This window comes from Strongylocentrotus purpuratus, unplaced genomic scaffold (assembly GCF_000002235.5).
Source record: "Strongylocentrotus purpuratus isolate Spur 01 unplaced genomic scaffold, Spur_5.0 spur5_scaffold_5, whole genome shotgun sequence".
Taxonomy (NCBI): Eukaryota; Metazoa; Echinodermata; class Echinoidea; order Camarodonta; family Strongylocentrotidae; genus Strongylocentrotus; species Strongylocentrotus purpuratus.
In genome coordinates this window covers 17,706,907-17,776,936 of record NW_022145611.1, presented here as the reverse complement: position 1 = coordinate 17,776,936, position 70,030 = coordinate 17,706,907, and the positions used below count along the sequence as shown (strand labels likewise).

Sequence of the window (70,030 nt, the reverse complement as noted above, 5' to 3'; positions counted from 1 at the left end):
TTTACATCCAGGAGAAAGTTTGCTTAACTTTTTCTTGAAACACTTGAACGGTTATGGAAACTGTTTGTGTTTCTAATCTTCAAATATTAATATTATTCTGCATCAAATATAAAACATTGATTTCTACTGTGATATGTAAAGGCACGAACTTACGTTAATACATACACATATTTTTTTTGTAACCAAGAAGGTGCACCATGGTAATACATTTAACAAACACATCAACATGTTACCTAGACAACTCATCACCATAGCCATTGTAAAACCATATATTAATGATACATGTAAAATATAGATTGAAGCAATTCTCGTCGATTGGCTGTATCCTGAGTGTGATTTATATAATGGATTTTGAGTAACATTTGCATCTACCTGTAGTTGAAGAAAAGATACAGTGTATAACATCAATTAAGTTGGAGTTCAATTAGAAGGAAGTAACGAGGAATATTGAAGCAAGGGAGACTGGGAGATGAGGAAAGCAGGAAGTTAGAAATTGAGAGATTACTCGCGTGATAGCCTTGCATTAATGAATCCTTTATATAATGTTGTCTTGAGAGAAAGTAGACGATTTTTTTTTTAAATTGGAGATTAGTGCAAGTATTAGATATATTGGAAATAGAATTAATGAGAAAGTTATTTTTTATCGAGATCAATACATGGGGGGGGGGGCACCATCAAAATAGGGCACTTTCTGGAATATAAGGAGCACCTACAAAGGGAAACATCAAAATGTAAATCTACCATATTAAGACATTGATAGACGTACGCGTAACGCATGTCACACACAGAAAAATGAGAAGAAAAGAAAGAATAATTTTTTTTAAAGAAGATAGAGGAAAAGGAGAGAGACAGAGAGAGGGAGAGAAAGAAAGAAAGAAAGAAAAAAGGAAGAACATGAAACTTAACTTTACACTTAGGCCTACATATTATTACATTTCCGACTGAGTTGGCTCGACATGTGCTTAAGTAGTCTGCGGACGAAAGTACAACAATACGAAAACAGAAGTTATATGAAATTGTCTTTAAGAGAGAAAGAGAGGTTAAATTCTAAAATGAAATGAAAGGGGTTATGTGACTTTCAAGGAGGAAATTACAATTTCTATCGCTCATGACGACTATTTGGAATTTCCTAATTTTTTTTAAAGTTCAAGAACTTCCTGGGGCTCCGCCCCATGCAAGACTCTCGGCAACAGCAAATTATTTACACAATTTCTTGCTGTCTGCTGCCTCGAGATCACTGGAGCGAAGAAAGGTAACATATAGCAAGAATCCCTATTCAGTGAAGGATTTATCCCTTTTATTATTAAAGACTCCCGACAAAGGCTCTCCCCCTGCAAAATTGGAGAGAGTTTTATGTAGTTTAAGCTTCTAACAACCACGCCCGTGGACCTTTTATTAGTTACACAAAGGTAAAAGTGTATAGCAAGAATCCCTATTTAGTGAAGGATTCATCCTTTTTATGCAGATGCTTCTTCTACCATTCTTGACCAGAAGTGCGTTTCAAACTCAATGATATGGGCATCATCCCATTGAATGTTGTGTCCAGTGTTACGGGTTTGTTTTGCTACTTGCTGCCTAATCTGAGGGCTCTGTTGTGCTCTTTAAAAAGATGACACAATAGGGGCGGCGCAATTTAAATATCAAGGAATGTATTAGAGTTTATTTCTAAAATGAAATGAAAGGGCTATTTGACTCTCAATAAAAACTCTAATCCATCCCTTGAAATTTAAATTGCACTGCCCCCATTCAGTGTGCCATTTTCAAAGAGCACAAAAAGGCTTCAGATTGAAGATTCCATCTCATAAAATCGTCTATAAGAGAGAAAGAGAGTTTATTTCGAGAGAAAAAATGAAATGAAAGGGCTATTTGACAAGAGCCCTTTCATTTCATTTTAGAAATAACCTCTCTTCCTCTCTTATGCTATGGTCACATTACCCAAAAGTAGCCTGCTCGGCGGCCGAGCGGCGAGTTTTTAACCAATTCTGCCCGGCGGCTGCCCGGCCACCGAGCGGCGACCGGCCGGCCACCGAGCGGGGACCGGCCAGTCACCGCTCGTTGTTAGGGCATCGCTCGGTCGCCGCTGAAGTTTTAGCGCGGAGTTAAAATTTGGGCGGCGCCTGCCCACTTTTCACCCGCCGCCCAAAATACGCTCGGTGCCTGGGCGGTCGCCGCCCGGGCACCGAACTAATCGCTGGGCGATGCCTAATTCCAGCAGCGACCGAGCAGGCTACTGATCGGTCGGTCGCTGCTCTAATTTGTGACCATAGCTTTATAGACAATTTTCTCTCTTGAAAGTCAATAACCCTTTCATTTCATTTTAGAAATAACCTCTTTTTTCTCCTAAAGACAATTTCTCTCTTGAAAAGGCTCTGCCAGACCCCTCAAGCTCTGCCATGTTGTATGGATCCATTAGAAAGCAAAATAAGCCCACTCAATAATTGATATAAATTATATTAAAACGTCATAGCCAGGGCTCAAATTAATTTTTTGTCCACGGGGGCTCTTCCCCCCCCCCCCCCCCAAAAAAGAGCCCCCGTGAGCCTTCTCACGGGGGCTCTTTTAGTACTGACGGGGGCTCTTTTTTATACAAATATCCATTGAATTGGTACCTATGATACTCCTCAATTATTTGCTATTTCATCATTATCATTCCAATCAGCATTTTCCCTCTTACAAATTTACAAGCTACATAGCTGTTACTGGCCTGTGTATATAATATATACGCATACAACACTGATCTTTATGTCTTTAACGTGACATATCTTCTTCTCCCCTTGCAAACGAGAAAGAAAACAAGGTCATTAAAAGGGATTAAGCGACAAATAATGATTGTGATTCAAATTGATGCGAATATTTGTTTGAATAAGCACTGCTATTCACCCGAATCTTCTTTGTAAAAACAACTTTTACAAATCTCAGTCATGCTTACTGAGTTGAGACGTTCCATTCAATGTAAAATACTCATTAAAGAATACACTTCTCCTAATCTGAAAGTGATCTTACAACACAGTGGCAGATTTGCATGGCTGAGATTTGTAAAAGTCGTTTTTACAAAGAAGATTCTGGTGAAAAGCATTGCTTATTCAAAAAAAATCCTTGCATCAATTTGAATCACAATGATTATTTGTCGCATGATCCTTTTATTAAATAACCTTGTTTTCTTTTTTGTTTGCAGGGGGAAAAGAAGCTATGTCACGTTAAGAAATCATAAAGATCAGTTGTATTATGCGTATATACATTATGATACCAGAACAAATGTTGATTATCAGAATGTCATTTTGGAATACCTCTAAACAAATACCACATTGTCTTTAGCCCGTATCAGTATTAGTATCATGCAATATAAAGCTATTATTCTTTATTTAATTCAGTATAATGCTTTTCCTCAAAAATAGTTTTGCCATTTTGTTAGGGTTGAGACGCTAAGAAATGGTTTCAAATGTACATTACACGAACCCTGAACCATTGCAAAATGATGGTGGTTCTCTCTCTCTCTCTTTACTTTAATCATGCATTATCAACTACATATAAAGCAGCAACCAAAAACTTAGGGTTATCTGAGATAGGTGAAAGTAAGAGTTAAAAAGAAAGTCATGCTAAAACGGCGCTTCACTCCCCCCCCCCCATGAAAAAAATAAAATAGATTAGTAGTCCTCCTCTCCAGCACCCCCCCCCCCCGCTTTAATATCACATTTTCACTTGGCAGCCCAAGGGGGCCGGGGTGGGAGGAGGGGGTTAAACCCCTAACCCCCCCCCCCCCCCCGTAGATCTGCCCATGTTACCATATCATTCCACGACATCTTGGTCTTCCTCTTCTTCTCAATAGGGACTTTTAGATTTGCGTGGACGTGGACGTGTTACGTCCTTTTAAGGCACTGGCAGTCACATGTCACGTCCTTTTAAGCACTGGCACTGCCTTAAAAGGAGGTCACACGTTTCAGTCCACGTTCCCATCGTGCAAATCTAAAGGTCCCTAATATTGATTTACTGGTCGAGGTTCATTATTTGCTAGTCATTTGAAATCACCAGATTTCAGCGGGTTAACGCTTTCACAACGAAAAACTTCTCCATGACCATGTTTCTGCCCTTGCGCGATCGCCTCCAGCTCCAGCAGACATAGCGCGGCAGCGTGCACACGTACCGCTACTAAGGGCGCAGTAGGCCTATAACCACTGCTGACGGCGGCACTGCACTGTGAGCTGAATCGGTAATAATAGGCCTACTCATAAAACAAGAAATCTTGCACGCTAATCTAAGTTCCATTTCATTTGAAAATTGAAACTCAATATCGTGTTAAAGTTATACCAGAAAAGAAAATCTTTATATTATAATTCCACGGGGGCGATTTTTAATTTTGCAATCGCCCCCGTGAGCAACCTGACGGGGGCGATTATGTAGCTCACGGGGGCGAATCGCCCACCGCCCCCGTGTATTTTGAGCGCTGGTCATAGCGATTCATCCAAATAAGAAATCCAAGTAAGAGGCATTTTGAAAGCTTTAAGAAAATTCTTTCAAATTCCAGGATATTGGGTGTTCTTTTTCAGGAAACTCTATTTAAACGAGTGGAAGCACTGGCGGTTCTGTTTTTTTAAACTGTAACAATTCTCCTTGGATCAGATATAGACCAAAAACAAGCCTCATTATCTTCAGTATACAAGTGTCATTTCGGACCTTACAGCTTTCATAGAAATCGCTTCTGGACCGTCAAAGAAAAAGTTTGAGAACCCCTAGTCTACGCATTATACACATCAGGACCAACTTGACAAAAATTTGAGGGGGGTTCGACCCCCCTCCCCCCTCCCCCCTCCCCCTCCCCCCTCCACCCCTGCGTATACGCGCCTGCATGTGCATCCCTTCCTCCTTATTCCCTTATCCATCGTTACAGTCACTACCATTTGAGTAGGGCCGGCCCCCTCCTTAATAACGACTCCAAAGCCATCAAGAATGACCCCATAATTTATAGATTACCATTCTGCCGTTCTTTGGAGGGGCCGGGCGCGGCCTTTTCAGAAGTGTTTCTACACTAACCTTTTCATGCACTCCGGCTTAACATAAACAAGCATGCTAAGATTGTTTTGAAAAGAAGCATAATTTCGACTCAGTTTCGCATAACCTAAAAATAAGAATACGGCCAGTCACCCCTTCCCCCCCCCCCCCTCTCCTCAATGCATCCGCCTTCACGCACCCCCCTTCCCTTTGTCTTTCCCTTATTCGTCGTTACTGCCATTGTCACTAATTTTTAGTGCCATTTCGTTGTCTTTCTTTCTCCCCGGCTCCTCTCTTCTTTTTCTTTCCTCTTTTTTGAACTCTCTCTTTCTTTTCTTTACTTTTTTGTTCTCTTTTCTTTTATCTTCTCCTTTCCCCCCTTTTTTTCCTTCTTTTTTTCTTTCTCTTTTTTCCTTCTCAATTTTTTTTGCTTCGCCAATAGGGGGGCCGCGGCCGTTTCGGCCCACCCCTGGATCCGCCACTGCCTTTGTATCTTAAAGGTACTATGTCCCATTTGCAGGCCACAAAAATGAAAACGTTAAATTCCAACGGCATTTGGAAGATTATACTAATTTAGAACTTCCCTAAAAAAACAGGGGGCTTGAGAAAGTCTTTAAGTGGGAAAATAATGATCATTAGTTGTCGAATCTAAATTAGTGATTGCAATCCATTTAGTAATAGTCTGATTTCCAGACCCTTGTACAGAATGGCGTTACGTTTTGTGCTACGCAAAGATTCAATCAGTTTAATTTTGGCCATTACAAGAAGTGGGTTATTGGTGTAGACACATGCTCATGTACCCTTTTTAGCTCATGTTTTGTATGTTATTACAAAAGAAAAAAGAAATCAGTCTGTCACTCGATGCTTTCTGACAGTGAAATTTAGAAGGTAAACTGGTTTCCTTGCATAATTTGAATATTAGGACACTGCTAACGTTTACATTTTACAGATATTACGTGACATATTCATAATTCCTGCAAAGTTCTACATAATTTGATGTTGGCTGCAAATGGGACATAATACCTAATAAGGCAATTATAATATTTTTTCCATCATTATTAGTTGCACTTTTGAACCATATCGTCATAAAATGTATTCAGTAACGAGAGACCCACTTACTTGCGACCCCAACTAGGAGTTTTATTCTTCTTCATGACAAAGTACCTGCATCATGGTAGGCATGTGAATGGGGGTATCGAAGTTAATAAAAAAAGAGAATTGAATGCATCAAGAAGCTACAGGCTATATTGCCGAAGGATTATCAGAGTCCACAAAGGTAGGTCTGGTTATTTAACTCGTTCTTTCCCTTTTTTCATCTCTCTGTTTGTCTGTCTATTTGTTTGGAAATTTAACACCCCCCCCCCTCTATCTCTCTCTCTCTCTCTCTCTCTCTCTCTCTCTCTCTATCTCTCTTTTTCTCTCTTGCCCATGCATTTCTCTCCATGGTATTCGGTAATCCAGTCTGAACGTCAAGTCTAGGGATGGGCCACTGGTCTTACTAGGTGGATGAGCGAGCGGGAGGACATGGAAAGGGAATCGTCCATCCCTGTCCTTGTTGTTCTTCCTTTTTCTTTCTTTCTTTCTTTCTTTTTTACTTTCTTTCTTTCTTTCTTTCTCTCTCTTTCTCTCTCTCTCTCTATCCTTCATCTCCCTCTCCTTGTGTTCTATGACGGGCAGGGGGGGGGGGGGGGGGGGGGGCTTGACCAAGTATCCCCGATGGCTAGGTCGTGGAGCAACTGATAGCTCGAAGAACATTGTCTATCCCATTTGTGCTATCATTAAAATTATGAATCCATTATTGTATTTTATTTCCGTATTTTTTGTTGCTTTTTGCACTCTATCATTCATTGCACAAACTTGCCTTGAACCCGAATAGATACACGGACCTGGTTATACTTGTGCATATTCGTGCATTGCTTTACTTTCTTTGAAATAAAGAAATTATCACAACAACCATCAAATAAATAAAATGATACTTTTTTTGCCAATTTGTTGTTGTTGTTAATGTCTGAAGAAATAATCGTAAATGCTAAGCCACCGAAAATGGCGTTACTTGTCTTTTAAAATTAGTCAAGGTTACACAAATAAAATAAAAAATTCAGCGAATTATTACACAGCCGAAAACAGCCATTCCGGGCATCTTCATAAAGGTTCGTAGTACCCAGCATAACAAAAAACAAAAAACAAACAACAAACAAAGAACAACATCACCATCGAACAATTGGTCAATCACTTAATTCGTCAGTAAATAATCAATCAGTCACTCAGCCAGTCAGTCATTTAGTGAATCTACAAATTGAACGTCGGTGGATAGTTTGTTCCCTTTATCGTTGCTGTTTTTTTCGACCCAGGTACATGAGGTACTGCTTGAGCTTGGCCAAACCAACATAATTTGATTCTAGATGGCACGGTATACGGTTTTACAGTGCTACCCCGTGCATTCGTATATAATATATAGTGCCCAGCATAACAAAGACAAACAAACAAAAATAAAATATTAGTCAATCACTCCATTAGCAGTAAATAATCAATCAGCCGATAAAACTAATAAGCCCATAAGCCAAACAGTAAAAAATCATTTAGTGTAACTACAAATTGAATTTCGGTGGATATTTTCCCCATATACATTGTAGTTGTTGTTTCTTTTGACACAGGTGCATGGGTTCTGCTTGAGCTTGACGCAAAGGATTATGATTTAATTTAGATGGCACGATATACGGCTGCACAATGCTACCCCGGACATCTTCTTGAAAATTTGTAGTGCCCCGCATAACAAAAACAAACAAACAACAAACAAATAAAAAATATTTAAAAAAATAGAAAAATTACTCAATTACTCAATTAGCAGTAAATAATCAATCAGCCGATAAAGTAATAAGCCTATAAGCCAATCAGTAATATTGGTCATTTAGTGTAACTACAAATTGAACTTCGGTAGATATTTTTCCCCATATAGTTGCTATTTCTTTTTCCCCAGGTTCATGGGTTCTGCTTGAGCTTGACTCAAAGGAATATGATTTAATTTTAGCTGGCACGACATAAGGCTTTACAACAACTATTTTGTTCTATTTATATGTCTCAGTCTTTATCCTTACAGTGACTCGGGTCCAGTAACAAAATTTCGGAGATGGATAATTCGTACAAAAATGGAGGATTAGTTCTTACCTCGAATGCTCCAAAGAACCGTTCTTGCCCGATCAATGATGAATGTGGAAAAAGCTTTACAATTATATATCTGTGATTGCTCAAGCGACGCGTGACATTTATTCTTTTACAAGGATGATTCAGGTGCCCTTGAACACGTCGAGGAAATATTTCAACGCAAACGGGTTTTTTCATTTATCATGGAACGCAGTGAAAACTATTTAATACATTAGATGTTGTTCAGAGAGTTTGCTAGGATTTGGTACAGTTTAATATTCTAAACACTATCTAATGGTCGCGATAATATGAAACTAAAACCGGTTAGGTTAACACTTTTTTTAAATTTACAGTAAGATCATATAATATCCAACAATTTGTACAAGACAGGAGATTATCTTTTAGGAAAAAAACACCCAAACGGTTCTTATCAAGGTTACAACTCAATATACAGATGGCCCAGTATAAACCGACATGTCGGTCTCAAGAACATTCTGACAACTTTTGTTATAGGTTTATTGTTGGTTTCTTGGGTTGTCGGTCTACTGGATGTCCCTCATATCTATACATCACGTATCAACATGAAAATAATAGACATAGCATATTAGACAACTCGCGTTATAAAATAATGTCTATGAGTTTGACTAATACATAAATGTTATGCAATGATTATTAAATCATTTTCATTTTTTACTTCTGAATTACACTTCCTCATCTTAAATCGTTCTTCTTGCCTTTATTGATATGAGTGTCCTGGCAGCAATTATTCTTGCCTGCGTGTGTGTGTCACCATCTAGGGTATGAATGTTTTATATTGGAGGTGACATAGTCGTGTGCAGGGGCGGCGATTTCTTTTCATGACCGGGGGGGGGGGGGGAGGCCGATATGCGAGGGAAAATCTGTATTCCGTTCGTATTACGGTGATATCAACGGAATACAGATTTTCTACAATATTTATTTAAAAATTTTGAAGGATATTATGCGAGGGAGCATAGCGGCCGAGCAAGAAGATTTTTTGCTTTTTTTTGGTATTAGTCTAAACGCTGCACTCTTGAGCCCTCCAGAGCTTAAAAGTGTGTTGCAGTCTTTAGTCAGTATTTGCTAAACATTTTTTTGTGTGCACGTTTTCAAATTATCTGGTGGGGGGGGGGGGGACGATCCCCCTAAAAACAACTGAGGGGGAGGGGACACGCCCGTCCCCCGGATCGCCGCCCTGGTCGTGTGGTAGAAATGCAAAGACCGTGGGTTCGATCTTTTATGCGCTGGACCACTTTTCACTTTACTGATGCATGGTTCACCCGGGTCCATATAATCATGCATTAAAACGAAAGAAAAAACAGGAGGGGTCTCCTGCAGCCTCTATCCTTGAACACCAATCAGTGGCGGATCCAGGGAGTACAGGGACCCAATACCCCATGACCCCCCCCCCCTCACCCTCCACATAACAAGAGAGGGAGGAGGAAAGGGAGGGGTAGAAATATATAAAGGAAAGAAGAATTATTGGCTGATAACCAATTTTCTTTTGCTTATGACATAATTTGTTTTATTGTGCCCCCCCCCCGCCCTACTACTGCCAAGGAATGAAATAGAAATTGAAAATATAGAAACAAAGTGTAACGTGTGGCTCCACACTATAGCTCTAGTTGTTTTGCGCGAAGATAGTATTTAATGACGTCACTGTCATAGTCTCCTAATGAAAGAGGAATACCATTCCGTAATGTATTAAAATACCTAATCTGCGTGACGTAAGAGTAGTTCTAATTTTACATATTTTCTTCCCATATTATGTTGTCTTGTTATAATAACCCTTTCATTCTCATGTTGCATCCTTCGTGTTACGCTGTATCCTCCACCGTTTCCTCTCCAAAATGTCACCAAGTCCCTTTGAGATCAGATTAGGCCTATTGTACAATATTTACATGTTAACAGTAACATTGAAATAGCTAAATGAATACATATATTCCCTCTCTTCTCCATTACATGTCTATTTTGGGGTTATACTTAGTGCTTCATTTCAGCCGAAGTGAAACAATTACCTAGACTTGTTTATTTGAAGTAATTGCAACATGCCCAAGTAGACTATAATCATAACAACTTTTTATTGTTTTAGGTTACGCGATTTTAGCTTCGGTGTACAGAATTATGCTGATAATTTTGCCCCCCTTTCATTTTCTACTATGGAATATCCCTTACAGTAATTTCAAGAGAACAAGATAACAATCTGATTTGTGACGTGTTGCTTGATAATATATAAAAACTTGACGTCTATTTTCCATATTGTTTACAAAGTTTTGTTTAAAACGTTTTTAATTATTGATGGTTTTAATCTATTGATACGAGAAGTAGATAATTGTTATTATTTATTTATATTCAATAAAGTTTTTTTTTTTATTTGATCTCATTTTAAGAAAGAACAAGAAGGAGGAAGAGGAGAAAAAGAAGATGAAGATTCATTCAAATAAACATTTATTTACAAAACATTTGCGTCTTCTAATATTATTAGGATATAAGACAAGAAATAGAAGAAGGAAAAGAAGAAAAAGAAGAAGGAGGAGATAAAAAGAGAAGAAGGAGAAGATGTAGACGAAAAAGAAGACTGTAATCAAAGTGATAAGTGACAAAATTCCAGATCTTCTTTTATATTATGGGCAAGCCCAAACAATGGTATACGATCGTTTTTATAGATTGTTAATTTGCTTCTACATTATATTTAGTTTTGGCGGCAGGTAGCAAAGCATACGAGCCAATGGTCATCCATGTTTTTCAGAAATAAAATCACTTTTCTTGGCCCTAATAGACCGGTGGAGGGTTGTTATCATACACTGTTGGTCATAATGGTGGAATATTTATTTTTACCCCAGTTTAGGGAAGGATTTTTAAAAATTATTTGTTTCTAATAGATCTAAATAATGGCATACATTCTCAGATTTTATTGAATATTAAATTGCGAGTGTTTGTTTTGCGTGACTGCTATATCATATGTGTGCTACTATGCTAATCAGCTAGGGAACCTACGTCCTTAAATCATAATTGACAGTAATGAGGATTAATGCCTCACAAAAGGGCACTAATATAGCTGATCAGCACGATTTTTATCCTGGGGCCTCACAGTAACGAGGCTATTGCTTAGCCCCTGAATCATGACTGTACGCAGTGTTTGCTAGGGTACGCGGCCCCTTCCACAATCCCCCAAAACGAAGAAAATGCAATAAATTGTCAAAAATTCATTGCATTTTCCCCCGGCCCCCTACAGGAAAAATTCCTCTGTGTGGCCATGCCTTGAACCATAATGCATGGCCCTACAGAGGAATTTTTCCTGTAGGGGGCCGGGGGAAAATGCAATGAATTTTTGACAATTTATTGCATTTTCTTCGTTTTGGGGGATTTGTGGAAGGGGCCGCGTACCCTAGCAAACACTGCGTACAGTCATGATTCAGGGGCTAAGCAGTGGCCTCGTTACTGTGAGGCCCCAGGATAAAAATCGTATCGATCAGCTATATATTAGTGCCCTTTTGTGAGGCATTAATCCTCATTACTGTCAATTATGACTTAAGGACGTAGGTCCCTTAGCTGATTAGCATAGTAGCACACATATGATTAAGCAGTCACGCAAAACAAACACTCGCAAATTAATATTCAATAAAATCTGAGAATGTATGCCATTATTTAGATCTATTAGAAATAAATAATTTTTAAAAATCCTTCCCTAAACTGGGGTAAAAATAAATATTCCACCATTATGACCAACAGTGTATATTTAAATAATCGTAGCGTCATTAGTGACTGTTGTATTCAAGTCAATGAAATATAGTTCTTTGCGAGCGAGCAAACCGAGCGAGTAACAACATTGGCCATGTTTCCTTTTAAACTTACAGTAGTTGTGATGTATGTACTATATTAATAATTCATTTGTATATTTGAGGATATAAATTCAATTCAATCTAATAACATATTAGATAGGTTCCACTTTTCATCTTGCGCTTTACACATTCTTTCTGATTTCACCTTCCATTTATTTTTTAAGTTTGATTTCATAATCTATTTTTAACATAACAGTTTAAAGAATAAAATAAAGATAAAGAATAAATAATGCTTCTGCATTAGCGTCAGCTAGACAAAGGCAATTAAATAATGCTCATCTCTGCTGGGATAATATCCACCACATTATAATGTCCGCACAAAAAAAAAAGATTGTCACACCGGTAGAAATGTTTCCTGTGCTGGTGACTCATAACTAATATTGGAATAACTCTTGTAGCGAAGCATTGTCTTTTAGAACTTCACCTCTAGTTCACCTTAAATAAGGTGCACAATAGATGTATGTTGACCATCTCATGACCTCACTCAACCAAACTACGCTTTACATCTTTAAAAAAAAAAAATTAAAGAAACTATATTACTGAATGTGTTTGTTTTAATCATAATGTCATTCATGTATCATTAAACAATATTGATTTCCCTTACTTTAACTTACACCAAATACCTCTTTAAGTTTCTTTATTAGCACAACTAAGTGGTCAGGGAAGTATGCTTAGGATGCTCCTTTGTACTGAGCACTTCCAAAGCACGATATGTCCATATTCTCGTAAAAATGACTCCTTGTGAATTTCTTTTTTCACTTTCATCGGCTGGCCGAGTTGTTGCGATTCTTTTTGGGACTCTAAAAAAAAAAGTGTACGCTTACCCCCCCCCCCCGCTTATTCAGCGGCTGGCTGAGTCGTTGCGAAATTTTGGGCCCGATTTTAAACCCCCCCCCCCCTTGAAAAAATCCTGCGTACGCCACTGGTTGGTATAGTTTCATAAGCCATCTTCTTCATGTTGAGCATTGAATTCCGACAACAGTATACACATAATCAAAACAAATTTTAATATTAGATTAGTATATTCATTAGCCGCTCACCCCAAAACCGCCTGACCACAATGGAACGTCAGAGAAAGTGCATATATTTATACAATACTTTTGAAAGGCTACTCAAGTGACCCGAAAAAATGACGCGATCCGGACACCCCAATGCTGGAAAGAAACGCACTTTTTAGAAGAAATTACTTTCTCATGCAAAAATGCTTTGTCGTTCTATGCACGCAAGTCAGATTGAGCGGATACCACGCTTCCATATGGAGATTCGAGAATTTTTTAAAATAATTTTGTTGTTGTTATCATTGTTATCATAGATTAAACAGTTTATCCTATGTTGGCATTTCAGCTCCCGGTTTTGAAACCACAAACGGAAAAGCGATATACAATAGCCGATGAGATCATCGATTTATTTCGACGTGTTCATGGCAAGACAAAAACATGCTTTTTGTTTTATTTACCACCATTACGAAAGTTTTCTTTAAAGTTCTGTGAACCTGTATCAAAAGCACGAATATTCTCTTCACCATGCTCACCTAATGCTTCTCATATCATGCCAATTTTAGCATGCCTATTACCCCCACCCCCTCCCCTTCCCCATCTTTGGGCCTATGAAATAGAAATGAAAAGCAATTTTTAAGCATTTTATGTAACTCGATGATTATGAACCCCCCCCCCCCCCCGTTATGAAAGTACAAAAGAAATACGTATATTACAGAGCGCATTTTGATGTAGTCTACATGACTTGTCCAGAATAGTATTCATCTGGTATGTAATGAAGCCTATCTGTTATATATATAATATATATATAGAACAAAATGTGTTATATTTATTTTGAAATTCTCTCAATTACTCAAGTAATGATTTCAAATCAGTAATAACTTGCGGCTCTTTTGTTATTCTCTATCTGTGTTTGTTTGAAGAGCATTGTGTCCTTTTATGAAGTAAAACAAAAAGTGAGCTTGTCATGGGGACACTGAGGTTACTAGGATTTATTTAAGACGAGGGTTTATGATTTGCAAAGGTTGAGGAAGTAGAGACATTTGTATGGTCTATCCATTCGAAAGAATGCTGCCTCATGGATGTTGAATGACTTGGAAAGATTGTGCATACATTTTGTATGCAAAGTAAAGCAAACAAACAGGGGCTTCTGTCTATTTTGTTTCATGCACACGATACAAACGAAGACGTCTTGATTGCTTATGATACAAATTTGTTTATTTACAAAACGTGGGACCTTAATTACATTATGTATAATAATAATACATAAGATTTATAAGGCGCCAAATCCACTTGACAGTCATGCTCAAGGCGCAGCTTGTGCAAAAGATGAAATAGTGTATACATAATTATATACAAAGTGCAATTGGAAAGGTACAGACATGAAAGGTAACGGTAATCAAGTATAAGCTAAATTAAACAGATATTTCTTAAGATTATTCATTCATTACTATTCAATAAGTTCTCCAATAATTGCTTGTATTTTTGTTTGTGTATTTGGCCTTTAAACAAACTTTATTAAATCAAATCCATGTTATATGTCTCCATTGTTTTCTCCCATTTCCGCGGTGTCTCCAAAGAGGAAATTGAGAAAGCCTGCCTGGACAAACCAAAATCTGCAGATTGATGAAGAAACCATTTGTGCGCGTGCAGTGGCGTAGCTTACAAGGGGGGTAGATCCGGTATACACCCCCTATGTTTTAAAGCCCCAACTCAATGCAGAGGGTTCATAACATTATAGACAGCCGATATAATATACCATCGCTTTGTTTGAGGGGGGGGGGGTGAAAATTACACAGGGCTCATAACACGAAGGTCACTGATGTATCCTCCCCCCCCCCCATTTGAAGCCCCCACTCACTGAAAATTGCACAGTGTTGATATACATCCCATCCCTCCCCCGTTTGATTCTCCCACTCTGTGAAAATTGCACTAGGGTTCTAAAAATGCAGGTTGCTGGTGTTTTATTTTGACCCCCCCCCCCCTCTCCCATTTTTGGAGAGTTATATGTTGTGGATGCACAGCTGACCTTTATATAATCATTACAGTCTGAAACATCTGGGTTGTTTGTGTTTTGTTTATGCTCGATATAGGCTTGATAAAGGCGCCCATATTAATATCTAAAGAAAACGAAATGAGTGGTGTTGTTTTTTGTGTTTTTTTTTAACAAAAGGAAGCACAAGATTGTGTGGAAAATGCAAAGATTTCAAAATATACCTGGGAAATTAGGAAGACATTGAGGAAAAGAACAAATGTTGGTTTGAATCACAGCAAACTGGTTATGCCTCACGCAAAATACACCGTGCTGGTACAACAAGAGTGTACAAACTACAACATAGCCGGATAACTCTCCCAAGTGCCAACTCCCTTGGGGCACTGCTCAAAATATGTTATGGATAGGACATACATAACATATTCATAATTCCTGCAAAGTTATACAGATACTTGATATTGGCTGCAAAAGGGACAGAGTATCTTAAAGTTTTCAGCATAACCATTGCAATTAAATGCATTTCTCTCCTTATGAGGAAGAAAGATTATGTTCAATACTTTATAGATTATTAACATATCAATATAAATAAGATATACCGTAGACTTCTTTAAACTGCCTTAGACCAAATTTGATTGCACTTTTTGTTTCTTTCTATTTTTACAGGGCATGAACAAATCCTGTATTTAGGTGCATGTGACCATGGACCTTGTAGGTCCATAAGGCCTAAAAAAAAAAATTGATGACTTGGCGTAACCCGCCCGACCCTATTTTTATCGCCGACCCTACGCTTTTTTTTTTTTTTTTTTTTTTTTAATTTTTTTTTATTTTTTTTTATTTTTTTATTTTTTTATTTTTTTTTTGGATAAAGGATTCTGAAATACTGGAGACATTTTTTAACTGTTTGTTATTACAGAGCCATTCACAATTGTAAATATTTTCACAAGTTGTAATTGGCTACTCTTTTCAACCCTCATTCTTCAAGATTTTGGATACATGTTAACATGTTAACATGTTAACCTCTAGACAAGTTATATAAATGCTAGTCAATACATTGTGAAAATACTAATATTTGTGAACAGCCCCTTCTAAACCTACATATTCACCTGTTTATCCTGTTGAAGACAGTGTCTGAGATATCTCAGGCTAGGGTCTGTTGGAAACCTATTAATGCGTTCGTATGTTTGCATTTTATGTACATGAGGGTGTATGTACATGTATGTATGCAGGGGGGGGGCAGGTGTATGTATGCATCCCCCTGGTCCCAAGGTGATCAAGATTTCAACAATTTCTTGCTCACTTTGCTCACACAGTGTGTGTGTCCATATATGTGTGTGTCCATTTATGTGTGTGTGTGTGCGTGGAGTTATTTGAACATATTGTGGTCTACCCCTCTCATCAGATCATCCCCAAGGTCTGAGGACCTATCTACGCCACTGTATGTATGTATGTGTATGAATGGGTAATTTCATGTATGCAAATATAAGCAACAAAAAAAAAAAAAAAAAAAAAAAAAAAAAAAAAAAATCGCCCTACCTACCCTAATTTTCAGTGACCCGTTACGCCAAGTCATCAATTTTTTTTTTAGGCCTAATATAGCGATGGACGTTCTAGGTAAGATGGCGCTAGACCTCAGATATCATAACAATATCATCAGATCTCAAATTTTATCGGATATCATAGATTGCCTCGTCTTGCTCTCTATCACCTGCACAAATTTAAAACCTTTTAAAAGTATTTAAATGTATGGGAAAATCCTACTTCATTTTCACCTGTATGTCAGGTTTTGAGTCGTTAAAAGTGAATTTTGGTCCAATTTGAATAATAAATCAAATAATAAAGTAATCCTATATAATTATGACACAATAGATTTTGTGTAGGCACACTGTTTTGGACGACTTGTTGCATTTTTGAAAGTCGGACGAAATCGAAATCGAAACCAATGCATCTCCCCCTTTCGGCATAGGCCTAAATGATGAAGTCTCCTTGCCATTTTTGCCAAAAAGTGGCGATTTTCGAATTTATCCCGAATATGCCCTTATTCCCCTCTTGGGAACAAGCGGGGATTTATATAATTCAATTTGGGACTTTAATGATGAGGAAACAAAGAAGAGTGACATTTTTATGAACTTATCCCTTGCCATTTTGCAATGAAATTGGCGATTTTCGAATTTATCCCAAATTTGCCCTTATGCCACTTTTGGGGAAACAAATGGGGATCAACATAATTCTGAGGGCATAAAATGTTTTAATATTTCGGCATAAATGATGAACTAACCTAGTGCAATTTTTACCAAAACTGAAATTGAAGAGGCGAATTTGCCCTAACGCTCCTTTTGGGAAACAAGCGGGGATGAATATATTTCTGAGGGCAATTTTGGACGCTCATGACAAGGAAATAAAAAAGATTGAAAATTTTCATTTTTGGCAAAAATGATGAACTATAAACTCCTTGCAATTTTTCTAAAATTTGGCTCAAAATCCCTTTTGGAAACGAACCAGAGTCATAATTGATATGAGGGCATGTTTGGACGTTCATTATGAGAAAACGGAGAGAATGGAGACAGGAGAGGAGTCTTTCTTTGGTTTATTATTACCCCCTGAGGGGTGGGCCGATCCCGGAGGTACTGCAATACCGGGCCAACCCGTGACCAGGATGGAGCAAGCCCCTATTCCATGGTCTAGATTCAAAAATCAGTTTAATATACAAGCGACTCGGTGAGTCGCGTTTCAGATATTAAGCTGAAAAGAACAGATACTACACATGATCTTAGCCAAAAGGCCGAGAAGCGATAACGACAAATGGCATTTCAACGAATATTGTGAATAAAATATGTATATGTATTATTGGTTGATAATATGCAAACGGGCTCAACACGATCCGATAATCTGCGTTTAAAGAGAGAACGACAAAAGATATGAAAATATGGTCATAAATTATTGGGCATCAAATGTATTGATTAAATGAACGAAATGCAATAAAAGTGATACAATATCATAATCAATTAATAAACCCAAAAAGGAGATTAAAAATAAACAATTTTGATCGTCCACAAACGTCCGAAGGACGCACTCATAAATTAAAAGTGCACGATGTACGAGTGTGCGTACGGATAAATAGTCTTTGTTTACAAGCGCTTTGTGTTATTCTGACTTTCAAATGTAGGACTTTTGTTTCCTTAATACGCTTGCTTTCTCCTTTCAGTCTATGCAAAATAACACATTTTATTAACGGTGAATAAAATGCTGAACAGATGTATAGAAATAATTATGGACTATATTTAATAATGCACAATAGAGATAGGGAGCAATGCGTATGCAGTTTAGACTACGAAATTACACATCCGTCCGTGCCGCTGCGATTCGAATTCTATTTATTCATGCCATTCGTATGGTAATAAGGAAGTGATGCATATGTATGAACTCTTAGCTTCACCCGTCCTTTCACGCAGTCTATGTCATAAATACATGTACATACCCTGTGAAACTTGCAACATTTCGCGGATTAAATTTTATCAAATATAATTGTTTCAATAAAATGTACTGTGCAGCGTTGGTTGAGGGTACAATATACTGTTAATGTGTACACTCTGAATCTGTAAAGAATGTGCCGCAGTTTAATGGCAGTAAAACATGCCAGTGCAATTAAAGACTATTTATCACTCATCACTTTCCCGATTCGCAGAGGCTGAATGATTGACAAGAGTATCATGGCATGAAATTTACGAGCTGAAAGAACATCCAAACCGCACATTACCCAATTAAATAATAGAGTGATAAGTCTTTCAACATCTTATCATGATTTATGACCTCCGCGGTGAAGGTGATGATGGGGCTCAAGTTACGCAATGGCCTCGTGGAGTCCATCGTGTTGTGTTTTGATTTGGTCGGTGCTGGTTCACGTGGGGTCAAGGATTGTGAGTTGAGTATAGGTGAAATGGAGATCGGTGTGTCCTGATGATCGACATCTTATGACATTAATCATCACCCATATTTTTGCCTCTCAGGGGCGTTTATGCAAATTATTAATTTTTATCGAAAATAATTAATTTTTTGTCCAAGATGGCAAGGGGGTTCATCGACTTTGCAAAAAAATGAATTTGAAAAGAGATTGATACAAAGGGAGGAAAACAAAGATTATTGACCCATACCATTATGAAATCCTTCAACAACAAAAAAGAGAGAGCATGCAGCCATTTATCAGAGTTCGCACTGGAATTCCCCCTTTTTTAGATATCGCTCATCATTAGTGTCGACTTTAACTTGCTTGTCGGAACTTGCTAATAATATTTTTTAGGGGAGGGGGTGTCAAGTCGTCCTCTTTCTAGACATTTTCAATATTAAATTGGGTGAATTTCGTATCATTCTTACTTTTTACTTTATTCCAACTCCCTTCAAAAATTACCCAAATTCAACTAATGACGCCCTCCCCCTTCCCACCAACCATCCCGTGCTTCACAATCTACCATTTATCTAATTAATGAAAAATAGTATTTTGTGGCATCGTCGTCAAAGCAACTCTAATGAAGCGAAACAAAATCATAAATGTCCTCGAGAAAGAAGTAGAACAGGTGGAACGCTCCAATATATTGTACTCTAGGTAAAGACAAAATCTAATCAAAAAATAAAAGCTATATACGATTGTTCTCAAAGAAAAATTGAAATTGAAATTGTATTCTTAATATATAATCTTTAGACGTACTATATTTTGATCGCTTGATTTGAGGTATATTATCATGTTATCTTAGATTGTCAACCTTGATGTCCCCATGTAGACAATCGATTCGTCCAATTAATTAATTCTGCCATCAACCCCGATCTACCATGCAGGGAGTCGGAGCACACATACGCTCCGGTATTATCGTGCAGGTGTTTTGTTTGTTGCCTAGCAAAGGTTGTATTGTATACACCGTACACGTTGTGTATAGCGAGCTTGCTACACACGATCACATTCCAGCGATTTTCGTCGTTTGCTGCGATTTCGTGAAATTTTATGACAACTGAAATAGAAAAGAGAGTTTTTACCACGAAATAAAATCAAGAAATGGCGTATTACAGTAGAGACCGTGTTGAAGATGGTCTCCCAAGACTGTCTGGTGGAGGAGGAGGAAGAGCAGCAGATTTGCGACTTTTAGACGATGAAATTCAACGTCTTGTTCACAATCGGTCAGCTCCACCTTCTGGATCGCCTAACACCCCGTCCTATGCGAGCCCTATGCAGTCTAGAAAACTGGTACAAGATGTGAGTATTTATTGCTGTACGGATCTGTAAAATTGCATGTGATCTGTGATGGGGGTCAAAAATAAGAGTCAAATGTATGGAATCATCTATGTTGAGACAGTACTGCTCTTCAATTATGAGGTGAATTCACTTAGCTACAGTCTATCTATTTATTAACATAATTTTTTTGCCAATTCCAAATCATAAATAGGGTCTATAGTTGAAAATATTTGAAATTGATGTTTTATTTTATAAATGCCATGAACTGTCAAATGTCAGGCAGACAACATTTTTGTGTACTTCAAATCATTGCAATTTTGATATTAACTTTAGCATATGACGTCATTAGACCGATATAACTCCAGTGTCCGATATGAACTGTTGATCCGCTGAGACTGTACATGTTTATATCTGGCTAGACCGAAAGCTTCAGTCTCTATAATCGTCGGTTGTTCCACTGAGACTACGTCTGGCTCCACTAGACCTCCGGTTATAGAGACTGAACGACTGCCTATGCCAGCCTGTGTTGAACTTATTCCGCTAGATTTTAGCCGCTAGGCCCCTCCCACAAACTTGCCACGGCCGTATTGTTATGCCCCCAAAATCCCCCAAAATGTCATTTTACCTCGTTCATTTCCAATTTTAAATTAGGCCTAGGCTATAATACATCGGTTCCACTTACTAACTTGATTGATATAATCCGTTTAATGGTCCCTTTTAAGGAAATTATCGGTCAAAATCGACATCCATGTTGAAAATCTTGCAAGCCGTGTTAAACTCTCGCTGCCGTCAATCTCATCCCTTCTAGTCTACGCCGAAGGCAAAATGATTATGAAGGAAAAACTGTGATAACGCCATTACGAACGTGTAGATGGCGCACAGTTTTTCCTTCATAATAATTTTGCCTTCGGCGTAGACTAGAAGGGATGAGATTGACGGCAGCGAGAGTTTAACACGGCTTGCAAGATTTTCAACATGGATGTCGATTTTGACCGATAATTTCCTTAAAAGGGACCATTAAACGGATTATATCAATCAAGTTAGTAAGTGGAACCGATGTATTATAGCCTAGGCCTAATTTAAAATTGGAAATGAACGAGGTAAAATGACATTTTGGGGGATTTGGGGGGCATAACAATACGGCCGTGGCAAGTTTGTGGGAGGGGCCTAGCGGCTAAAATCTAGCGGAATAAGTTCAACACAGGCTGGCATAGGCGATCGTTCTGTCTCTATAACCGGAGGTCTAGTGGAGCCAGACGTAGTCTCAGTGGAACAACCGACGATTATAGAGACTGAAGCTTTCGGTCTAATATCTGGCTAGCTCTGCTGACCATGCTGACCGCCTCAATTAATACAAATCTCAGTTTTATTAAAGAACCCCACATATTAGATGGTTATTTCTATTGAATGATATCATATCCTTCATTTATTTGTAAATGGACTAAAACAAATATTTGATAATGGGACAACATAAGCTTCATATTATTGAGGATCTCGCTTTAACATACCGGTATACAATGTATAATTATACAACACTCTTAACTACACCCTGATGATCGATGAATGGTGTCTTGAATTTGTATAACTTTCTTTGTTGTTTTATTATTTGTCGTTTTATTATTTACCACTTCATCAATTCAATGTCTCTCCAAGATTTGTGTATATTTTACAAAATAGATGACAAATTACATACCATAAAATACATTACTGCATTTAGGGTATATGAGGATGACATTTACTCATTGTTGGTTATCTTACCAACTATGTCTAGAATTACAATGAGATGATATATAAAATGCTGTGTTATAATGATTGCTGCTGGGCCTTCTTGTTAATACGATATGTGGATCAAACACTTTGACAAATGAATTGTTTTGACCTCTATGGAATTGCATAGAATCCTCGGCATGGGGTCATACATTTATTGAATTATGATTTCTTTTTTCTTTTTTCTTCTTCAATATAGCTACATGAACAAGTCAAGCTGTACAAAACAGAAGCAGAAAAGAAAGACAAACTCATTCAAGACTTATCAAGGTAAGGTTTTGAACTTATGACTGGGATAATCTATATTTTGAAAATATTAAAGTGTTTTGTATACATGTATATGCATATTCAATTTATTCTGAAACAGAGAGAACTTACCCTATACAGTTATACAAAGAAAGACAAATAAGAAAACATGCTCTGATAATAAATAGAATAGAGCTGTCTTGATAAGTTAAAAAAAAATCAATTATTTAATTTTCAGTATTCTTATATTTATTAATGTTATTTTTTTCTTATTCAGAGGTGACATCTTGGCACACAGGAAACATGTTGCATTTGAAGACAAGGTAAGAAATATGCACACGTACTTATGAAAGGAGGTTATAACAAAAAGTATATTTAAATGATGCAATATAGAAGAATACATATCCTTTGATCATTCAGGTGTCAAAACAATTTAATGGTATTTTGAATCCACGAAGTATTTCAATTGCAAAAATGAAATGATTACTACTTTCATGTAGATGGCTGTTCAGTAATACTTTGGTCTTAGCTTGTCTCTAATTCCTTATTTTAAATGAAAGAAGTGTCATTTAACATACCGTAGCTATTTATAAACCAAAATGAAAGACTTCTTTTGACGAAAGGACTTTAGATGTTTGTAATTGTTACATGTGAATGTTGGCTATCCATAATCTATTTTACAGCAATTATTGATGGATATCTAGGTGAAATAAAAGTATAAAAAGTGCAACTCATTATAAAGGGTATCTTTATCTGTAGCTCAGTAGAGTAAAGAGTAGCAAGAAGCATAATATTAAATTCTTAAAATTCTGTACATGTATATTTTTTTCATTCCCACAGTCCAGCCGTATGTACTCAGATTCCATACTATCTTCTAAGCTCTCACAACTCAAGTTTCAAGCAGAAGCAGCGCCCAAGAGAGACTTGGCTATTCTGCATCTCAAAAATGAACAACTCGAAACTGAGGTAAGAATGACAAGGAATATATTAATAAATTGTCTCTAACCTCTATGTAGTGTGCTTATACAATGGTGATGCCATAGGCAACCGTTATCAATCTAAAAAATCTTAATTTTTTGTGAAGAAAATGTCATTCCCATTTAAAACCGTTAAAGCAAATGTCTTAACATATAGATTTAATTTCAGAAATTATTTTAAATTAATCTTGATGCATGTGTTTTTGAGCAAGTACATGCATGTACGTATGTATGGTGTAGTATCTTATCTGACTACAGTGATATTCTCAAATTGCTTAAGTTCAAACACGCTGATTGAAGAGTCCTGAAACAGTAGCTTTAACTTCTAGTCTGTTTATTCCTTTCTTCAACTTCTTCCGTACTAATCATGACCAGAGATCAACAACCGGACACCGAAGTACGGCCAACAGAGCCTTAGCGACCAGCGGTTCGCTAAACAAACAAATAAACACAAATACAGTGTTAATATTCATTGTCAACAATAAAATGAATCAAACATGACTGACTATCTAGTTAATAACTTCAATATATGCCTACAAAGAATTAGTCTCAACTATACTAATATGAATGTATATACATACAAGGAAATCAATGACATGTAATTTTGTTCATAATTGAATGGAATAATTGTTATTCCATGAACAACTGTACCTTATCAAATCAGTGTTTAAATGGCTGTATTAATTATCAGGATAAGTATCTGAATATATCTAATAGTCTTGCGGTAATGATGGATCATATATGTGATTCGTGACTAATTCATAACAACAACACTAAATATGTAAATGATAAACTGATACAACCTTACAACGTTATAATAACCTACTAAGGATCCCATGCTTAGGCGCAGAGATCATCCAACAACCAAACACAATATAGCTGATGTGTTATATACTGATTGGCAACAAATATATGTGTGAATGACCATGTATCTCACTCTTAGATAGTGAATACAAAGTTAATATTGTTATATCAATCAACCAAACCAATAAAGGGTTCCTTTGAACATAAGCACATAATAATAACATGGAAGATAGAGAGTATATCTCTTGGTATATAGCACATCGATTGAATCTGACTTAACGCCTATCACTGTCAATGTGTGTGTATAAGTATACATGTACAGTATATGCAGTACAATGCTTGATGGAGAGCAAAGTGCCAAATTCCATCACTCTACTTTGAGCTTGAAATACAGAAATATGAATAAGTTATTCAACCAAGTATTATGGTATAAATGACAGCACAGATATAAAGTTTATTAATAATGTAATTTTAGCTTACCAACTGTTTGCAATCCTGGGGACTTTCACAATTTACTGGGAGGAATACTATTCCTTGACTGCTTTCTTCTAAATATACTGCAACTTCTGAATCTACTTTCTCTTGTTTTATTCTTTGGGCGATGCCTCGCCCTTATGACACATACCTTCTACTGGCCGTCATCGAAACTAGGAGCACAAAGGTCAAGTTTGAGGTCAAGTTTGTTTACTCTTAACCCTGCCTCTGTAGAAGGTCATTACCAAACTAGTCTTGCCGCTACATATGGTATGAAGATTCATCATACAGGTTATTGTAAAAAATAGTGTACTACTTCTGCTGTTCATTCAGACACTGCTGAGTGTTGACACCAACTCGCAATCGTCTTGTTGAAGGCATTATTGCTAGTCTCATTTGATTTCTTTAATTCTTCAATTTTAAATAGCTCGCTGAGGCTCAGGCCAAGATTGCTGCTCGTGAACTCCAGCTGAAAGAAGTCAGCTCCCAGTTGGAGCACCAGCAATCCGATGCAGCCCAGCACCTCGCTATCATCCAATCCCTGAGGGATCGCGTGGGTGACCTCAGCAACCAGAGTGGGGTCCTGGAGGGGGCGCACGCCAGGGGCGGGTACACCATCGATGCACTCCAGAAGGAGTCCAGTGCCCAGGCGGAGAGGATACTGGAGCTGGAGGCCAGGATCCGGGACCTGACCACGGAGCGGGAGGACTCGGAACAGAAGTCAAGGATGGTGCAGAGGAAGTTTGATGAGGTGTTCTTGCAGCTGAGGGGAGCCATCAAGCTGGAGAGTGATTCTCCTGAGAAGATGCTAGACAAGGTTAGTCAACAGTAAAGACTACCTCAGTACCAACAATTTTAGTTAAGGACGCTAATCTAGCCGCAAAAATTGACTGTTGAATCAATGATTTTATAGCATAAAGCTTTTGAAAGCCTGACTTTAATATAATAGAGACATTTATATTGTGCAACATATTCACTCAGAGAGTGCCCAAGAAGTTTACAAAATTCAAATATTTACAAGTTTTGGTTTCGCAGTATCTTGCTATTGCAGACTTAAACATATGATACTTTATTGTGAGTGGTTCCTTCAACAATACAGTCCTTTTATACAATGTTTTTTTCAACTCAAGATCCTTTTAAAATACTAGTATACAAATCAAGATGTAAATCATTTCTATTCCATCTCCCATGTTCATTTGGCCTGATTTTTTTGTTTCTTGTCTACCCAATAATTCTATGATAAATGTGCAATATATAACAAAAGCTTTTAAAATTTTGAAGAAAACAATCATATAATTTTGTTTAAATGTTGTGATAGGTGAATGACCTTGCCCAGGAGAACATCATGCTGCGAGGAAGGCTTTCCACATTGAATGAAGCCCTGAACGGCAGTGAGCTTGAGTCTAAGGCCAGCAGAGAGACCATTCAGAGACTGGTGGGAGAGATTGAACGAGAACAGAAGACCTACGTGGAGAAGGCTACCTCAGTGGAAAAGTTGAAAATGGTAAGTGTCTGTCTCTTCAAGTAATATAGGAATTAGGAAAATATAGGTCTATGCTGCCTATAACTCATAGATCTGTGCTGGCAGGGAATGCTGACAGTTAGTCAAGATTCTAATTCAATTGATACACCCTAGAATGGAATTTTTGTGTAATTGAGACTAATTGTTATTGCAGTCTCACTATTGAATTCCATCACAACCCTAATTGAAAATCATTCAAAGAACTGTCCTTCAAACAATTTGTACTTCTGTCCCCATTGAACCCAAGGAACGTGACATTGCTACCCGAGATCGAAACCACCTGGATGCTGAGAACCGATCTCTCCGTGAGCGCCTGGATGCAAGCCAGAGCATGTGGTCTAATCGCAAGCAGGAGCTGGAGGAGAGAGAGGCTAGGTTATCACACCTCAGCAAAGAGTTCAAGACTATCGAGTTTGACTCCCAGGTGGCCAAGACGGAACTCAAGTCTTTCAAGGAGTCCCTGGCTCTCTTGCTCTCGGAGGGAACTTCCAACTGCCAGCTGCATGATGATGTTATCAAGGAGAGAATCAAAGCTCTTCAGATCGCCTCCAGGGAGAATAACACGGTAAGTTACACAGTTATAAATTTCTCTTCCTGTTTTATCATTTCAATGTCTCAATTTCAATCTGTTTTATGGCTATGTTTTACAAGCCTTTTGTTCATTATTTTGTAAGGTCATCTGCATGTACTTTAAGGACATCAATCCTAAGTTGGCTCTCTGCTGAAAACTTATCCTTTGTTTTTCTCAATAAAGTATTTGAAGTGTTAATAGTAATAGTCAATGTCCATCCATCTCTATCAAGCATATTATAGGAAGGGTATGCTTTTATGTACATGACCGATAATTCCACTTCAATCAATCTTGTCTTCCAATGATGAAGGTTGTGAGTTGAACAATTCCAAAGAAAGTACAATACATCATTCTTTGATGCAAGATTTCATTTTTAAATGTTTCTTTGTTTCTTTTCACCCACAGCATGTAGATGCACTGGGAGGCAAAGTGAGACAACTTTCTGAGCAGCTTGAAAGTCAAGCCAACCTTCACCAGGCAGCCATCAGGCGGGCCAGGGAGGCCGAGGGGTGCTTCGATGACTACAAGGACAGGGTCCGGACTCTGGAAGGTGGACTGGCCTCGAGCGATGCCCTCAGGGACAACCTACGAACGGAGAGACAGAAGGTGAGTTTCTTTGACTGTGCTAACCACTGCTGCTTTAGGTGGACTTTAGGTGGACTGGCCTTAAGCTCATCAGAAGCCCAAGAACATTAGTTGCAAATGCCTAGATCTATATGTTAGATCGCATTGGCATGGTTAAAGAAAGCAAGTTGATCACTCTTGTGAAATTTGAGTGTGTTTGTTTACATATGAAGTTGTGAAGTACCAGTAAATAAGAGGTGAACAATATTTAAGATCACCTGTTCTCCATCCAGTTGTCCTTTATATGAAATAGTAGGAAACAGAATTTCAATTTCAACTTTACCCTTTCTATATATTGTGCATGCTTATAATTACATATTCCACATGCCTGTGACTTTTGAATGTGCAACACAAAACTCTTATTAGTATTGGATTGGTACAGTATGTATGTTGATTTCCTTGCAGATAATCATTTGACAAGAAAGAAGAAAAAAAAACTCTAAATCTGTTGAGAAAATTAAAAAAAGGTGCTCCACTTTGAAAAGTGTATTGTGTTTTTAGTTAGAACAAATTAACATTGATTAAGATACAAATAGTAATACTTGTCTTCCATTTGTATCTTTCAGTACATGGCATTCCTGGAGAGGTTGGCAAATGTTATGAACATGGATGCTGTCTGCAAGGATGTTGGTTTTGATATGAATGGTGAGGCACTCCTTGCACGTGCTGAACAGCTTGCCAGTAGAGAGGGTGGTGTCCTGGCCGACAAGAATACTCATGTTTATACACTCCAACGAAAGGTGAGAGAGTAGCTGAACATGTTTTCTTACCCTTTATCTGTATAATTCTAACTGAGTTTTATCCTCCTGAGAGGGGGGAAATGTGGTATAGCATTTTAAAAATCATTCTCTTTTTTTTTTTTGTATATGTACCTGTAAGTAAAATCCACACATTCAGTGTTGTATTTCATGCACAATTTCACCAACCTATAATATTAGAAGCATCTGCAATTATACAGATTTTACACTAAAATCTGTTCAATCAGTGAAATAAAACAACTTTTACCTTACACTGAAAATATCCTCCTGTTGTGATTGTTAGTAGGTTGCAGCATATATTCAAATACCCTTGTTTTCATGCCATGCAGGTTGAAGTTATTTTTCCATAAGTCAATACTTGTCGCTGTCATTCAAGTCACCTTGATTTTGATCTATGTTATTCTCTTTATTTGTTCTTATGCTATATTTTTACCAATCTTCTGAGTGCATCAGTTGGTTGGGTGGAGGGGCTATTACGGTTACAGTGATTGAGTTTGCTCTTTTCTTCCCTGGCTGTCATCTTTTGCACTCAGAATATCGCTACAAAAATTTTACAATAATTTTTGTCATTCTAATTTTGTAATCACCATGATTATATTGCATTATTGTTGTATTTCTTGAAAGTGCTGAATAAATAATAAATAAAATAAATAAATATGCTCCCTCCCATCACCATCAGGTCAAGACCCTGAAGCAACAGCTGGAGAGCAAGGACCTTCACCTGGATCTCATGCGTAAGAAGGTGGCTAACCTGGAGGAAGGGGTGATGGGACGCTCCAACATCCAGAAGGACAAGGAGGAGATGGAGTGGAGCTACAAGAAGCTAGGCAATGAGAACGACAGGCTCCGTTCGGAGCTGGCCCGTGCTAAGAAGATTGTGGTGGAGCTCAAGGCAGAGATGATGGATGTCAGCAACATCAAGGTGAGTGCATGATCAGACATTGAAGGCTCATTCGGAAAAATAGTTGTAAACCATTCATTTTTACAATGTGTAAATGAATGATAACCTCGCGGAACAAAAGTCCTATGCAAATTCACTGAGCTCTGTGTCATAAGATACACAAATATAAAGCGTACTACACTTATTAAATTTACGTCATCATGAAAAAACACAATGGTTTACTGCGTCATATGTGAGTAAAGCCATACTTTGGTGATATTCTCTCCAGGTATTGTGATAATATGATATACATTGTATGTTCATTTACTTCATTAGCATTGGAGTGCTAGGTCACAGAGATGAAAAGTAAAAATGTGTAAAACACAGATCATAGCAGTTTGGTGTAGCATATCAAATCAACTACACACTCAAATGAAAAAGAATATATCACCAAAGATGTGGGGATAGGATTACAATGTAGGTTGTAATTAGGATAAGGTTAGATACCGGGTTGGGGTTATAGAATTATGTAAATGTTGAGTCTAGAGTTGAAGTTAGGAATTCGGCTTGGATTAAAAATGGACTGGAGAAATCGTCAGTGGAGCATCTTTCATACAATAAGATTAATTTTTAGTAGAAGATGTCAGCCAAATCTTGACATCAGATTATTGGTAGAATCCTCGTCCAATTTATTGTAGTTATGTTTTATTTTTGTTTATCCAAGATAAGGTGAGAAAAGTGTAGCATGAATTTATAGTTCCAGTGAGGCAATTTTAAGGCCAGATGGTTCATTACATTGAATAATATAATATTAATATTATTTAAGATTTATATAGCGCTGGTATTCAAATACAGTTTCTAAGCGCTTTACAAAACAAGTGAAATGAAAAGTATGGTTAAACTAAATATGTAATGAGGATCAACAAGAAACGTGAAATGAACAATGCGCTTAATTTAGACGAATTACTTAACTAACAATGTATAACAATAACGTGATAATGAAAAATGAAAATGTAAATACAATAATTGAAGATTGCATTCCTATTTTGCCTTGTATTTCATATTCTGTATCTCCCCTCTTTTCATGTTTTAGCTCTCCTCGATGCACCAGAATGCCACCATAGAAGAGCTGCAGAAGATAGTAGAGAAGTTGGAGAAGATCAAGGAGAAACAAGCTCGTAAGCTTGCCGGGATGAAGCAAGAACTGGACTTCACCGAGCATGAGGCCAACGAGACCAAGGTCCGCTCCGAGCATTCCATGGGTTCTATGACCGAGGAGCTCCATGCCACCAAGCTGCTGCTGTCCGACATCCAACGTCGAGATCAGCAGCTGACGGACTTCAGACAGGTCATCGCCAGGATGCTGGGGATGGATGTTGCCGTCCTGGCCGTTCCTGACTATGAGATCATCGCCAGGCTTGAGAAGGTGATCCAGGCGCATCACTCACATGCTATCACCAGTCTTGGGATGGAGAATACCCTGACAGACATGGAGAGAGGGTTCAAACAAGGCTACCATGAGTCATCCACTCTCCTTGCCGGGAACACCAGGATGAGCAGGTCAGGGACACGCACTCTATCACCTACCAGAAAGAAGGTTGTTCGTACTGAAGTCTACTAAAAGCTGAAATCACCTAAACGTTATCTAATAAGAGAATAATATTGTTTCTTTCTAATAAATGCTCTCAAATATTGACAAATTATATAATATTTTTCTCTCTAATCTGGAAAATAGAAAGAAGTAATGATTGGATTCTCTTGTGTATAAAGTTGTGAACAAAACCAAGGTGCCAGAATTGAACAAAATTGCCACTGAGTCAGAACAGTACCTTTCAAATGTCACTAATGTACATTTTGTGAGTTACTTTTTATGCCTCCGTTACGAAGTAGCCGGAGGCATTATGTTTTCGGGTTGTCCGTCCGTCCGTCCGTCCGTCCGTCCGTCCGTCCGTCCGTCCGTACGTCTGTACGTACGTCTGTACGTACGTCCCGTTCTCGTGATCACGTTATCTGAAGAACGGATCAATGGATTCCTACCAAACTTTGGTCATTTATGTATCTAGCAAAGTCGATGAACTGATTAGATTTTGGGGTCACGAGGTCAAAGGTCAAAGGTCACAGGGCTCATTATGTATGCAAAAACAGCTCGTGATCGCGTTATCTGAAGAACCGATTGATGGATTCCTGCTAAACTTTGGTCATGTATGTATCTTGTAGAGTCGATGAACTGATTAGATTTTGGCGTCACGAGGTCAAAGGTCAAAGGTCACAGGGCTCATTATGTATGCAAAACGGCTCGTGATCGCGTTATCTGAAGAACCGATAGATGGATTCCTGCCAAACTTTGGTCATGTATGTATCTTGCAGAGCCAATGAACTGATTAGATTTTGGGGTCACGAGGTCAAAAGTCAAAGGTCACAGGGCTCATTATGTATGCAAAAACAGCTTGTGATCGCGTTATCTCAAGAACCGATTGATGGATTCCTGCCAAACTTAGGTCATGTATGTTACTTGCAGAGCCGATGAACTTATTAGATTTTGGGTAACGAGGTCAAAGGTCAAAGGTCACAGCGCCCATTATGTATGCAAAAACAGCTTGTGATCGCGTTATTATTAGAACAGATTGATGGATTCCTGCCAAACTTAGATCATTTATGTATCTTGCAGAGCCAATGAACTGTGTAGATTCTTGGTTCATAAGGTCCAAGGTCATGGGCTCATTATGTATGCAAAAATAGCTTGTGAACGCATTCTCATTAGAACTGACAGATGGATTACTATTTAACTCTGGATATCTTGCAGAGCCAATGAGCTGAGTAGATATTAGGATCATGAGGTCAAAGTTCAAAGGGTCATATATGTATATGAGAAATTGTTTGTAATCACGATATTCTGAGAACCTGTTAATGGATTACAATTGAACTTGAATTTGAAAAATTTCTTCCGTTTTGGTTTGTAAAATTGCTCTATGACGGAGGCATCATTTTCGACTGCGCGCAGTCGAATTCCATCTAGTTTGTATCATAACACAAATACAATATTCAAAACCTTCTTGTCATACTGTCATTTAACAGTTACTGTACTTCAGGGGTTTTGGGGTGGGGATGCTGGTTGGAGGGTCTTGGAATGTCATTACTCATGGGTTTAAAAAAATTTGATAAAGTCGTCTTCAGGGAAGAGTATATTATGGCTGAACATATTTGCTTGTGTGTTTGTAAATGTTTTGTACAATATTGCATGTCTTATCAAAATGGATTCAGTATGAAAATTCTGAAAGAGTAGAATTCTATATGTAATTATTTGTATAAAGCTGCATATATATTGGGTATTCAATGTAGAGAAATACTGTATTCACATTTGTATGAAATTATGAATGAGTATAGATGCACGTTGACATGTAATTTTTAATTTATTGAACTATTTATTAGAAAGACTGTTCATAATTAATTTGTGGAGACATTCGATATTAAAAAGTATGACAATCACATCATGTTTGATAATTGTGTTCCCTGGATATTTAAAGCACAATATATCTATGCAGGAAGGGGAGGAAAACAGCTAGTAGAATGATTTTGTTTTCTCTTTTTTTTTGGGGGGGGGGGAGGGGTGTCAAATGTAAGACACCATATATTCAGAAGATGATCAACATAGTGTAAACATCTTTTTTGGGGTAGAAATGGATTTGAAATAGATTTTTAATTTGTGCCAAATATTTTTAATTTTGTTTAAAAAAAAAAAATGCATGTGACAAGTACATTTATTTTTTCCAATTATATTTATGTAAATACATCTGTTAGAATTAATAACAATCTTCTTGTATGTGCATTCTGACGGTATAAAACTAATTTTGGTGATTCAAGGATAAATTAGGGGGGGGGGGGTACATAATATTAGCTAAAAGGTAATGTTTCAGTTTCTGTTATGCTTGTTTCTATTCAATTGTTATATGTTATGTTATTACCAAAGACTCATGTGAGCACATACCTCGTTTGTGAAACAAACTTGGACATGTACAGTAGCATGATCAATAGTCCTATTATAACAGTACTTGGTGAAGTAGATTTTAATGTTCTATCTATCTCCCCCTCTCCCACACTGCTCATCATTTCTCACACTTACTCGCTCCTGTTATTGTACTTATCATCATCAAATATCTCACTCGTTCACTTCCTTGTTTAGAGCACTGCCTGCCTTTTCCCCATTTGTATTGACCTACATGTAAGAGCAGGTTACCATTTTTCAGGAAGGATCGCATTTGATGTGTATTCCATAATCACCTTGAGATCATGTTAGATATTGATTACCTCTATTCATAGAGCAGATGTTTATACCACAGTGATTAAGTAATTCTCAGGGATATTGCTAATATGATTAATTCTAAGTATTATTCTTTCTGTTTTCTATCTGAAGATCTTGTTTCATATCACCTTGTATTGTCTTGTAGTGTTGATATCATAAGAAAGAAATATCGACCCATTCAGAATTATGTTAATAAACTAACTTACCTGTACAGCATTTCCAGTTTAACTTTACATGTAACATGTTTGTCCTGCCTGTTGATAACTGTACAGGCATTTGCATACTTATTTCTCATTTTTTGAAAAGTGGTGTTTTACATGTACGGTGTGGACACAAAGTCCAAATGTGATCCCCCTCAAAGTTTTGTTACCTATTGGTTTCAGTGTCTTTACATAAGAGCCTCTTGTCATGCTTGTGTCTTGATATTTGAATTTAAATGGTCACAATTTCCTACAGGGCAGTTGACTACCATATTGCATTGCATATGGAAATTGTGTTTTTTTGAATATGTAAAAATGGTATGATGTTCTCTTATCATTTTTTTAAAAATCTCATCATATGCAGTCATTTAAAAATGTTTGCAACCATTTAATGTAAAAGTGAATCATCTGGTTTTTTTTTAAATAGTTGTTACTCAAAATACAGTGTTTGTAAACTACTTTAAGTTAAAAACTGCTTTTGTGTTTTACATGCATGTTTGATCCTTTGTGATGTATACATATGTATATATTTATAGTGTGTTTGTGCATTTTAAGTAGGGAAATGCATTTTCATAAGGTATTTAAGATATAGTGACAACGTGCAATCAAACATTCCTTTGTTCATTCGTGTTTATGACTGTAGATAGATGTACGAATTTGTGATGTACATGTATGCAAATTGTATAGTGCTTTATGCATAGATTAAAAAGTAGTATTAACAAAAACAAGATATTGTATTTGATATGTGTTGTTCATAACTGATCATGAGGGGGTGAGTGACTAAGTGGGGGTGCTGCATGGGGCAATGGAGATAGCAGGTGTTCCTTTGAAATGATAACCGAAGGTGAATGGTCAACATTAAAAAACACTAAAATTCTTATCTTAAATGTTAAAAAGAAGAACAGCTTTCATTTGCCACCTTGTTGCCATCATCATTTATCACCGAGTTAGACTCTCTTGAAGGTGGCCGGTAGAAACTAAAAAGCCCACTTTTTCACATGTTATGGTTCGAATTACACATTCCAAACAACGATAACGCCCATTTCATTTCAATAACAATTTGTATCCATTCCAAATTTCGTTGACTTCCTGAATTGCTGAAGGCATTCCGGACAAAAGGCATGCATGGATGAGTGCATTGTTATGTAACAGGGTGTGTGTTGGTGCTGCAATGTCGGGTATGCACTCAACATTCAGTAATGTCAGGTGGATGGAGTGTGGTTTTAAACTTTACTGGCAATAGCAAATGTTGAGAAGAGCTGTCCAGGACATGTAAAGTAGTTGTAGGCTGGTGCCGAGAGGGGAGGTGGACCGTACGTTGAATGTCTTGGTGCTTAGAAAAATATAAGGTAAAAGAATATATAACTCATTCCTGAATTTTTAAACACGTTTTCATTATTCCAAGGTGCATTCCTTTTTACATTGATTTTCCAAACTTACGATTTCGAAGGGAAAAGTGTGTTTTGCACTTATATGCAAGAGTACCTAACGCAGTAATACATGACATTGATGATGCAAACAATGTGCGGAATGAAAGTGGAAAAGTTACTCTTATCCTCTGTTTAACATTTAAGATATTGAATTGTATAGTTTTTTGTTTAAAAATGACCTTTAAAACTAAGGTTACCTTTGTGGGACCACATTGTAGGTTGTATGGGGGGAGATCCTCGATTATTAAAACAAAAATAAAGTCTTCCTAAAGTCTAAGCCTAAATTGATTGAGGAAGCATAATTATGAACGAATAAAAGTAGGATCGCTGAAATGGATAAGATTCACTAAGAACAAAGGTTGTTTCATTCAATTTTGGAAAATGAACGAAAAGCTACTCTGACTGCATTCATTTGCCGACATAAAATTGGGAAAATCTGCAAAAAAATAGTGCTCAGAGACTTCGGTACTAAGCACCGTTTTTATTATTATTATTATTTTCGCAGTTAATCTGTAGTTTGCCGACAAAATGGTTGCTCCCACCATCCCCTCTACCAACTTTTGGCAACTACCCCGTTTTAAGATCACGAGAGTGAAAGTATTTTAAGAGTTGATAGGTTGTGCATACAATCTATTTAATGAGCAATTATAGATCGAGAGTGAAACATAGTCGTTAAGATGATTACTTGGCCGGTGATTATGATTTAGCCGCTTATATCAGTCACCTAATTATGAGTGAGGCACTACACTATATAGGTGTTAGAGGTGCAAACACGATTTAATAAAACATGATATGGCGTTATGAAAATTTCCTTTTATTAAAAGAGTGGACGTTCTAAACATCAATAGGACGGTATACACGGATAACATGTCATTTGGTCAAAGCTTTTATATTAAAAAGAATTCCTTTGCATTGCAGGCGTAACTGCTTGCTTGCTTTCACTATGATTTTTCCAGACTTTGTGAAACCCATGTCCGACATGCTATCATTTATGACGTATATGGATGAACGTAGCCTACATTCTAACAAACTTAAATTGCATGTCATTAATGTTTGTATCACTTTACAAAAATAACATTTGTAATTGTCATGATTGTAGACACAACGACCCTGAAACTCTGATATGAAAACGACACGATAGGTTTGAATATGTTACTTGAGTACAAAAAAAAATCGGTTAAGAAATCTTAAAGATAGAGACTGCTATATACAGAAATATACAGGAATATTTTTGATATATTAATAACAAACATGTTGGGGATACTTTAAAACGCATTTGACAGTGTTTCACTTTGAACAAAATGCATAAGGTTAATTCGAATTATCACCTGATTCCTTTTTGCTGCCTAAAATTCATTATGAATTAAATAAGTATTGATTAAATCAACAACAACAAATCATAATTAGTTAAGTTTATTGTTCTTGTTATTATGATATCCTTTTCTCTTCCATACTCAGTGATCACTCTTTCCTTTGATGAAAACCAGTTAGTGTTATTAGAGACGAGACATTCCCACAATATTAGCGTGAATAATAATAACAAATTAAAGCATTTTTAAATACATCAATAGTTAAAATAACAGGTGCGGAACGATATTTAAGATGAACATTCAGTCAAGAGGTGATTATAACATACCAAACTGTGTTCTTCATTGTAGAAAGAAGGCAAATACAAAACAAACAAAACAGATAAAAAGATGTGCAGAAACTGATCTATTGATTCTATTAACACCATCCTTTCCATCGCTGCCACTATGAGAAATTAAAATCGTTCTCAATATTATTCATTTTTAAAAATGTGTAAGAAAAGTATCCTTCTTATTATTATTCATTCAATTTCATTGCCAATAAAATGACCATGTTAAAAAGTTACACAATTATATTGTGACAGAGTAATCATTAAATAGATAACAGAACAATACCTCACTGCTATACATGTTTATTACGTCACCATTACGGTTCTAATGATGGTTACAACTGATATACAAAGAGTATATACTAGTATGAATGCCTAAAGAAGAGCTACAAGAGCAATTAATTTTTTACAATTTGTACAATTCTTTCAGGTCAATTTATGAGATATATAGGTCAGGTAAACAATGCATCAAATGAACATTATCCCAAGCCATAATTTCCGAAATTGACAGAGTTTTTAATTCATTCACACTATCACATTTTATCAGATTGGAGAGCCTCAGGCAAGAGGCTAATGAACTTTTGAATAAAAGGGATTGGACACTGTTTTTTAAATGACAAGCATTCTCGTGTTTTTAGCCATTGAATTTGGTAACGATAAAACCGATATCATACAGTTATTTACAAATACACTTTTGCATACAATAATATTGAACAAAGCTCGTTTTGTTTTAGCCATTGAATTCGGTGACAATTGAACCAACATCATACAGTTTTAAAAAACATACCTTTGCGAGGTAAAAATTAAAAATTAAAAACTTAAAATCTTAAAAGGATTCGTTTGAAAAAAAGAAGAAAAAAGTATGTTTGAAATCAATGTACTATACGCGAAGCTATGACCCCCAGAATAATGTTCGAGAAGAGTGGATGAAAATGAAAAAATCAATACGACAACAAAATTACCAAACCTTGTATTATAACCTCCGACTCTTAATCTAAATCGCGATATTAGAATAGCGGGCATCCCTCTGCCGAATACGTTCCCTACTGACCAGTGAATCAAGAAAGTCTACAACCCATGAGGCCACTTTGATGATTTTGCGGTACGAGAGAGCGACGCATGTCGACGTGACCAACAGACCCGTCCAAGCGAAGACCAGACCAATTGAGGATCTCGGTACGATGTCACCGAACCCGATGGTGGTGACAGAGATGTAGAGAAAGTAGAGGGACGTGGGGAAGGACCAACCTTCGATCATGCCGAATCCGGGAGCGGTGAAGACGATGTAGCTCCAGAATATGATAGGAGGCAGGAAAATGGGGACGTCGTTCAGCAGTTCGTCGTCGTCGATCTCGCCTTCGTGCCCGCAGTTTACTACCTCGACTACGGGTTCGTCTACATGTAGGTTGTCAGCCCCATTTGACCTATGCACTTCATCATCAGGAGAAATATTGACCTCGGTCAGATCTAGCTCTCGGTTGTTCTCTCCATCGGACTCCATCCCACCGCTGCCATCGGCTTCTGGGGGGATTTGGGATCTTCGTCGGATGCTGTTTCGTCGCTCCAGGCCGCGCTTCTTACCACACCTGCAGCATTTTTTTGCCAACTTATTGAACGTTTTCATGATGGAAATGGCTGACAGGCGACCGAGGTCGGCAAGGAGAAGGATTGTTAGGGGGATTCCGATACTGGAGTAAACGATGCAGAGGAAAGTCCCAACAAATGTATGAGGAACAAGATGACCATATCCTGCAAAGGATCATAAAAATATATATACCTATTACAGAACAGTGGAACGATTTTGTAATTACTTCCAGAATTATCTGATAAAACTTCTGACACTGCTATAATACGTACATGAATTTAGGATTGACACAAATCACACAACTATAATATTTCTAACAAGTCTAGTTAGCATTTCATAACGGCCGAATCACTAACATTGTAAACTAGGATGGAAATCACAGGACGGCCTTATAAGATGCAGGAAACCGTATTTTGATACAAACAGGAACGTTTGAAGGACTGCTGATACAAAGAAAAGCTGATGCTATAATGACATGAAGCCGTATAGCTTTCGACTATGACGACGAGTTTAAAGACAATAGGATCCACCCAAGCTGAGCAATTACTTGAGATCTGTATTCTTTAAAAAGTACATTGATGTGATGTATGTCTTACCAATTGTCGAAATAGTAGTCATGCAAAACAGCATGGCGTTACCAAAAGTCCACTCCTCTCCGAGCACCACTGTCTTGTTATGATAACTTTCCATCTCGCCGGGATGTTCAATGGCGTACACCAGGGTCTTGAGTCTGACAATGACTTCATCCATGTTCGTGTTGTTTCCGTAGGCCTCGATGAGCATCTCCTTGGCCATCTTGACATTGCTTGCCTCCTCGGCCACGAGTTGATTGTACCGAGGACCTTCGATCATGGAGAAGACCAGACCGCCGAAGAGGAGATAGAAGATGTAGGCGAGGATGAGGATCAGTCGTGGTACGACCCGCCCCACGGCCCTGCAACAAGATTTTCCGTTCACTGTCATGGCGCGTAGAATCTGATCACTCTCTCAAGATCTGTTCAAATCTGTTTCATGAATAAAAAAAATAAAACAACAACAATTTTTAGACTAATGTTGACCCCAACTTACCCCTCATCATCATCTCCTCTGTCCCTCTCTCTTTCTCTCGATTTTTGCATTTCGATTTAAGCAAGTGCCCTATATAGAGCTACACCATGATGATTTATATGCATTATTAAATGTGTCTTAAAATTTTCAGGGTTTCTAGCATTTCTTCAAATACAGTTCATGTGCCATATCAAAACCAGTTGACAATCACGGTACAGTATGTGGATTTATATGCAAGTCTCGTTCATCTTGTTTTTGTTGACTGCATGCTAAACATCGATATATAAGCTATTCACATTGTTATTGCATCCATTACAAATGTTTATCGCATTATAAAATACAAATGATAATTAAAAAGGAATAGCATCTCATTCAGTCTTGTACCGACCAAGAAAAACATTGACTGATAAGTGAGATGAAAACCGTACGAATGATATCCACTTACAAAATAATAAATCGCTTACATCCGTATGTCTGCTTGCCGAAATGGTAATGACTAATACAATCAGTCCTCATTCCTGTAACTGCCTAGAATGGATGTTATTTTGTAGGTTTCATACTGAAGAAACCATACAATAACTTAATGGTATATCTGCCATGCAAAACAAAGTGCAGCCATGAGTCTGAATTATACATTTAGGTCAGTAGGGTCACCATGGAAACATGACGCATTGACATAGTCGATGCAACGATTGCATGCATGAAGGCGCGTTCTTTTCAATCAATTTTGATCATGATGATAGTTGTATGACCGTGGCAGCTGGCATCATCAATATTTCCATACATCAGAATGATGTGGAGATGAAGTGGTATAGTGCTCCACTCACTTGACTCTCAATGTAACGCTAGAGGGTTGCTTTTTAAAAGATCTTTTTTTTTATGACAATTTATTTTAGTGAGACTTTTTAGTAATCTTGTCGACTTCATGAACCATAAAATTATGTTTAAAAAAAAATACAACTAGATCTCGTTACTATACCTGACTGGAGATAGCAGGTACCCAAAATGGAATCGAGATTTTCTGAATACAAGGTGGTGGTAATTGCCCGAACATTGGTAATTTGAGAATTCTCAAGGGAGTGGGGTGTTTCCATCCCGGTTATGTCTCATAAAGAAACCAATTATCTCCATTTTGATGTTTGAAATAGAAAATAATTATATTTGATCGGAACGTATCCCTGTAATGCCCCTACTCTTAATTTAGGGGGAAATCGTATCCTTGACAAGGCCAATAACCTTTCCCCACACCACGCCCCTCTCTAATCAATTACTGTTATGTGTGTATAGGGGGATTGTTTTGGCATAAACAGACAACCTTCTACAGCCCCTCGGCTTTGTCCCTAGGAAAATAGAGTTACATAATTCTTGCTAAAGAGACCCGGGGGTTTTTCTTTTCAAATCTAGCAAACAGTGGGGGTTTCATACTATCTATTCTTTTCTACCCTTGACCAAAGAATAAGAAATGCCATTATTAGCGAAAGAGAGAGTGGAAGACAGAGAGAGAGACAAAAAAATTAAAAGAAATGGAGAGAAATAAATGCATAAAGAAAGAGGGAAAGAAAGAAAGAATGAGAAAGGGTAGGAGGAAGGAGAGAAGTAGTAGTGGGTGTTACGATGTAGAGTATATACATGTATCATTCGGTTCGGTTGGTTTTTTATTATTCTGATCATAATTATTTGAAAACAAGGCCAAACATATCATTCTTTATCTCCATGGGGGACATGCAAACAACGCAAAACAAAACCTCTTTTTGTAATACTACTTTTTATTGTCTGTACATTTTGCGGGCAAGGAGTTCCAGTCAGTAACTTCTGTGGTTTACGTTTGTATTCTTGATGCCCATCAATGACACCATTGAAGTCTTTTCCATCAGTATAGAGGAAACTGCTGGATGATCATGCATTCAGAGAATGTGTGCATATTAGTATACATGTACATTTTGTCGACCGCCAAATGCATATTGTTGGCAAAATACTGATATTAGTTCTCGTAACTTCTGAGATGTCAATAATTAGTGGTATCTATTATTTATTTGTACAGATTTTTCCAAAGCATTTGACCGATTAGATCACAATATTTTGATTAGGAAATTGATTGATCTCAATGTCAGACCTTTTATTATAAATTGGATAATAAGTTTTTTAAAACAACGTTCTCAGTGTGTAAAATATCAAAATGTTTTTTCTGAATATGTAACCACCCATGCCGGGGTTCCTCAAGGTACGAAGTTAGGCCCAATTTTATTCTTAATTATGTTCAATGATGCTTGCCAAGATCAATCGTTGTTATATTTTAAATATGTTGATGATCTTACTTTACTTGAAGGTCGAACTGTACAGAAACAATCAATATTACAACATGTATTAGATAATTTATTAGAATGGACAGAAAGTAATCACATGAAACTGAACCCCAAAAAATGTACTGCAATGAGAATTACATTCATGAAAAATCCATCTATTCCTGAGACTTTTAGTATTGGTGACTCACAATTGTTATATTTAAAATCTGTAAAAATTCTGGGAGTCTACATCCAGCAAAATTTGAAATGGGACACCCACATAAATGAAGTTTTAAAAAAGTGCAATAGAAAACTATACATGTTTAGAATGGTTAAGCAATATAAGTTACCAATTCCTGACTTAATACAAATATATGTTGGTTACATTCGTCCTGTTTTAGAGTATTGTGCACCTGTTTTTAATGGAGGTCTTACCTTAGAGCACATACAGAATTTAGAAAGAATTCAGAAAAGGGTATGTAAAATCATTTTAGGAAAAAGTTATAATAATTATGAAGACGCTTTGAAACGATGCCAGCTTGAACGATTACAAATAAGGCGTGAAAAACTATGTGTTGTTTTTGCTGAATCTCTAATTAATAACCCACAATGCAAAGGCTGGATTCCTGAACGAAAAATTGTTGGCATGTCATTACGAAATAAACACAAGTATAGTCAATATAAATGCAGAACCTCTCGTTTTAAACAAAGTGCAATACCATATTTTATTGATCTTCTTAATAATAATCGCTGATTGTTTTAAGCTTTTCTTTTCAAACCCAACTTCTTTTTAATTTGTATATATGAACAGTTGTCTTTTTAACCAGACCAGTATTTTATCTGTCATGGTTTCATTGTATGATAATGTAGATATGTTTTGTGAATGGATATTCTTTCCTATTTATATGTATCCCTGATCTTGTAAACACATACATTTCAGCTTTTTAGCTGCAGCATGTGCATCATTGTACTGTATGTTTTTCGAAATAAAACCTTGAATTGAATTGAATTGAATTGAATCTAATTAAGTTATACTCACTCAAAAAGTTGATGCAGTTTCTATGCTTGGCACCGATGAACACCCAAAACGGTCACCCGACCTGCCTGAAAACACGACCTGCAATGGCGGACAGACTCCAAAACGGTTTATGCTCCTGTAAACATGGGCAAGTCTTCTCCCCCTCTTTTGTTATTCGGGGGCAGACACAGGAGAGAAAGTCTCGCTCTGAATGGGAGAAAAGCACTGGACCAAACGGAACCCCTTGTTCCTTTATCCTCCGTTAATACCAGTGACCTCACGATCCATTCATTTCGACGGCACCGATCCGCTAGAATCATAATACGCCGTGGGGCCCTCACAGCACGCGCCATGATACTAACAAAATAGAAATTTACTACATTTTACCTTGTTTGAAGGAGAGAAAGAGAAGAGATAGAGACGGAGGGAGAGAGAGAGAGAGAGAGAGAGAGAGAGAGAGAGAGAGAGAAAGAGAGAGAGAGAGAGCGAGAGAGCGAGAGGACAAAAGAGACAGACACAAACAGGGGCAAAGAACTTAAGATTGGGTAAGGGGTAGGACATAACTTAATTTTTCTTTTTTCTTTCTTTTTTGTTTAACTGAGGGGAAGAGAAGTGCGATTGGACCACCTTGAACTCCGCAAGAATTTTGTAAGTATGTTAACCAATCGCTGAAAACAAACTTTCAACACGTTTCAAGCTTCAGGGCTAGGGCCGAAAGAGTAAAGGGGAAAAGATTATGACTGCATGTGCACTTGCAAAACTCCAAGGAAATTGTTTGCCTTATGAAATGCGAGAACCTTGCTTTCTCTACAATATTGAAGACTGGCGGGCATTAGGACATATTTCAAAAGTACGTCTGGAAAATGAGATCTCGACATTTTGTTTTGTCTCTACCATCCGTTTGCAAAAAATGAGGAGAAACCAAGATCGCAAATCTCGTCACCCAATTAGCAAGAATTTAGGGACTGATCGAGGTAATGCTGATATCGTGAAGTCAACTCGAAGGTGGAGGTGGGGGAGCATTGTGAAATTGCAAATATTAATGATATTTTGTTCTGTATGGCAACAAATTATTGTAGCCTCTGCAAATGAAAATCTGACAACCCGTTTTCACTCCCTTCGGTAAAATTGGAAAAATCTGAACTAACTTGTCAAATTGTATTCTTATATCCTCCTTCAAAATGGTCTATTGACGTCCCTTACTCTACTTTTTAAGGGATAAGAGGAAGAGAAGCTTAAAACTGATGTCCTAGTTGTGTTGTCGGGTAGACTCAATAAGCACAGTCTGGATGAGAATGACGAGAATCCAAAGTTTATCGTCTTTTCATGTACTTGCATGACTATTTATGAAAGAAGACGAGACCCTAAGCTAAACGCCATGCTCTCGTCAACTCATCCTCCCTTTGACTTGTACAAGATGGCGGCAAAGGATGAGATGACGAGATTGTACGTCTTCGCTCTCGTTGTCAACACAATTCCACTGATCATGCTGACGCCTCACGAGAAGATGATGAGAGGTCGGAGTCCTCAACTTGACTTTCCTGAGGACCAGGGGGGTCTTTCACAAAGACTAAGATCGACTTAAGTTGAACTTAATGGCAGGCCATTCATGCTACTAGTTGCTCTCACTATTGGTCTCTCAATTATGATCTTTAGATAATGTTTTTTCCTTCAATAATGAACTATCAAAAGATACATTCGGTAGATTTGTGACCTCGATTTATACGTCCCTTGATAAACCTATGCTAGGAATGTCGAGAGCAACTAGTGGCATGAATGGCCTGCCATAGTTAAGTCCAATTTAAAGTCGATCTTAGTCTTTGTGAAACACCCCTCATGTGAGGGAAAAGGAAAATATTGCACCTCACCATCTCGAGTTTTTTTTCAGGCTGAGACACAATGAGGATACATGCCTGCTTTAAAAGTTGACTTTAGTACTCGAGTTCCCGTTTCCCCCCTTCAATAATATTTCATGAGATTACTAATTCCACGGTCGCTGATCTCGTTAACTCAAATGATATAACGAGGATATGTGCAATTCGCGTTCCCCGCGAATGGGACGAGGAACGGAAAAAAAGTTTGAAGCACGTCATTTCGATTTCTTGCATGGTAGGCTATGATGAGGAGAAGCAAATCCAGTTGATCTCAACGACAACCGGAAGATTAAGACAATGAGAGCACGTGGATCTGATCTCATCAACTCCCGCCCCCCTCCCCACCACTCCGGGGTCGGATTGACCCCATGCGTGTTACCAAAAATGTCCGGTAAAGGGGTACTTTTCGTGCGACAAAGTCCGGCCCGAGAATTGTAAAAAAAAGGGGTGTATTAACTTTTCACCCGGAGATTTCTTTAAAAAGGGGGTGTTTTTTCTTGTTTTTCACTCATCTCTTTGGACTCCTGAGAAATTATTCCGAATTTAGGGGGGTACATTGAACATTTTTCCTGATTTAAGGGGGTCTCCAAGGCAGGAAAAGCCCGCAAAAAGCCCGCGAAAGGGGGTTCGGAAATGTTGGCAGTCCTCAGATAGGGGGTGCTTTCAAAAAGAGGGAAGGAGCATAATGCGTACCCTAAATAACACTGAGTGGGGGGGGGGGGCGGGCATCAACTCAACCGAAATGACGAAATACCGGGCTCCTGGATCTCGGCAACGCGAGTTCATGGGAAATGTCCAGCTTCGCCTCATGTCAACCGGGAAGTCAACTCGACTTCACTGAAGGAGAATCCAGACTACATAGTCTCATCTACTCCACTTATTTCAGGGTGAAATATACGATAACTGATCTAGGCCTACCCCTTGTTTCTTTCCCTCTCTTTCTTCGTCCCTCCCTCCCTCGAAGCAGTTCCCCAAAGTTGACAGCCTTGTATTCAGTGGCGGATCCAGGGAGGGGGCCGGGCCCCCTTCCCCTGGGGAAAAAAACAGGTAAAAACACGTAAATGTTACCTTTATTTGGATACGGGGGCCCCCTCCCCTGGGCTTTAAGAGGGGGGGGGGGGGGGGGGATGCGAATTTTCAAATTTTCGAGGGCAAAAAAAAAAATAGTGTTCCTCACTACCCTACCCCCACTGAGCGAATTTTCGGCCGGCGCGATTTTTTTTCGGGGGCAAAAAAAAAAAATAGTGCTCCTCACCCCTTCCCCCCTCTCCCCTCGCTTATTCACCGGCTGGCTGTTTCGCCGCTAAATATTTTCGCATGAATTGGGCCCCCTCTTTGGCCTCCTCCCCTGCCGCCGGCTTGATCCGCCCCTGCCTGTATTATTGGGATGTTGAGTTGAAAAACTGATCTGCGTGATTTTAAAATGTCTGCCCCCCCCCCCCCCCTATTGGAAAATCATGGATCCGCCACTGCTCTCTCGACTCGCGCGCCCTCTCTCTCTGTCTCTCTCTGTCTCTCTCTCTCTCTCTGTCTCTCATCGATCTCTTCCTACTCTCTGTCCTCTTTATTCGATCTTACCCCCTCTCTCCTCCTCTTATCTGGTTGTGTAATGGACCTTTCCAATTAAAAGAATGTGTGACTAGTTCTGACTAGGGGACTGTATTACCTTGTGGGATGGGAAGAAATCACGATTTATATTCTTTGCATTGTATGATTGAATAGTGTCTGACATTTAACCTACATTTATGTAATGTGAACAAACACCCTCTACATGCTTGTATCGAAATTGAGTTAATATAGGTTCAATATTCAAATTATTTTATTTCTAATGCAAAACATAATACAATGAATTAGTATAGTGCACAAAATATACAATAAAACAAGACCGTATAATAGTAAAGGCACACAAAAGAGGAACTAAAACAAACAATTTATATGGATTTCCACAGTGATCACAGGATTAATCACATGCAGCTGATTGAGTTGATCATATTTGTTGATATTTCATCAGTAATTGTTTATCGAACCACTCAGTAATTGTTTATCGAACCACTCAATGACGTATCAAAGTCCATGTTTAGATTGTATATCTCTACGCGGACATTATACATGCTAAGGGCCTTCCCTAGATCGTCATTAAGTCAATATGTATCAGTTACATGTATCAGTATTACAGGGCATGTTCATGATGTTCTTGGCGCGGTACACTTTGGTAATAACATATTAAACACTTTGATACTTCCTAGTCTCAAGTGCAATATTCACATCGAATTTGAAATAATGCGTGGATTTTATTCTCGATGAATTCAAAAGTGCAGATCAACCACGGGGAAGGGGGGGGGGGTGGTGTTGAGTAAAATCTTGAATAGAACCACAATGAAATGCATCGTTTATAATATGTTCAGTCCATCTTCATCTCATTCGAGGTATCTCATTTAAGCAAGAACAATTTAGCTTTATATTAATTTTTCCAAAGTGGGAGGGGGGGGGGGGGGGTAATGGTGTGACAATTCAAATAAACGGTACTGCCTTTCAATCATTGTCCAAAAGATGCCCCAACCCCAAACCCCCCCCCCCCCCAAAAAAAAAAAAAAACATCTCTCGGCACCTCTTTTTCTCTCTCTTTCTCTCTCTCCCTTTCTCTCTCTCCCTCCTCTCCAATTCTCCTTCATCAATGTTGTTCATTCTTTCGTTTGCATCTTTTATTCTCTGCCAATTCATCCAGGTAGGCATGACTAACATGATTATTAAAGTGACACATAGATTTCAATTCTATGAACAGAAATATGACATAACCAATACCAATCGATGTATTCATTTTAATGAGGACTTTCCATTTTTTGTCATTACTGTTTCACAGTCATCATATGTCAGAAAGTCATGCACAACCGATCTTGATTATCATAAATACATACGTGCTTGTGCAATGTTACCTTTTAAAAGCAATTTATACAGAAACATCAGCAAATTTCAGAGCATTAAATTTATGTGAGAACAGAACATGAATTACAGGATCAATAATTTACAGGTTTGGCTCGTGAAATCATGCAAGCATCATTACCACTACCTACATAAATGTATACTGGATACTATGTTAGAGGAGGCGCGATAGCTCAGTCGGTAGAGCAGTGGTCTCGTACTCCGATGACCCTGGTACGAAACAAAGGCGATGCGCTAGTGCCCTTTGGTAAGGCATTAATCCACATTACCAGGTCCCTCGGAGAGTACCTAAAGCCGTCCGCCGTCTGGTTGCTTACTTACCGTACAAGCATTTATGCTTTCTTAGCAGTCAGGTACAATAACCACCACCATTCAAACCATACTATGACTAGTGGACAAGGAAGTTGCATATACCATTACTCACATTTCTACTGATGGCAAATTATCCCAAAACTAATGGGTCCAATACTCTACCCTTTAACCTACAATTTTGTATAAATAAGGTGATACAACATTGGTTCAGGATTTCATATACAGCAAGTCACACATTCCTACAGAAAAGTGTACGAGATAAAATCTTTATCACATGCTAATGCAAGAAATTTCTTCGAACAGTGTCTCATTACCACATGTGTAGGTCTAAAGGTACTTCAGAACGTGGGATGTAATAAACACCACAGGATGTTGTCTGTGAAACTTAAACAGGTGACGGGATCATGACCCTCTTCATCAAGGAAGTGATACTGATACCTTAGGAAGGTAAATGAACAATTGGCCCACTTTATCATTACAAGTACATGTAAGTTGAACCCTGCTAACAATCAATGACAAACCCATCCATGGACCAGCTACCATGTCTATACAGGTATTCGACCTAAGTTAAAATCCACAGTTGCAATTGTTTTCATAGTGATCACATAAAATACATAAATTTAACAAACTTTACTACATCATCCATTTTATGATTTATGGTCATTTCCTCAACTCTGCTCACTTCCTCCTGATGACTATTAACTAAGTACCAGTTCCACTTTCAGGCTTGAAAGACTCTGAAACAATATAATTGCCCTTGGAGGAGACTACCAACTGGGATATGTTTAGACAAGTATCTCAATAACAATGATAGCTATTATGACTGAACAACAACTTGTATGAAAACAATCATTCACAAATGTCAATAGAAAAAAAAGCATATCTAAAGTTCACTGTAAGTACAAAAATATGTCTTTCGGTTTATATCAAATCAATTCATGATGAATTATCAATCACTTAGGGAAGTGATTCACTAAACAAATTCTGCTCTACAAATTGGGGACAAAAAAGTACTGTCCTAGACTACATGGATATATATATATATATATATATATATATAAAACATATATTGTTTCAATACCTACAGCTATTTTACAATTTACATCTACATTTTAATTAATATTTTTACTCACAAAACTAACCTGAATTAAAATGACTACAATAAAAGGCAAGCTTTGAATTTGATAGTCCAGAGGTTTGTATCATAAAAATCAAGGAACAATTGAAAAAACCTTAGTGATGTATTTTCTCATGTGAGGTCTCTTTGCATTTTGGGACATGTAGATATGGTTTCAAGGACTCTGATAACAATGTTAGCATGGGAGATTGATAATGAGATTACTCAGTTTTAGGCATTTAAAGTTTTGAAGAGCTCTGATGCAACATAAGTCCCAAATGATCGAGAAAACAACAAAACTGAGTGAAAAATGATACTTCTTTGCAATACACACAGGTCATAGACATAAAAGGAACCCCCCCCCCAGGAACAAGTCTTTAGAGCACTTGATATTTGTTTTCTGATAGTGCCAATGATGCATTGCCAACAGAGGTGCTTCCAAATATTATCAAGGAAGTTCTTTTAAATAACGGTTAACACAACAACTGAAAAAATTAAACAAATTCTTCTGCATAAAAGGACAATAAAGGAGGAGATGTGATGCATTGCATCAATGAATGGTAATTTCAAAATACTATCATAAAGCTTACAAAACTGAAGATTTATATGTACAGCATACAAAAGGGTGAAGAAAGTTCCTGAACCTTCCGAATGTAATGAGCGTAGACTTGTGAGCAGTGCTGTAGGCTGGTTCCAAAGATTTTAATCTATTCCATGATAAAGCACCACCTTCCCTTTTAATTTCATATCAGGACCCAAAGCAGAGTCCCTATTCTCACCGCTATATATGTATTTGTTATTGCTTGCTTGAGCAGAGATATGAAGCAGTGTCTAGCTATAATATATCACTAAGTGCATATTTTACTTATTTAATCTGATTAAAGAGGATATTACTCGAAGACACCTTGCAAGACAGACTGGTTGCCTGTAGATTATGCATCCTTGATGGTGACTGCAACATCCATACAAAGCTCTTCCACCGTTGCATCATAGAGGTACCAAAACACAGCCAGAGTCATCTAGAAATCAGATGAAGAAATCAAGGTGGAAAGAATGAGGCCTATGAGGGTAAATACTTTTGATTGATTACTTAATTCATTAATTAATGCATTTATTCATGTCTTTATTTGTGTGTGCCACTACTTGAATTGATCCATCCTGGTAAATCTATTTCTGAATACATGTACCGTATACACAAATATCATAACTTTTGTAAGTTATTAGAAAGAAATGTTACCTCATGCAAACTACCATCTCATCCCTCTGTTAGATTATAAACTTTCGTGAGCTGAACACACACATTGATGTGTCATCCATTTTGGAACAATGTACAAATCCTGGTATTAAAAACCTTATTTTTATCCATATGCTTTTAAATATATCAGCTTCCTTATCAATCATGAACTTGTTTTGTAACATCTACATTATATATAAAACCACATATTTATTAATTGGATTGGGCTGAAATATAACATTTCATAAACCTGTGAGACCATATTTTCCCTCAACGCTGTAGGGTTTTTGTGTATACTAAATCCTGGAGGAAATATAAGCCCTCAACCAAATGCTTTAATAAACCAACTCCATTCAAAATTATGCATAATACTGTTCCATCGAAATTAAAAGGTGATCAACATGTATGACTTCTAACTTAACATTCAGAAGTAAGGACACTGGCATGGGAATAATATGTGTCCCCTCTTCCTAGTTTCCTTGCATACAGCAGGGTGGACAGATGGGCCAACCGTCTTATGTGAGTAAAGGCACATAAAGTATTTAACTTACAGATGGGTACTCGGACGCTATGGGCAGGCTATACTTGTATTTGTAAGCATTTCCGGCTTTGGTGGGGCATGCAACTCCGCAGGAGCATGCATCAGAATTGGTGAGAGGAAAGGGAACCTTAATCCCGTCGATCTGACCATAGACCTTGGCTGTTACTGCTGTTACCTCCTTATCTGTAATATATAAGGGTCAACAGGTACTAGATCAATATGAAATGTTCACACTTGTTCATTCTTGTAAACGTTTTTCAAAGAGTAAATGATGGAGGGATGACTAGTACGACAACGGCATATTTGTCAAAATGCCAATAAATATATAACAGTATACAAGGAAGTAGTCCAAATCATATGTGACAGATAATGAAAATGAGTTTAGATTTATTCTGTGACAGGCTTTTCTTTGAAAATTTGTTTACTATAGCTATCGATGTATAAATCGTCTAAAATCCTCAAATCTGTTTATGGCATCATACAATATTTTTCGCATTTAGAACTTCAGAATGTTTCATACATGCATCAATAATAAATTGAACACCATATGATGCAATACAGATTTCCAAATGAATCAATGTATGATTATCAAACATCTGTTTGATATAACAATGTCACAGCCCTTGTTCATTCTTTTCGCTCAAGTAAGCCCAAGTAGTTTACATACTGTAAATTAGTATAATTTTAGACGAACTGTAGTGAGTCTAGTTTGTAGGAGTATACTATAATAAGCTTATAATATATGTGCATACTTACCAGCAATAAAGTCAATCTCTATTGAAGTATTTGTTCCTTTGATTAAGGGGCAAGGCGGTACAGAACATCCCGCAACGAGAACATTTGTTAGCTGAAATCCGTCTGTATAATTTAAAAAAAATATATTAAATTGAAAAAATTCCAATGCAGGATGCAAATCTTGCAACTACTGTTAACATGAAAAATATTTTCATTGGGAAAGTTTGCTCATCTTGGTTATCCGTCATCCTAAATTTAATTTTCTGATCTGATGGCAGCGTGCATATTATTTTGATTTCATGGAAATCAATCAATCAAGCCCCAGAAAAAAAGTTCTAGCACTTTTTTTTAAAGGCTAACATTTAAAATGGACATAAAATACAAAAATACTAAATAAAACTGTCCATGTTCTTTTGTGGTTTTGCCGCAGAGAACTAGATGGTGACAGAGAGTGAGTGATATTAGCTGAACATGACGAGAGTGATCAAACATTATAATGGTAAAAATGACATCATACTAAGTACTAGATACATGTAGGTGTGTCTCACATAATATACTAGACCGAATGTTCCGTCTCTTTTGTTCGTTAGCCTCTTATTTGGGTAGGGTCGGCTTTCTCTTTAGAGACGGAAGCCGACTATAGTATACGTATTCACTTTCAAACACCAAGGCCATTTATGGCCATATTGTTTTGCCCCGAAAATTCCCCCAAATTTCATTTTACCTCGTGCATATCCAATTTATTTTATATTGTAAATTAGGCCTAGGCTATAATAAATTGGTGCCACTTACCAACTTGATTGAAATAATCCGTTTAATGGTCCCTTTATAGGAAATTATGGGTCAAAATCGACATCCATGTTGAAAATCTTGAAAGCCGTTTTTTAACTTTCGCTGCGCATGACGTCATCTTCTTGATTTGATTTTGTTTGGCAATCAGTCACAGTTGACTATTTTTGCCACACACTATTTTATGAATTATTTATATATATATATATATATATATATATATATATATATATATGTACAATTTCATGTCATAAATGACTATTTTTAGGATTCTTTCTCTTTCCATCTCCTTTCCTTCTGCTCATTTTCTTTTATATTCCTTTTTTTGGTTTTTTTTGGAGAAAATTCAATAAATTAATAATTTTGGAAAGAGACGGCCTAGCAAGTTGTACGTACTTGTCTTAATCTCATCCCTTCTAGTCTACGTCGAAGGCAAAATGATTATGAAGAAAAACTGATAATGCCATTACGACGTGTACATGTAGCTCGCGCACAGTTTTTCCTTCATAATAATTTTGCCTTCGGCGTAGGCTAGAAGGGATGAGATATAGATGACGTTATGCGCAGCGAAAATTAAAAAACAGCTTGCAAGATTTTCAACATGGATGTCGACTATGACCCATAATTTCCTAAAAAAGGGACCATTAAACGGATTATTTCAATCAAGTTGGTAAGTGGAACCGTTGTATTATAGCATAGGCCTAATTTACAATATAAAATAAATTGGATATGCACGAGGTGAGGTAAAATAAAATTTGGGGGAATTTTCGGGGCATAACAATATGGCCATAAATGGCCTTGGTGTTTGAAAGTGAATGCGTATAGTCAGCTTCCGTCTCTAAAGAAAGAGAGAGCCGACCCTACCCAAATAAGAGGCTTACGAACGAAAGAGACAGAAAATTCGATCTAATAATATACATGTAAGAATAGATATAGATCTCACTAGAAATGATTTTCATAATTTGAGTTGTATCTTATCTCTCAGCTAACCTTCTCTGATTAAGCCCAATTTTTTTTAATACTAAATCTCAGACTCAGAATACCAAGCTAAAGTGAGTTATCAACCTTTAACTTTTCAGGCGAACTTACATAGATCTAAGTTAGTTATCATTCCACAACAACACTGTTCCAGAGGTACTGATACTGTAGATTTATGTAACAATAAGTTTGAAAGGTTGAATTGATCCAGAGGCAAAACTAACTTGACTGCAGAATTAAGACCAAACTCCAAAGTCATTATCTATTTCGATGTTTATGCAGGTCTATTCTGCAATGATTTTCTTAGTTTAAAAAAAGGAACAAATCGAGTTAATCGACTCTAGTCTTGTCTTTGACTAGATTTAGTATGTTCACTCACCTGATGTTTTGCTGCAATTTCTGAAAATAGGACTATCACCACCAAGAAGAGCAGGCTTTGAAATTGATTTTATCAGAGTCGCTGGTTTCAGATCATACATTGACACAGTACGGGATTCTGCTACATTATGGCAGACAAATACCAAGCAAATAAATGTGAAGATTATTCTAGCCATCATCTTGTAATGTCCTTCTTGAAGACGTGTGGGGAGAAATCAGCTGGAAGTTGTATTGCTCTTTCAGACGAGTAAGTTATAGGAGATGTAGTTGTAGCTGTCGATGTCGCGAAGGCAAGTTCAGTTATAACAGCACATCTCATGATCTCGTGATCACATGTCACGAGCTGAAATAACCAACCAAATACAAAGAAAGCCGCCCAGGCAACCGAAAAAGAAGCAGATTAAAAAAACATAATGGACGGGGCGCGAGGAGGGGTCAGCGCTAGAATCTTTTGACGAAATCCCCCCCCCCCCTACACTTGTTCAAGTTCCCCTAAAGTACCCGTTTAACATAGGAAAGGGGACCTTTTACTTCATATAAGTGCCCCTTTTTCTAATATATAGGTGCCCGCGCGTGCCTCAAACACCTCCTATAAGTGCCCCTTTTCAAATCTGACTGGTGAATATTTTACTTTAACAAGTGTCTTTTTCTTTTGTAATTAGAGCCCCTTTTCATCTTTGATGAGTGCCACAACTCACCTCTGATAATCAAGTTTTCCCTATCATGTTGACACGTGCCCCCTTTTCTTCCTAATAAATGCCCCTTTTCTTTTTTAATAAGAGCCACTTCGCCTCCTCATAAATGCCCATTCTGACTCCTCTAATAGATGCCTCCATTAAAATCTCACAAGTGCCCCTTTTTCATTAACAAGTGCCCATTTTACTTTGTATCAAGTGCCCCTTTCCATTCTCACAATTGCCCCTATTCATCTCAGGTACTTCTTGTACTTTCCAAGTACAAGAAGTGCCCTTTACCATCTCGGGGGGGGGGGGGGGGGGGGGGGAGATAAGAGGCACTTTTTTGGGGGGCCAAATTTTCGCAAAAAATCGCACCCTTGAGCAAAAGGGGAGGGGGGCCGGGCCCCTGCCCCTGGATCCGCTCCTGTTCCCTTATATTTTGACAAGTGCCTCTTTTTCTTTGTTTGTCCTCCTTTTATTTTGTATTCAAATGTTAGAGGTACCCCCTTTGACTCTTTAATAGTGCCCCTTTTCAACTCCAAATATCCATTTACTTTGACACGTGCCACTTCTCTGTTGAGTGCCACTTATAAGGTGCGAGTAGTGCCCCATTTTCACCTCTGATAATTCCCCTTTTTACTTTGACTGCTCTTTTTATTTTCTTTGAAGTGTCCTTTTCCTTCGGGATGTGTGCCACCTTTTTTATTCACAGTTTCACAATAAACGTGCTCCTAATTTAAAGTGCAACTTTTTCTTTAACTTCACTTAAAGCTTGCTCGCTAAGCTCGCTCGCATTCCAAGTTGAAGTAATAATGTTTTTATCACAGACTTTTTCAGACTTTTATGATTAGATTGTACTTTAAACCCCACCAGAATTGTTTTTTCCTCTTTTCAAGATGTAATTTCTCACCTATCTTAAAATTAGCTTGAATATTCAGACAATCACAAACCCAACTGCAAAGTATGATGCTTTAACAGTATCTTAGACCGTTTAACGAGAGAAAGAGACATTGAAATCATCCCTGAATGATAATGTAATCACAATAGGGGTATATACTAAAAATTGTATATTTTTGCTTTGAGATTTCCCGTTGTAGGTGCCCCCCTTCTTTTTTTTAAAACCTGAAGTGCCCTTTTTGTTGGTACCCCTCCCCCTTCCTCTTCGAAATACGCTCCACTGCCCCCGCCCAGAGTTGTGTGTGTTCGTGCGATAAATATTGGCGCCTGTTAGTGCATATTCCCAACCCCGCCCCCCCCCCCAAATAAAGAGAGAAACAATTCATTGGAAATTAGGGGCGGCAGGGGGCACATAGAGGGGCGCAGTCTTATATCATATGTTGGCCCAAAAAATGAAAAGGTTAAATTCCAACGGCATTTGAAAGATACTACTAATTTAGAACTTCCCTAAAAAATGGGGGGGGGGGGGGGGGCTTGATGTCTTAATGTGGTGAAAATACCGACTATTAGTTCTCGAATCGACTTAAGAGCTATAGAGCCAGTAAGTAATAGTCTGATTTTCAGACCATTGTTCCGAATGGTCGTACGTTTTATGCTGCGCAAAGATTCAATCAGTTTAATTTACAAGAAGTGGGTTATTGAAGTTGTACCCTTTACAGTTTATGTATGTTATTACTAAAGAAGAAAAAAAAAAGTCAGTCACTCACTAGTGTCTGACAGTGAAGTCTAGCAAGTAAACGGGTTTCCTTGCATAATTTGAATACTAGGACACTACTAATGTTTATTGGACATACATGACATATTCATAATTCCTGCAAAAATCTACAGAATTTGATGTTGGCTGCAAAAGGAACATAGTATCTTTAAGTTGTTGATAATAAATGCATTACTGAGACGGGATACTCAAATCGGTTCCCTCATTTGTGTCTCCCCTTCCCCCTTCTGACTCCCCCGAGCAGAAACAGTTACTATCATTTCATGATTTTATTTCAATAAACGATTAATCTGATTTTATTCTGAATTTGTAGATGCCCGACGAGGATGCACCCATCCACGTCTTGTGATGTGTTTTCTTTTTCAATTTGTCTTTGATAGACATCATTGCATCGTAGAATGAATTGGGTATTCTGAGGCGCTAGTTATTTAGATACCGTCTAAGTATCCAAAAATTAATCTCGTACTACTCGCACTCGCACAATGCACAGTATACGTGTGTGAGTCGAGTGCTATGGTCGAGCTCCTGTTCAACTAATGAGGCCATTTCATATAGACTAAACATCAATTCACAACACTGCCAGGAGGGAAAGAAAAATGTCGGAAACCACTGTTAACGTCGTTGTTGGCAACATCACAATGGTTGATCCAGAAGTTTACAGATATTGGCTGGATGGTTATTCTGGTAAGGCAACACTTGACTTGGTCTTGACTCTTGGCCTGGTTCATCCTCATCCTCTCATCTGAGCTCAGTCTCACTCAATTAACAATAACATGCTCTAAGTTCAAACCACTAGGCTACTCTAGACTAGTCTTCTTAATCCTTCCACTCCTCCCACTTTCATCCTGTTTGTTCAATCTTTTTTTTCTTGGCTCTTGCCTGCTTTTCATTCTTTCCTCCTCCTTTTGTGCGATTGAATTTTTAGTTTGCTTAAATTCATATTTCAAATTCCACAGTTCTTGTTTAGAGTTAGACTAGTCTAGACCGAATTTTCCGTCTCTTTCGTTCGTTAGCCTCTTATTGGGGTAGGGTCGGCTCTCTCTCTTTAGAGATGGAAACCGTCTATACACATTCCCTTGATAACGCCACGGCCATTTCAGGTCGTAGCGTTTCGCCCCCAAAATCCCCCAAAGTTCAATTTGCTTGTGTTTATTTCTGACTGAGTTATATCTTTGTTATTTTTGTTGTTGAAATTTAGGCACTAATTCACATTTTTAAATAGAGATGTTTACACAATCCTTTATTTCTAGCTTATGAAGCTGCCAGAAGGAGGCATCAGAAGGTGAATCGACAGAAGCCAGGTTATTCCTTTGAGATCATCAAGAACGATACTGATGATAATTACAGAGCTTTCATCGCCATGGAGAATTATCTACAAAATCCCATCAGTCTTGCCAATCAACCATTATTTCAACTCCCTTCAGACATGCAAGGTTTCCTCATAGAAAAGTTAGTACTGACAAAGGATGGATCAATGTCTTTGTCTTTAATCTCTGTTTTTCTTTGTGGAATCTTTGCCTGTTTCAGATGGTTAAAAAATAAACTTTACTCTGATATTATACACTAGAAGTCTATTATTTTGTACTAAATTTTGTTAAAACATAGAAATGTAATATTTTAATAACAGCTTTATTGTCTTAAAAGTTAGGTAGAATATGGATTTTCATATATGAAACCATTACCCATGTCTAAAACAAATATCAGGAAGTTCATTCCTAGCTGAAGTATTTGGATCTTTGATTGATTGACAAATATTTAACCGTTCATATATCTTTGGCAGTTTCTATGAATTGGATTCCTCCGTTGCAAGAGAGATACTCGGTAAGAAGCTATCCAGCAGACATAGGAAGGACTTGGATGAGATTAGAGACAAGACCAATGTGGCTCTTAGAAGTTGCAGAAGACAGGTAAAACTCTTCATATTTTTTATAATAATTAATTTAAAAGATCTGTCCCTTGGATGCTCATTCACTATCAAAATGTGTGCTTGACCTTTTCACATTCCATGGAAAAAAAGGTTCTTTCAGCACTCCCACATTTTTTCCTCAATAATCTCAAATTAGGGGCACTTTTGTTTTGTGATGTCCAAATTATGTCTGACCAATGTATCCCCAAGACTGATGCAGAATCTTTTAATGTCTTTGATTCATGATAGAATACAAAAGGTGTCTGCATCAACATGGGAATTTTCCAATTTTTCTTCCTCATCAGTCTTATGTTTCTATTCACCTATTTTACAGGCTCCACTGATTTTATCTCCATTTTTGATGACTATTGTAACCTTAGGCTTTTTATTTTAAAAATTGAGTTCCTCTACTTTTCTGTTTCTTTCTCTCTCTCTGCCTCACATCTGTCTGCCCTTCATACAGTATGATAATTTTAAAAGAGTTTTCAAGACGGTGGAGGACATGGAAGGCCCAATGGTGAAGAACATCCAGAAACATTTCCTTCTCTCTGAAGAACTTGCCAAGTATGTAACATTGTTTTTGTTTTTGTTTATTGTGTCTCAGGTCAGTTGAAGAAATTACTTTTATGTACTGCTGAGTTATCAGAATATAGGACTGTTTAGTGTTTACCCATAATATTACAGCAGAAATGTGAAAGTACACATATTCAATCTTTATCAGGTTGAGTTAGCAGACTTTAACCCATTGGCTACTGAAGTTTCTCAATTCCATAGGCTTAATACATTAATCACCCTAGGCAATAGCTAAACAGTGGGAGTACAGCAAGTTTTGTTGGAAATAGAGTTAGATGTTAACCAGTATTACTATTTGTTGAATACTAAGATTCCTTTTTCGGGAAATAATTACTCTGAATTCAAATTTGAACAGCAATATCAATGTCAGCAACAACAACACAACAGTTTCCTTCCACGATTCAATCACCAAATACAACTGACTTTTCAATCCGTCAGGAAGTATGCTGCAATTGTGTTCTTTGCCAACAATCGTTTTGAGACTGGTAAGAAGCGTGTCCAGTACCTGACCTTCAATGACCTCGCCTACTGTGCAGATGAAATGATCAGCAGTTGGACTGTAGGCTCAGTGGGTAAGTGATCATTCCAGGCTTAAAGACCGTCAATACTACTGGGCCAGAAGGGATTAGACCACACAGCGAGGTACATGTAACTGACATGTGGCTATCTCATTAACTCAGCTCTCAACTAACATAAGAAAAAGAGGATCATGGGGGATCAACAGGCACCGATTGGGGAAGTTTTCTATATAGAGGGAGCAAGTAGCTACAAGCAGGACAGTGGTGCTTTAAATGGTACTGGAAGGATTTATCATAGTTTAATATGAACTCTTCTTGAAGGGTCTGGTTTCAGTGGCACAGGTTTTGTCATTTTCACTCTCCATGAAGCCATGCTGCACCAAATTGTTTTGAAAATAGCTGACTGGCATGTACATATAAGTTTTAAGAGAAATTTTAAATATTGAAAGATTTTGATCTTGAGATGATAGAAGAAAGAAATGCAAATATACTGGACATCCATCCATTTGCTTATTCTTGTGAAAGATTTCTGAAGAACAATTTGAGGAATGACCAGCTTACTTGTAAACCTCCTTGTATTGTTAGAATATTAAGCTAAAGGTGAATGGGGTCAGTTTACATAAGGTTGTTTGAAGTCTTGAAGTGTTATGAAAACTTGTGTGATATCCATGACTCATATTTCTTCTAACTGCCACCCTCTATAGAGAGAGGAGATGATGTCAGTCTGGTTTGTCAAAATACTTAAATTTAAATAATTTGTTTAGAGAAATAAATGCAAGATTAGAAGTTATGAGTGGTGCCTATGTGAGTATGAAGCAATGGGAGTGTTACTTGGTTCTATCACACATATTTCTGGTCTCCCAGATTCCAGGAAAGAAGACTTGGATGCAGATTTTGACCGAGAATTTCTTCAGACGCTGAGAGAACTCAAGTTTCTGGCCTATGACAAAGATGCAAGTGATCAACATAGAACGTGAGTTAGTTTAGTTCTGAGATCAATGAAAATTTTAAAATCAGAATTAAAAGTCATACAAGTGAGCATTTTCAAAGCTTGAACTCTTGTTGGGGTATTTGTATGGAGATATATGTGTTTTAATTTTGTCTTTTGTTTAATTGATTTATTGTTAGATATGTTATTAAAGTATTAGAATGGTAAACTAATTATGATAAGGATTTTTGTAGATTTCTGAATAATTACCAAACTATTAAGTATATTGTTTGATAAAGTGTCAATGCTGTTGTACTCTTCCATTTTTCTACAGATTGCTGTGCAACACCATTAAAGGAAAGATCTCAGATCGGGCCTATTCAGATATTGAAAGTGATTTCAAGGTAAGGTTTTACTCGTACTATTGCCACAGGTTAGCTCAAATATCTTTTGTTGAGAGCAATGGCCTGCTGTAAGATTACATTATTCAATGACACCATTGACTAATATTTATTGCTTGTATCACTTTGCGAAAACCACAAAACAACATTCTTTACATTTTTTTTTTTTAATCGCGCATGGCGCATTTATGTCATCTCTTCTACTTTACCTGTTGTTTTATTTCTCTTTCTGAAAATCAGACCGTCTCTCGTGCAATCATCAGCATCGCAAGTGGAATGATCCACTCCAAAGAACTCAGGGACTTCTTCAATGATGTCGTAGAGAAGGTAATCAAAGAATGCTTCCAAATCTTGATTTGTCCACATTAATGGAATAATTTTTTTTTCTTTTTCTGATGCACACTTAAAGATGAAGTTGAGTTCTGGTCATGCGATTGCATTGTGAAAGAAACGGTGTGGAACCGACCAGAAAAGGTTGATCATCTAGCATATAAGAATTTGTGTGTATTGCAAGGTTCTGGAATCGTCAAAATGATAAGAAATTTGGCCAAGTCTTGGTAAAGTTACAAACACTTGCACAGAAAGATGTATATGGGACTACACGAACACGTGGCGTAAAAAGCCGGCCCCCCCCGATTTTTACGATGTTACATGCATATTTAGAATATGAAGGTATTTGAAGAGCCATGCTTTTCAGGGAACATGTCTTAACTGATTTTCTTCCACACTTGCATAATAAAAATGATTAATGCTCACAAATTATTTTTCACCTCTTCCCAGAACTCAACTTTCTCTTTCAGCATATGCGTTGACATTGGTTTTGTGTGAAATGCAGCCATGAACCCCTCTTCTCTGTAGGAGGGGGATGAACAGTATTATCTGTTTGTAGCAAGAAAAGCATTCACTTCATGCCCTTCTGAAAAATGTAGGCTTTACCATTTATTACCTTTGCATTTATGAAGGAGAATGTGATAAAGAAATATTTTCAAACTATGACACCATGCAACATAATTAAAGTACCGGTATACAATTTTCCATAATGTTTGATAGTGATCTCAAGTTAGTCCAATTCATCTTATATCAACTTTGTTTTGAAGTTTAGATCCTGTTTAATACCATTTGTGCTTAAAGATAAACTTTAGTACTGGTAATGCGATTGCATTGTGAAAGAAAAGGTGTGGAAAGGATCAGAAACAGTTGATCATGTAGCATGTAAGTATTGGTGAGCACTGCAAGGTTCTGGAGTCATCAAAATCATAATAAATTTGACCGAGTCTTGGTAAAGTAACAAGCACTCACATAGAAAGCTATATATGGGACAACACACATGGTGTCGGGGCTAGTACTACCTTGATTTCCTTGTCTTTCTATGTTCATTACTCAGCCAGTATACATTTTCTTCCAAAATTGTTTGGCACATGTCATTTATTTGTAATCTTGAACATTCAGTGTAAGTTTCGTTTGATTCTGTGAGAATTATTTTATTTTTTTTACCAGTACTCATGGAGTTTATCTTTAATTTGGATTGTAGATTGTGGAGCCATGTAGGCATTCATCGTGGACAGCAGATGACATGAGCAAGTTTCTCACAGTCTATACCAGCAGTGCCTATCAAGTTGAAGCGATGGGCAGGTGAGTTATAGTTCTTACCTTGTTATGATGATGATAATAATTCCTGTTTTATTTGTTATGTATGATTGAGCGTTGATGTTTTTGACAGGCTTTACATTGTATGTGACCATACTATTGTGGATGTACTGCTCGTGGTCTTATCTCATAGTTCTTTTGTTTTGTTTTATAAGCGACTTTGGTTTGTATATTTCAAGCCCATCACATTCTACGGAACATGTATGTGAACTCTTTTGGGATATGAACTTCATTTACAAATGTAAGAGAGAAAATGATTGATTTAGAGGACATTTTGTTATTTGATGATATTTTTTTGTGTATTGTATTTGACTTGCTACTTTATAACAATATTTTCAAATCACTAAAATCACTAAAACAAGGCCAAGTGTGTGGATTAATGATGTTCAATTGTTTGTAAGCTATATAAACATATACATGTTTATGCAACAAACTACCTTGGAAGAAATGCAGCTTATTGATTTTTTTTTTTAAATTATAAAATCCATAAATATACAATCCATATTCTCATAATAAAATACTTGCCACCTGTTCATGGTCGACACCTTAACTATTGCCCGCACCATCGGATGAACGGAAGCTGTGATACCCACTGAATCAATATTCGAGCCAGAGAAAAAGAAACGGCGCCATCTAATCATCACTGCTGAATAACTCTAAAAATAGTATGCCAGGCGGAAATAATTTCTTAAGATTGGACAGCCTTATAAACCCAACAACAACAACAAAATCATCCCACCCCCAATCAAAGATATTTGCATCGTTACTTTTCTAATGCAGGTCATATCCTCGGAAGATTTTATCAGGTATTATTTTTTATTCTTTTGTCTCCTCCATGGCTGATAGGAATCCGAGGCTGCACTCCACTCTACAGCGTTACATGTCAACACTCAAGAAGTGTACCATAACGATGTACCACAGCTGAGGGCCACTCTGTGCCCTGTATCTGTGTCCTGTAAAACACTGTAATCTGAAGCACACCCACAAGTGCGATGCAGGGAATCATGGAACTCTTCTCATTCTAGACCTTCTAGAATCTTCTGATTCTAAGATTGTGGCATGAGCTCATTCCCAGAATTTTCTCAATCACTTGACTCTGAATCAATAGGTTGACAGTTTGCATCTCTGCTGGTTGCGTATGTCCTTCGTTGAGGTATTTCATCTAGAGTTGTATTTCTCTATCCACTTGTTCAATGGATACTGACAGGATTCATTGCTTGGAATGATGCACTGTATTAGTATCTGAACCTCACTGGAAGCACATAGCGATCTTATTTTATTCATGTTCCAGTAATGTGAAGTGCACTGTACAAAAAAAGCTTTATGATATCATTATCATTGTAAAGGCTCTCTGTCTCTTCAATGTACTGGCATCCCACGTCACATATTGAGAGCTCGCTTTTTAAACCTCCATGATTAGGACCTTATCAACAAATAATACCAACGTGAGAAGCAGAATGTGATTGAGGAGAAAACACCCCTGATTATAAGATTATATGGAGCTGATTTTTTATAGCTAGTCCTTTGTGGATAATTGACAGTAATGCTGAATTCTTGCACAGTTCTGAAGTGGAGTATTACGTGGGTTTAACCAGTGGTTAACAAAAGGAAAGGATATCAAGAATGATTTGTATGTGTTGTTGTCGAATTTTATTCAGAAACAAGGATTTTCTGAAGAGCCGGATAATTGAACCTTTCTCCATCTACTTGGTAATACAAATGTTTTTCTTTCCATCAAAGAAGATCTCATTAGGCAAATCACACTCTAATCTTTTTAACTGCTACAGAATTATTTATACAATGGCAGAATTAAAGTATTAAGCACCTTGTTTGAGGTGAATTAAAAGAAATTAAAGGAAAGGAATAAAAGCCTGTTACTATAAATGCTCCCTTGAAAATGTATACGATTGTCTTGTGACATGAAGTCACTGGAAATGAATATAAATGAATAGTGCAATATTTGTCCATTTGTGCAGATGTATATACTCTCTAAAGTTCTAAACCCCCTTATGGTTTAGTCCATCTAAAGAAATAATATTTTGATGTCATATCCTGAATGTACCATTCCACTCGAAGCTAAAGACCAGTTAGGGTCATGCAATTGCATAGTGAAAGAAACGTTGTGAAATCGATCAGAAAAGGTTGATCATCTAGCATAGATGTACTGCAAGGTTCTGGAATCATCAAAATTATAAGAAATTTGGCCAAGTATTCATAAAGTTAGAAGCACTGTACACAGAAAGATGTATATAGGACTACACACACGTGCGCGACATGTGCATTTGTATCTCTCAACAGTATATAGATATACTAATTTACCAAATATATCAATTAGTAGGCGGTTTCCCGTCAACATTTTTATCGTCATGTAATATTCAAAACATATTCTTTCACATGATTGGTAATAAGAGCTTCCATTTCATTTTTTGAAATTGGGGAGTTTCCTATACTGGTCTTTACCTTTAACCCTCACAGGAGGTGTATGAATAAGTCTACTATTATAAAAATTGTCTAAATTCAGTGTTTATTCTAGTTTTTAGACGTTTATCACTAAACACAGGGGAGGGGGGGGGGGGGTTACTGGGATGGGGATGGGGACTTGAATTCCATGGTGCTAAAAATACAATATTGGTGGAATGTGTAGAAAATTCCATACTTAATACCTAAATGTTTTACGAGTTATCTGACAGAGTTCAGTTCGTAGATGAAGATGGCAAGTACCAACATAGCAACAGCTCATTAATTGACATGTTTTAATATATGTTGTTTTTTTGTCAATTATATGTAAATATATTGCTAATAAAACAGTATTGTATTCAAGTATGAAAGGGCTCTATCTAAATTTTTAACAATTCAGTAAATAATGCATTGTGTATGAGGTCATGTAATTATATATCTTTTCACAGCAACTTGATTTCATCTCTCTTTCTCTTCATATATCTTCCACCTCTTTCTCTGTCCTTCTCTACCATCTCTCCTCTCTTTTCAGACCGTACAAAAAACATTTTGCACTACCTGAAAAATATGTTTAATTCTAAATTTTAATTTACATTTTAATTTTTCATCTTTCAGTTACATACAATAACAATAGCTGCTTCACAAAACTGTCTCACCACATATAATGTTTCTTGGATCTTTTATCATTAATATGCTCTACAATCCTTTGGCACAGCCATTTTACGATTTTTCCTTTATGGTTTAAAAAAGAGAGAAAATTCTGCGCTCTAAATATTGATTAGTAAAGAAAACATATTCACCCGCAATAATAAATACTAGGCTTATTGCTTAGCTATTTCACATACTTTACCCCAAAATGTGTACAGGAGTTGTCGTTTAATATGTAGCTGAGAACAAAACTTTGTAAACTAGTACAAAAAGATGGGTTTGGAATGCAAAATGCTTGTAAAAAAACCATAACTTCATTACAGAAAAATAACAGTAGCGACCTCATTAGGATATGGAGCTGGTAAATACAAGTAAAACCCTGATTAGGCTTACCTAAACTTTCATTCAAATATGTCAAATTAGGATTTTTAATTCACCCTCATCAATAGCTTTTACCTTCAGGTGTTCTAAAATCTATTCGTGCCACCTCATTTTGCTACGCTACCTGTAAAATGGTTCGATGCTGTGGATATTTACCTTGTATCAGAACACAAACTCTAGATAACATCTAATTATTACACTGCTCTGAACATGATAAGGATCATTGTATTGCAATATGAATCAAAACAAATTGAAAGAAACATGACTGAGCCCTGCCCACTGGGCTACGTATTATAAAGAGTAATGATCGATCTTAAGTGTGATAAATATACCATGAGCCATAGACTTACGCTCAATATTAACCTTACAATCAATAAAAAGGCTTTATAATACATGGCCCACTTCTTTAGATGACATCAGAGTCCCAAACCCTGAATTAATTACGATGTAGAGGAGGTTTACATGAAGATGAGGAGGAGTATCATTGAGGTCTGGTAATCGTCAGCACAGCAGAAGGTACTAAACCTGTATAAGAGAGAGAGAGAAAGAGAGAAAGAGAGAGACTGAAATAAGACATGAACAAATCAAATGAGGAAAGTATGTACATGTGTGATATGCAAAGTCTGAGCAATTGTTTCCTATCAAGAGGATCAACCTTTGCATATCCTCAAAATATCAATTATAATGTTGGCCAATTTTTTAAAATATAAACCCAATCTTATTTTAAGAATATATCTTAAGTGGAATGATATGTATAGATTAGATTGATTCTATTTGTAACTAGGTACAAATTGTTAATGGCAGACACACCATGTCATTATTCTTATATTATTTAATCATGGCTTAAATTGACCTATTGAGGCCTAACCCTGGTTCCTTTAAAACTCCCTGTAAAACTTGCACGCTTCTGCAGCATAAGTATGCTTTCTTGGGCAAAGATATATCAATACATGTAATTTCTCTTTGGGGATTCCCATTCTTGATTCTGTTTTGGACATGTCAGTGTGCTGCTTTGAAAAGTTACTTAAACCTGGATAAAGTGTATATAATTACGAAAGAGTACCAATTTGAAATTTGAAATTTATTTGATTTCCAGGTACATGTATAAACAAAATAGGAATGACAACACAGAGCATATAACATTAAGAGTAACAAGAAAGTGAAAAAGCCACCAGCGGACGCCTGAGGATTACCTAAAAGAATTTCCATTCTGTCAAATTATTTACTCCTATTGAGAAAATTGCTATGTGAAAAAAGCTTGCAGATAGTCAAAGCAGTAACACAAAGACGTAACTCCATATTTTTTCCAAAATGAGTATTTGCTATCAAAATGATCAGAAAAAGGTGGGCTTTCCAGGAAACACAAAGACTTAACTCCACCCAACATCCAATTGAATTGAAACATAGACTTAACTCCTTAAGGCCCAAGTGCTCAGTGACACATAAACCACTTTTTCTCAAAATGGCCAAAATGGAGTTACGTCTTTGTGTCACTGACCCCTCAATGTGGCCTTCTGTCACTTACCTAGTTCCTTGAGAGGTTTTTCCATGTCTTCTGACGTGAAGACCTTCCTAGGGAATGGGGTCATGAGAGAGAAGGCACCTGTCTGTCCGTCCGTCCTGTTTAGTTCAATGTACACACGTACTGCAGCAAGAGGTTCCATCGCTCCAAAGGACTGGGTGATGGTACTTCCATTGCTAAGACGAACCTGCGAGGGATCAATTACAAATGAATTGAGAAAGCAGGTAGAAAAATATTTATGCATAGAGAGAATTGTTTATTGACCATTTTATATTCCACATTTATTCAAAGGAACTTTTGCCTCCTGAGAGCTAGAAAAATGGATAACTCTCTATAGAGCTAACTCCATTCTGGGTTTCAAAAGGTGAAATATTTACACAAGTATGAATGGTCTCAGACAGATAGATAAGCACAAGAAAATGAATTATCATTAAATACTACTCCCCATTGTTCATTACAAATCCCGCAAATTATAAACAAAAGTGATTATTCATTACTAAAGGAACGCAGAATATCTTGGAGATCAAATTCTAAGTGTGCGCAGTTATGAAAAACTTTAAAAGTAAAAACTAACAAATTATCATGTGGTGTACGGTATACGGCTGTAACTGAAACCAAACGTAAAAATCTGAGCCCCTCATCCCCCGCCCCCTTCATGTGTAGTAGATGTATACAACCCACCCATACCACAACTACAGTTAAAGAACATCCATACTCACTTGTAACCTAGTTGTGTCATACTCCTTTTTGGGTGCTGTAGAGCTTGTAGCTGGAACTGGTGCTGGTGCTGGTGCTGCAGGGGGCTGAGCAGGGGGAACCCCCTCATGTTTCATAGCAGCTCTAGCAGCTCTATCTGCCCTGTCACATGCAATCTGTTCCTTCACTCTCTGCCTGTCAAATTAGAAACAAGGAATAGGTCATACATAAGTAATACTCATTTGGTCTCTGTGTACGTTTCAAATATATAATTGTACATGTACTCTACATGGAATATATACTTTATCGTCTTTTCAACTGCTAGAACGATTGATATATCATCTTCATTTTGTATTTATGGAATATAACATTGCATCTAAGTAGATTGTTGTTACCGGTAAATCTCTCTCTCTCTCTCTCTCTCTCAGGACATCAGAATATTGATACAATAATGTGCTATCCCATACCATCATGCATTGGTACTTTCATGTATGTGGATATCACATCGTTATTTCTTACCTTGCAAGTTTTTCCTCATTCTTTTCTTTCTTTTTCTTAGCTGCTAGTAGTTTGGCCTCATCTATGTCATGCCTGCAATGAAGATTTCAGAGCAAACATTTACACAGCGTTCAATAATTAAAAGAAAATCACTTGGATAAAAAAGTAGGGTAATTGGGTAGCACAAGTCAACTCATGGTACAAGTCATCAGGCATATAATGAATCAGATGTACTTTTCTTTTCCCTTCTTTTCCTTCCAATTCTTTGAGGGCATTATTAAGGAACAGAGCAGATGCCCCCCCCCCCCCCATCCATGATTAATAATGTTATCCAGGATTATTACATGTAGGACTGCATCACTTTAAACTGTAAAAATACCCTAGTATTAACTTTAGGCTTCATGAGTTTCCATCAAACTTTCTGGCCCGAATTCACAAAGGAGGTTTGTCGACAAATCGAGGTTTATGTACGTCATATGACACGTTTTGACGCGTTTTTTACAAACCTCGTTTGTCAAAAACAAAAGGAGGTTTGGCCTCGGTTTGTCGACAAACCCCCTTTGTGAATTTGGGCCTCTAAGTTTAAATACAAGAGTCTTAAGTGGAGAGGAGTTTGTATTCACTGATGTCTTAAGTCTTGTTTAAATACTACATATTTTATACTATTCTCTTTACACTTACTGTTGTTTTGCTTGCACCATTTGCTTGCCTTGTTTCCGTCTCATTTTCTCCTTGTCCAAGACTTCCTGCTTCTCTTTTGCTACCCTTTCTAATTGTTTCTGTTTTAGTCTCTCTTGTAACCTTCAAACCAGGCAGGTTGAAGAAAAAGAAAAAAAAAACAATGATTTAGTTACCTCACTTGCTGCTGATTATTTTTACAACAGAAATAACGTTACATTGCCAAAAATTAAGTATTTAGTATTGGGGACGATAGGTACCCTGAAATATTAAGCTCGAATCACATTTAATTATTTTTTTGTAATATCAAACTATAAAAAACATTGATCTCAATAAGCTATGTGATATCTACTAGTATTCATCTTGAACGGGAAGACTAACATCTGCCCCCCCAAAAAAAAAAAATATACATATATATATATCACCAATCTGCTGATCATAATCCATTATCAACCAAAGTTGCATTATATCACATTTTATGAGCAACCGCATACATATACCATGCATCAATATCTTTAAAAACTAATTTTCAGATTTAGAATTTTCTAAGAGATACATGTACCATATAGTTGAGAGTTAAGATGATTTGAAAACCAGGACAATACTAACAATGTAACACATCCCTGCAGGTACCCTCATTAACAAGTAAACCTACAACAGCCTTCCTCTTTAAAAACAAATATAGATTATTATTATCTTTATAAGGGTTTCAAGTGGTAAAATGAATTAGTGTATTCAATATCTTTAGCGCAGTACCTGGATGACTGACATATTGGTCAGTCATCCAGGAACTTCACCTATCGATATCGATATCATATCGATATCACACAAAAACAAAGCCATATTTACAGAGGTAAGTCAAATTTGGTTATTTTGCTAGTCAGACTAATATAGATAATAATAATAACATTGTATGGCTTTGTTTTTGTGTGATACAAGAATATATTGCTCTCGCTAAGATAATATTAGACTCATCTTTGGCTCGTCCAATATTGTCGTAGCTCGAGCAATATATTCTTGTATCACACTCAAGGCCATCCAATATCATATAAATATTTGTGTATTGTATACTTTGCAAGCTGTTCCTTCTTTTCCTCTTCTGTGAGTGGCTTGATCTCTTCTGTTGATTCTGAGAAGCTCTGATGGCCTGTTCTTCCAGCATGCACCTATAGAAAGATGAAAAGGACATTCATTGATACGCACCCTCAGAGTGACAGAAAAGAATTACCATACTGAAAATAAGTAATGTATTTGTAAACTGTTAAATGGACAGTTGAAGGGGATTGCATTAGATTAGATTGTTATCAGATCACAACTGTCTACTGACTACCGGTAATTGAAGCTGATTGGACCTTTTCTCCAACAGCACCAAGGCCGCTTGAAATACTATGCATATTACCCGTTAGGCCGGACCAAAATCAGAAAGAAATCATGTTTTTATATAATCCTCTTAGTCTCTTACACTTTCTTTCAATATCGAGCTGCAGCCTTGTTGTTGAGTGTGTGGGAGTATTTGCATTGTAATACTTCTTTAAAGATGCCTGCTATTGTAGAGTTTGCATGTTTTGCTTTTGTTGTTTGTCATTTTTGCATTGTAAGCATCACTTCACATTTAT

The 70,030-nt window shown here is 37.2% G+C and overlaps 5 protein-coding genes and 1 non-coding gene across 6 annotated transcripts in view; 2 read left to right on the top strand and 4 right to left on the bottom strand.

Moving 5' to 3' along the window:
* Nucleotides 1-17,574: 17,574 nt before the first annotated feature.
* LOC115917865 lies at nucleotides 17,575-17,766 on the bottom strand. The gene has a single exon (XR_004066746.1). It is a non-coding gene; the product is annotated as a U2 spliceosomal RNA (small nuclear RNA).
* A 2,070-nt stretch (nucleotides 17,767-19,836) lies between these two features.
* LOC593727 (coiled-coil domain-containing protein 170) lies at nucleotides 19,837-30,683 on the top strand. Its single transcript, XM_030998312.1, has 11 exons — nucleotides 19,837-20,214; nucleotides 22,160-22,230; nucleotides 22,484-22,529; nucleotides 23,047-23,172; nucleotides 24,889-25,278; nucleotides 25,780-25,965; nucleotides 26,231-26,548; nucleotides 26,960-27,160; nucleotides 27,745-27,918; nucleotides 28,616-28,858; nucleotides 29,910-30,683. Exons 1-11 carry the CDS (start codon nucleotides 20,017-20,019, stop codon nucleotides 30,435-30,437), a joined length of 2,481 nt encoding a protein of 826 aa, XP_030854172.1. The 5' UTR covers nucleotides 19,837-20,016; the 3' UTR covers nucleotides 30,438-30,683.
* Nucleotides 30,684-35,504: 4,821 nt separating this feature from the next.
* LOC593738 (TWiK family of potassium channels protein 18) lies at nucleotides 35,505-42,466 on the bottom strand. The gene is made up of 3 exons (XM_793206.5): nucleotides 42,336-42,466; nucleotides 38,564-38,971; nucleotides 35,505-38,131 (listed from the first exon to the last, which is right to left on the bottom strand). Exons 2-3 carry the CDS (start codon nucleotides 38,928-38,930, stop codon nucleotides 37,377-37,379), a joined length of 1,122 nt encoding a protein of 373 aa, XP_798299.1. The 5' UTR covers nucleotides 38,931-38,971; nucleotides 42,336-42,466; the 3' UTR covers nucleotides 35,505-37,376.
* Nucleotides 42,467-48,984: 6,518 nt separating this feature from the next.
* On the bottom strand, nucleotides 48,985-53,544 carry LOC579810 (NPC intracellular cholesterol transporter 2 homolog a). The gene is made up of 4 exons (XM_030999256.1): nucleotides 53,214-53,544; nucleotides 51,089-51,190; nucleotides 50,343-50,515; nucleotides 48,985-49,576 (listed from the first exon to the last, which is right to left on the bottom strand). The coding sequence occupies exons 1-4, from the start codon at nucleotides 53,389-53,391 to the stop codon at nucleotides 49,490-49,492; spliced, it is 540 nt and encodes a 179-aa protein (XP_030855116.1). The 5' UTR covers nucleotides 53,392-53,544; the 3' UTR covers nucleotides 48,985-49,489.
* A 2,493-nt stretch (nucleotides 53,545-56,037) lies between these two features.
* Nucleotides 56,038-62,466, top strand: LOC579756 (acidic fibroblast growth factor intracellular-binding protein B). The gene is made up of 10 exons (XM_030999616.1): nucleotides 56,038-56,245; nucleotides 56,812-57,010; nucleotides 57,342-57,468; nucleotides 57,931-58,031; nucleotides 58,479-58,612; nucleotides 59,423-59,531; nucleotides 59,821-59,890; nucleotides 60,128-60,214; nucleotides 61,419-61,519; nucleotides 62,381-62,466. Exons 1-10 carry the CDS (start codon nucleotides 56,158-56,160, stop codon nucleotides 62,457-62,459), a joined length of 1,095 nt encoding a protein of 364 aa, XP_030855476.1. The 5' UTR covers nucleotides 56,038-56,157; the 3' UTR covers nucleotides 62,460-62,466.
* Nucleotides 62,467-64,548: 2,082 nt separating this feature from the next.
* The window catches only part of LOC579681 (UBX domain-containing protein 1), a 9,016-nt gene continuing 3,534 nt past the window's right edge, over nucleotides 64,549-70,030 (bottom strand). The window contains exons 6-11 of the mRNA XM_779783.5: nucleotides 69,486-69,580; nucleotides 68,418-68,537; nucleotides 67,758-67,829; nucleotides 67,262-67,433; nucleotides 66,546-66,729; nucleotides 64,549-65,545 (exon numbers count right to left, since the gene is read on the bottom strand). Coding sequence (XP_784876.1) covers nucleotides 65,502-65,545; nucleotides 66,546-66,729; nucleotides 67,262-67,433; nucleotides 67,758-67,829; nucleotides 68,418-68,537; nucleotides 69,486-69,580 — 687 coding nt within the window. The 3' untranslated portion in view covers nucleotides 64,549-65,501. The remainder of the gene's footprint in view (nucleotides 65,546-66,545; nucleotides 66,730-67,261; nucleotides 67,434-67,757; nucleotides 67,830-68,417; nucleotides 68,538-69,485; nucleotides 69,581-70,030) is intronic.

Bases quoted from the DNA above. Each gene is read 5' to 3' on its own strand.
- LOC579756 (XM_030999616.1), top strand. From the start codon at position 56,158: ATGTCGGAAACCACTGTTAACGTCGTTGTTGGCAACATCACAATGGTT. The intron at 58,032-58,478 runs GTATGTAACATT...TCAATCCGTCAG, and splicing joins CTCTCTGAAGAACTTGCCAA to GAAGTATGCTGCAATTGTGT. The intron at 60,215-61,418 runs GTAATCAAAGAA...TTTGGATTGTAG, and splicing joins TCAATGATGTCGTAGAGAAG to ATTGTGGAGCCATGTAGGCA.
- LOC593738 (XM_793206.5), bottom strand. From the start codon at position 38,930: ATGACAGTGAACGGAAAATCTTGTTGCAGGGCCGTGGGGCGGGTCGTA. The intron at 38,132-38,563 runs GTAAGACATACA...GATCCTTTGCAG, and splicing joins GACTACTATTTCGACAATTG to GATATGGTCATCTTGTTCCT.
- LOC579810 (XM_030999256.1), bottom strand. From the start codon at position 53,391: ATGATGGCTAGAATAATCTTCACATTTATTTGCTTGGTATTTGTCTGC. The intron at 51,191-53,213 runs GTGAGTGAACAT...TAAATTATACAG, and splicing joins AAATTGCAGCAAAACATCAG to ACGGATTTCAGCTAACAAAT. The intron at 49,577-50,342 runs GTAAGTTAAATA...TCTGATTTCTAG, and splicing joins TAGCGTCCGAGTACCCATCT to ATGACTCTGGCTGTGTTTTG.
- LOC593727 (XM_030998312.1), top strand. From the start codon at position 20,017: ATGGCGTATTACAGTAGAGACCGTGTTGAAGATGGTCTCCCAAGACTG. The intron at 20,215-22,159 runs GTGAGTATTTAT...TCTTCAATATAG, and splicing joins CTAGAAAACTGGTACAAGAT to CTACATGAACAAGTCAAGCT. The intron at 25,966-26,230 runs GTAAGTGTCTGT...ATTGAACCCAAG, and splicing joins CAGTGGAAAAGTTGAAAATG to GAACGTGACATTGCTACCCG.